Source organism: Musa acuminata, unplaced genomic scaffold, assembly GCF_036884655.1.
Source record: "Musa acuminata AAA Group cultivar baxijiao unplaced genomic scaffold, Cavendish_Baxijiao_AAA HiC_scaffold_1077, whole genome shotgun sequence".
Classification (NCBI taxonomy): domain Eukaryota; kingdom Viridiplantae; phylum Streptophyta; class Magnoliopsida; order Zingiberales; family Musaceae; genus Musa; species Musa acuminata.
In genome coordinates, this window is record NW_027021291.1 from 718,481 (window position 1) to 789,801 (window position 71,321).

The 71,321-nt window shown below is 48.1% G+C and overlaps 4 protein-coding genes across 5 annotated transcripts; all 4 read left to right on the plus strand.

Moving 5' to 3' along the window:
• Positions 1–9,049: 9,049 nt before the first annotated feature.
• Positions 9,050–9,517, plus strand: LOC135666196 (leucine-rich repeat protein FLOR 1-like). The gene has a single exon (XM_065177768.1). It carries the CDS (start codon positions 9,050–9,052, stop codon positions 9,515–9,517), a length of 468 nt encoding a protein of 155 aa, XP_065033840.1.
• Positions 9,518–24,337: 14,820 nt separating this feature from the next.
• Positions 24,338–26,221, plus strand: LOC135666197 (uncharacterized). Its single transcript, XM_065177769.1, has one exon. It carries the CDS (start codon positions 24,338–24,340, stop codon positions 26,219–26,221), a length of 1,884 nt encoding a protein of 627 aa, XP_065033841.1.
• A 39-nt stretch (positions 26,222–26,260) lies between these two features.
• LOC135666198 (uncharacterized) lies at positions 26,261–28,984 on the plus strand. The gene has a single exon (XM_065177770.1). The coding sequence runs from the start codon at positions 26,261–26,263 to the stop codon at positions 28,982–28,984; it is 2,724 nt and encodes a 907-aa protein (XP_065033842.1).
• Positions 28,985–38,390: 9,406 nt separating this feature from the next.
• On the plus strand, positions 38,391–46,866 carry LOC135666171 (uncharacterized). Of its 2 annotated transcripts, XM_065177743.1 has the most exons (6): positions 38,391–38,801; positions 39,106–39,237; positions 39,556–39,615; positions 45,722–45,798; positions 45,893–46,524; positions 46,626–46,866. In XM_065177743.1, the coding sequence occupies exons 1-5, from the start codon at positions 38,613–38,615 to the stop codon at positions 45,951–45,953; spliced, it is 519 nt and encodes a 172-aa protein (XP_065033815.1). In that variant the 5' UTR covers positions 38,391–38,612; the 3' UTR covers positions 45,954–46,524; positions 46,626–46,866. The 2 variants fall into 2 exon arrangements, 1 of the variants encoding a protein (XP_065033815.1); XR_010509721.1 differs by lacking the exons at positions 39,106–39,237; positions 39,556–39,615; positions 45,722–45,798; positions 45,893–46,524; positions 46,626–46,866 and adding an exon at positions 38,884–39,018.
• Positions 46,867–71,321: the final 24,455 nt, after the last annotated feature.

Consider the following 71,321-nt stretch of genomic DNA (forward strand, 5'->3'; position numbering starts at 1 on the left):
TGGGTCTTTCTTAGCAACCTTTGCTTTGCCTTGTTTGCCCTTGCCCTTTCCCTTCTTAAGGGACCTTTCTGCTTTCCTTTTCTTTCTGGTCTCACCAGTGTAGAGAACTGGCTTCTCTTTCTTAATAGTACTCTCTGCCTCCCTCAACATATTGAGGAGCTCTGGGAGAGTCACCTCAAGCTTGTTCATATTAAAATTCATTATGAACTGTGAAAAGGAATCTGGTAGGGACTGAAGCACAATGTCCACACACAAGTTATCCTCTAGGACCATTCCTAGACCTGTGAGTTTCTCTATCCACTCAATCATCTTTAGGACATGGTTCTGAACCGGTGTCCCCTCAGTCATCCTAGCGCGGAAAAGGCTCTTGGATATCTCATATCGTTGAGTCCTTCCCTGTTCCTCAAACAATTTACGGACATGTAGGAGAATGGATCTGGCATCCATCTTTTCATGTTGTCTCTGTAACTCTGGAGTCATAGAGCCCAACATATAGCACTGAGCAAGAGTGGAGTCATCAATGTACTTTACGTAGCGAGCGATCTTATCCTCGCTTGCCCCTTCTTCGGGCGTAGGCATCACTGTATCAAGGACGTACACGATTTTCTCCGCTGTGAGAACAATTCTCAAGTTACGGAGCCAATCCGTATAATTTGGACCAGTGAGGCGGTTGACATCAAGTATGCCACGTAAGGGATTTGAAAGCGACATTTTTTGAAAATAAAGATGTAGCAAAAATTGAATAACATGCAGATTTTGCAAGAAATAAACTATCAAGATATGGACTTCTATCTTAATATGCTCCCACTATTTTACTAACGAGTCACGCGACACCCTCAGCACGTGAAACGGAAGTCTCCGGCAGACTTCTAGTGGGGATCAGGATCCAATCAGCGTCTTAGTGTAACCTCGAGGGACTCGACCAATCACACTAAGCCTAAAAGGTAGACAACTCTTGCCGATCACAACTCCTTGTGATTCCCGTCCTGTTCGGCCTCCGAATCACCATGGCCTCGAGGGACTCGACCAACCATGATGCTCGGTTAAGTCAACACCTTCGTTACAAGATGAGTCTGATTTGATGATATACCCTCGAGGGACTCGACCAAGCATATCATGCCCTCAGGTCACCGGTGACATCTCTATGTCGTAAGCAAGATAGCGAATCGCGATATAGGTGAGTCTCGAGGGACTCGACCAACTCAACCTACACCGGGATTCGGTTCCTACTCATAACGATGGAAGGCCACGTGGGTCAATCTAATTGCCTCACGTTTACCGACTTAATATTATCGAGAGATGTTTCTATGATTTGGTCTCCTAATATGACATGTCACACATATGCATATTTAATATATATCTACATCGCATGCAAATATATATACATATCTAGTATGTGTATAAGCAATCACACCAGATGATCATGGACCACAACCTAATATGATTAGGCCCGAGCCAGTAGGCCTAATCACTCACATCAAGATCTATGTGTGCAACGGTGCATCTCCATGCCTTGTGATCGTCCATCTCGTCCTCGTCGGTTCCGTCGACATCTTGATGCATCTCCATGCATCACGATCGTCTGTCTCGTGGGTCCCGCTATGGCATCCACGCTCCCGCTGCGCCTCCTCATGTGATTACAACTTAATCATAGGCACGCAGGCCCGACAATAAACGAGAAATATAATGGAGGTTCGCAGACCTCAATAATAATAATCACAAGTACACACATCACACGGTCCATGATCATCCGTCCACACATCATACATCACATGTATAAATAATCATCATCATGTAGGACTACTAGATAATAATAAAAATAATAATCAACTAAACCTTTTAATTAATTAATATTTTCTGAAATCAGGGATATATAGGGAATTTCTCAATTCCTAAGGGTATTTTCGTAATTTGGACAAAAGACAGAAACTAGAATTTCTCAAATTCCGAGGGGCAAAACTGTCTTTTGCCCAGAAAACCCTAATACCCTTTGCCCTTTTTGCTGCTGCCGCCGCCGCCACCCTGCCGGCGGCGGCCTGTGCGGCGGGGCGAGGGCACTGCCCTCGCCTGCAGGCGGCACGCCCGCTAGCGGCGATGCCGCTGCGGGTGGGCGCCCCCTTCGGGCGCCGCTGCCTCCGCAGACGGTGCTGTACCGCCGGGCGGCCGCCCCTGTGGGGGGTTTCGCCCGCGGGAGCAGCGGCGGCAGGCGCCGCTTCCCTGCGGCACCTTTGCCCGTGGGTTGCCAGCCCCGCCAGCAGCAAGCCTGCTGCAAGCAGACCGCCGGCCGGCTGCTGCAGGCACAGCGCTTGCGCATGCGCCGGCGCTGTGCTGCCTGGCTGCGGCTGCAGCTGCGGCTGCCGCTGCAGGTGGCTGCAGGTATGCAGATCGAGGGCAGCAACTGTTGCTGCCCTTCCTCGCTTTTGCGTCAACGATTTTGACGTCAATATTCTTCCTAAACACAACACACGCAGTTCAAAACCAATCATTCGCACGAACAACCTGGCTCTGATACCACTGTTGGGCAATCAAAGGGGGGGCGACATCATATGCGCAGCGGAAGAACAAGAAAACAAAAATCCCCGATTCCCAAAAAGATGTTCATCGTCGTGCGAAGATTGGTGCGCAAAATCCGCAAAAACACAAAACTGCGTATAGAGATTGTGTTACCTAGGGAGATCGTATATCCCTGTTTCCTTGCAGATCCTTAGGAGAGGGTGAAGGAGGTCAAGCGTCCTCCTCTCTAGCGGTGATCCACACAGCAGGGTTGCGACGACGCTCCTCAAAACTCCAGGCCTATTCTGAGGTGGAGAGGGAGAGGAGAATAGGAAGGGCAAGCAAAGACTCTAGCCTATGAGGCTGTGAATCCCTCCTATTTATAGAGATCCCGTGTCAAACCCTAATAGGTCCTTCCCTAGTGGGTATTGGATCTGCATCCAATAAGACAAGGGCTCCGTCGGATATCTCATATCCGAACCTCTACTCATCGCAATGCCTACCATATGTGTGTGACCCTCTAGGCCCAATATCGAGCTGGCCGTGAGTCATACCTGTCAGAACTCCTTCTGACTGAGTGAATTATTATCTCTGTAATAATTCACTCGACTCATCGACTATGGAAGTACTAGGCCACTACGCCGTAGTCCCCAGACGATACAGGGGAATCCAATCCATTGGACCTGTCTGTCCTCAGTTACCATGTACCTATAGTCCCTCATCCATCTAATATCCCAGAGACCGTATATCGAGCATGGTGCTGTCAGACCCATACAGTTTCTACTCGAGTCTCGCTCTAATCGGATTCTCCCGGAGAACTCTTTCTCTCTCAACCCGAATGACCCTGGCCAGGGATTTGTCTGAGCAAGAACACATGGGATATTCCTCTCATTATGCCGAGAGTGGATGATCCTCTGTCGACACTCAATAGCCCTCGTAAGGTCGACTACCACTCCCAATGACCAGCTGTACTAGATCTGGGAACAGTCAAACCTATAAGTCTGGTATCAAAGAGTGGAGCACTCATACAGGACATCCTTGGTGTCTCAAGTCTAAGGACCAGATACACCACTAGGACTACGGAATCGCTGTCTGACAATAAGGCATCATCAACCATCCAGCATTCCGTAAGCGGATCAATCAGTGAACTCATTCTCCAATGAGCACCTGTACTGTATCCCTAGTGTCCCTACACGAGCAGCTATGAGACCAGCTGCATCCATCATATGGATGGGTATACAGCACACCAGTCTATCCGGTTATCACGATGTCCCTCTCGAGTAACCTATGACCGGGATTATTTAGGATATGTGTTTAAAGGTGAATCGATCTCATTATCGTGATCTCATCACGATCCGATTCCCATTGCACAAATCCAAGGACATCACAATATATATGCATTTATGCAATAGTTATAAAGTGATATACGCCAAAATATAATAAGCAAAAAGATTCTGTATCAAGTCACACGTGCCATCACTCACGTGATTGGCTTGCTGGGCACCTATGACTAGCATCGGCTTCATTGTTGGTGGCATGGAACCCGAAGCGGAGGGAACGCTCAAACGTCTGCCCATCGGGGGCCGACAGCACTAGTCCTGCGCCTGCGCCGGTTGAAGCGGACGAGCCATCCACCTGTAGGACCCATGTTCCTAGTTCACTAGGGGGCCGCCCTTTGGGATGGGCGAGCTCAGAGATGAAGTCGGCCAGTGCTTGTGCTTTGATGGCGGTCCTGGGCGTGTAGTGGATGTCGAACTCTCCGAGCTCGACCGACCACTTGAGGAGTCGCCCTGCGACATCGAATTTTGACAGTACTTGACTGAGAGGTTGGTCGGTGATTAACTTGATCGGATGAGCTTGGAAGTAGGGGCGTAACTTTTGGGCTGCCAGCACGAGCGCGAGGGCGAGCTTCTCGATTGGAGGATATCGCTCCTCGGGCCCGCTCAGGACATGACTGGTGTAGTAGACGGGGAGCTGTTGGCCGGCTTCCTTGACGAGGACCGAGCTGACTGCGTGTTGTGAGGCAGCCAGGTAAACGCAGAGCTCCTCTCCAGCAGTGACTGAAGCGAGGCGGGGAAGGTTGGCTAAATGCTGCTGGACCTGTCGGAAAGCTTCCTCACACTGGGGCGTCCATTGGAAATTCTTCGGGTCTCTTATTGCACGGAAGAAGGCGAGGCAGCGATCGCCCGACCGGGACAGGAATCGGGATAGGGCGGCCAGCCGTCCGTTCAGTTGCTGTAGGTCTTTGACCGGCCGAGGGGCCTGCATGTCGAGGATCGCCTGGACCTTTTCCGGGTTGACGTCGATCCCTCTTTCTTGTATAATGAATCCGAGGAACTTTCCTGTACTGACGCCGAAGGCACACTTTGCGGGGTTGAGCCGAAGGCCGCAGTTTCGGAGTGTGGCGAATGTTTCTGATAGGTCCGTTAGGTGATCTCCCGAGACCCGGCTTTTTACAATCATGTCGTCCACATAGACCTCTAGGTTTCGCCCTATCTGCTGGGCGAATATCTTGTTGATGGTCCTCTGATAAGTTGCGCCTGCGTTCTTTAGTCCGAACGGCATTACTTTGTAAATGTATGCCCCGAGGTTGGTGATGAAGGCTGTGTGTCTCTGATCCTCAGGCGCCATTCGGATCTGATTATATCCGGAGAAGGCGTCCATGAATGAGAGTCGGGCGTGCCCTGCGGTTGCATCCACGAGCTGATCAATTCTCGGAAGGGGGTAGCAGTCTTTTGGGCACGCCTGATTAAGACTGGTGTAGTCAACACACATTCGCCAGCTCCCATTATGCTTTTTTACCAGAACTACATTGGATAGCCACTGTGGGTACTTGACCTCTTCTATAAAGCCGGCCGCTAAGAGCCGTTCTACCTCTTGGCGGACAGCTTGTTGCCTGTCCGGGGCCTGGGGTCGCGGCTTTTGTTTCACCGGGCGGGCATCAGGCGATATGTTGAGGTGATGTTGGGCTGCCTTTGGGTCCACACCTGCTGCGTCAGATGGCGACCAAGCGAAGACGTCGGCGTTCTCTTGCAAGAGGCCGACGAGTTGTTCCCGCTCGTCCTGGGGTAGGTCAGTCCCGACCTTAATGGTTCGGTCCGGGCGTCCCTTTTTCAGTGACACGTCGTAGGTTGGGGCCGACGGCTCGGGATGTGGATTTGGCCATTTCATTTCTCTGGGATCGTCCAGGGGTGCTTCGGTTTTTGCCCTGTTGTGTAGGGAGACCGCCGTCAGGTAGCATCGCCTGGATTCCCGAGGGCTTCCCCAAACCTCTCCAGTTCCCGCGTGAGTCGGGAATTTCACTATCTGATGGTAAGTGGAAACCAGGGCCCTGCTTTTGTTGAGGGAAGGTCGGCCGAGGATGGCATTGTACGCTGTAGGAAGATCTACTATCAGAAAGGTCGACATCACCGTTTTAGTCTTGGGCGGTGTCCCCAGCGTCAGAGGTAGTGTGACAGATCCCAAAGGCGAAACCGAGTTGCCGGTGAACCCGGTGAGGTCCGAGCGGACGGGTTTCAGGGCTTGCTTCGTAAGTCCCAGCTTCTGGAAGGCGTCGTGGAATAGTATATCCACCGAGCTTCCTGTGTCAATCATAATCCTTCTTACCTGGGCATTGGCGATTCTGGCGGTTATTACCAGCGCGTCGTCGTGCTCCAGTCGTTCGGCGTCTTCGAGGGGAAATGCGACCTGGGGGTCAGGGGTTCCATGGGGACCCTCGTCCCTGGCCGAGCGGGCGTAGGCCTTCCTTCCAGACATGCTATCCCCTCCGGACGCTGGGCCGCCAGTGATGACGCTGATTAGGCGCTCGGCCGGACCGTCTGGGCAGGGCGGGGGGATGTTGCCTGTCTGAACGTGGGGGTCGAGGCGCCCCTCCCGGCGGAGTTCGTAGATTTGCCGCGAGAACTCGCGGCATTCCTCAGTGTCATGTCCGTTTTGGCGGTGGAAGCGGCAGTACTTGGACCGGTCGGCCAGCTCTCGCGGGTTGTTCATCGGGTAAGGGGTTTTGAGCAGTCCCCTTTCCCTGATCTGGAGAAAGATTTCTGTCCGGGATGTACCCGTTGGGAGCGGGAGGGGTCTTAGCAGGGGAGGATCGGGTTGGTGGAGCTTGCGTCTGGGAGGGAGCGGTCCCTGAGCCGGCTCTGGTCTTTCCCTCTTGTGTTCCTGCCGTTTCCCCCCCGTCCAGGCTTCGACTTCCACGAACTGGTTCGCGCGCTGGAACATCTCGGGGACCGAGGTAGGAGGTCGCTCCACGAGAGACCAGAAGAGTCGGGAGGGACGCAGGCCTGTTACGAACGCCTGCATTGACAGTGAAGGGTGAGCGTCCGGGAGTTCCCGGATCCTTGTAGCAAAGCGATTTACGTAAAGGGAGAGGGGCTCATCCTCCTTCTGGCTAAGCCCGAGGAGGAACGCCATGGAAGGCTTCGGGCGAGCGCAAGCTATGAAGTGGAGCTCGAAGTCCTTGGCGAGCTGGTCGAATGAGGCGATCGTCGCAGTCTTCAAGCCTCCGTACCACGCGAGGGCCGACCCTCTCAACGTGGTGGGGAATGCCCTGCTCATCAAGGCGTTAGAGGTCCCGTACAATGACATCTGTGCGCGGAAGGCCGCCGTGTGGTCGGCTGGGTCGGCAGAGCCATCATAAGTGTCCAGGGGGGGGAGTCGGAAGCCTGGGGGAATGGCGTGCTCCAGTATCTTCGGCACGAACGGCGACCCCTGATGCGGGCCTTCCGTGGGCTCTCCTGGTGGCCCGGCACGGATTTCCCTTTGCACATTGTCAAGCCGTTGGTTGACGAGACGCAACTGAGCGCGGAGGGAAACTGCAGAGTTCGAGGATAGTGCCTCTGGTTCCGAATGGCCTTCCGGGCAGATCGCCGCCTGCTCACGGGGTTGAGATAGCGGCACCCGAGGTGAAGTGGGGAGCTCTCGAGGCTGGGTGGGAGCTTGACTAGGGACCCCCTGTTGATACAACAGTTGGGGGCCCGGGGGCCGAGATGGACGGGAGACAAGGGGGACAATGGTTTGTACCATGTCGGTGAGTAGCTGGACCTGGTGAGTGAGGCCATGGAAGGCTTCGGCCGATACGGGCGGCGGATCGCCGGTGGTTCCGTCGGGGGGCGATAGGCCCGGATCATTGAAGATCCGCCAGTAGCGCTCCGAAGCCGTAGCGGGATGCTCTTCCCGAGGTCCTTGGAGAGGGGGGGGTTCCCCCGTAGCCTCGGTCGGGAATGGTCCCCCGATCACGAGTCTGGCACGATCGTCCTGATGATCGCTCGACATGCTGGGTCCTCCTTCTAGCGCCAAAATGTTACGGTAAGTAACTTTTTAAGCCGTGGCCTCGGGGCCGACGCGGCTCGGTTCTGGGGCTCGGAATGTCGGGGATCTCGGGCGCAGCTCCCTCGGGGTCTCCCGGTCGGGATCGGTCGTTCGGGGCGGTAGATCGGGTCGGCAGCTCCGCAGCAGCGCCAGGAAGAGGCCACCTCGTCTTCGTTCCTGCACACAGGTCGGGTCGGAAGCTCGGCCCGACCCCTCCGACGATCAAGTTAGAGGGAGATGTGGAGGGGGTTTTGGAGGACGAAATGCCTCCATACAAGTGTGGTGTGTGAGTGTGTCCTCCTCCGCTTGTCTGGAACTCCCTAGTATTTATAGATGGGCCTGGGTAAATACCTCACGTTGCGTCTGACATGCCCATTGGGGCTGTGTGGGAGGCCGGGCTGCTGCAGGGTATGGCGCGTCTCGGTTGGCGTGTTCCTTACCCTTGACCGAGCCCAGAAGGCACAGAGCCGGGCTCGTTGGCCGAGGGGTGGTGGCATTGTTGTGACGGACGGGGTCCAGTCCGGGCGTTAATGCGCCTGGGTCGGCGTCCCAGGGTTTCGTTAACCTGGGAGTGAGGCCTTGGTATAGGGTGGCTGGCATCATTCACATCATGTCGTCATTATTACCCTCATCACTTCCTAAATGCCTGTGTGCAACGATATCTAATCAGTATCAAAGCCTTGTAGAAACAGCCAGATGATACAATGAGTTGAGGTTCCCCCAACCTGCAGTTTGCTGTGGTGAGTAGTTGACAGCCTCGTGCGCCATCACAAGTACACACCCTGGAAAGGCAGGCGAAGGCAAGTGAAGCCCATCGACTCCGACAGCTCATTAGGTGAGAAGGAAGGACATATAAAATACTCCATTGGGACAGAGAGACGCCCCTATTCTTTCTTCTCTGGTCCCATTAAAGTCAGCAGCGTCACTTCCATCATGGGGCGTCTGAACCCAGGCAAGCTTCATGGGGCCTCACCCCAGTTTCCTTGGAGACCGTTCATGACTGCAGCAGCAGACTCCATTTCCACGCCTAATTTGCTGCTGCATCTCCACATTTCTGCCGACCTGAGAGCCCATTAAAGAAAGTAGAAACTGCGAGGAAATTGTCTCTTAAGAGACCCTCTGCTGCCACTTTCATGGCAGTAACGAATGCTTTTTTACTCCAGTTTGATTCACCGCCTTTTCATTGCACAAGTTCTTCGACTGGGGAGAACATCTGTCGACCCTCGTCGATTCTTTCACGTAAGAGATGGATAACATGCAGCCGCTGTGCCTCGTCTTCCTCTTCCTCTGCTCCACCCTGTTGCTGCAGTGGTCGCAGGGATCTCACCCCCACGACCGTTCGGCCCTTCTCGCCTTCAAGGCCGGCATCACCGCCGACCCCTCCGGCCTCCTCCGCTCCTGGGACTCGGCCACGGACTGTTGCTCCGCGTGGGACGGCGTGGCCTGCAACGCTGCCACTCGCCGCGTCGTCAACGTCTCCCGCCCTGGCCTCTCCTCGGGGCCCGACTTCATCTCCGACGCCTCCATTGCCGGGAGGCTCTCGCCTGCCCTCGGCGACCTCTTCTCCCTCCGGTTGCTCGATCTCAGCAACCTCAAGCAGCTTGCCGGCCCCATTCCACCCGCCCTCGGCCGCCTCTCGAACACCTCCTCCTCGACTCCAACCAACTCACCGGTTGCATCCCCTCCGCGTTCGCAAACCTCACCCGACTATTAATGCTTTATTTTACGTCTTATATAAAACATAGTTTAATCGGATTTCTTTGTGCGAAATGACTTTGACATTTTTTCTTGAAACCACACGCGAATAAGTGTTAAGGTTTCAAAAATCAATCTTTTAATGTACGATTTTGAACTTTTTTAAATTAAACCAAAAGAAATCGTTGTTGACATGTACATCCGTTTTACGGATGTCGTCAATGGTTTAAAAACAATTGGTAGAAGTTTTTCGGATTTTGAACTTGTAAACAAGATTTTACATTCTCTTTCTAAAAATTGGAATTCAAAAGTAACTGTGATAAAAGAAGCTAAAAATCTAAACAACTTACCATTTGAAGAACTAATTGATTCGTTAATGACATATGAAAATGGTGTACAATACACATGATGAACATGATGAACAAAACAACCTTTCAAAGAACATGAACGATTTGAGATATAGAACACAAGAAAACCACTTGAGCATAAGCTGAAGTGGTGATGAATTTGAACTTGTATAGAAATTTAAAAAGTTAATAAAACAAAAATTAAAGAATAAAAAAAACGGAATTCATCGGTTGGGTACCTGCAACGGAGGCATTAGACCTCCATGGCAACCACCTCACCGGCTCTATCCCCATGGAGATCGGATTGCTGCGAAGGCTCACTATTCTTGATCTTTCAGAGAACAAGATCTCCGGCGGCATCCCCAGGTCCATAGGCAAACTCGAAACCTTGATAGTTCTTGATAGGGGTAATAATGACGACATGACGCGTCACGACGTCGGCCTCACCTGGGTGCCACTCTGTCCGAGGAGGAGGGCAATAATGCTAACTCGACATGCGCTGACGTCATCCGCTCTCAGACAACGACTTCATCGTTGCTTGACCTCGTGCGCTTGACCGAGGTAGAGGAGGACGACAACCGACCCTCGCCCATACCCTTCGACATTTCGGTTCTCCACGCAACGTCAATAGCAATGTCAGACGCTACCAGCCTGCCCCTTACAAGCGGGCACATTAGGGAACAGTAAGCTTCCCTATAAATACCCTTACCTTCTGAATGGAAAAGGGGGACTGGAACTTCTACTTCTCCACCTAAAACCCTCTCCGCTTCCTCTAACTTGGTCGTCGGAGGGGTCGGGCCGAGCTTCCGACCCGACCTCCGTGCAGGTATGAAGACGCCCGACCTCCCGCTGGGCTCCCGGCGTGGAGCCGCCTCCATGAGGACCCGACGACACCAGCACGCGACCGCCCAGACGGTTCGTCGAAGCCCACCTCGGAGAGATCCCCTCGTCGACCGAGCCCGAACCAAGCCGCGTCGGCCCCCGAGGCCACGGCTTACAGTTGTTTACCACAACATTTTGGCGCTAGAAGGAGGGCTCGGAATGTCGGGTGATCACTCGAGCGGCTCAGACGAGCTTACGGCTGAGAGGTCGCGCCCGACCGAAGCCTCGCGGGAACGGCCCCCGCACGGAGACCATCGTGACGAACACCTCGCCATGACCTTAGGACGATATTGTCAAATAATCAACGACCCGGGCTTGTCGCCACACGGCGGCGCCCCAGCCGACTCGACGCCCGTGTCGCCCGAGGCCTTTCAAGCCCTCGTTCATCAAGTCCAAGCTCTAACGGACATGGTGCAATCCATCATCCCGTACATTGCTAAACCGCTGTGGCAAGAAGAGCCACCCGTTCAGGCTCACACGCCGCCCTTGGAGTCTCCCGGCTCGCCTCAGATCCCGTCATTACCACTCGAGGATCGAGTGATGGCAAACCCGAGCGATTGCCCGGAACCCGAGGCACTCTCTTCGGAATCTCTATGGGCCTAGTTGCGGCTCGTCAGCCAGCGACTCGACGAGCTGCAGAAAGAGGTCCATAGGTCCAGGGGAGAGGTAAGGGAGGACGTACACCAAGGGTCTCCATTCACGCCCGAGATACGGGATCTGACAGTCCCCTCGGACTTCCAGCTCCCCTCTCTAGACGCTTACGATGGCTCCGCCGACCCGGCGGACCATGTAGCTACTTTTCGCGCCCAGATGGCGCTATACGGGACATCTGATGCTCTGATGTGTAGAGTGTTTCCCACAACTCTGAGAGGGCCGGCCCACGCGTGGTACGACGGCTTGAAGACCGGAACGATCGCGTCTTTCGACCAGCTCGTCAATGACTTCGAGCTCCACTTCATGGCATATGCACGGCCGAAGCCTTCCGCGGCACTGCTCCTTGGACTCAGACAAAGGGAGGACAAGCCCCTCTTACATTTCGTGGATCGCTTTGTCACGCAAATCCGGGGTTTGTCGGACTCTCACCCCTCTCTGTTAGTGCAGGCGTACGTGATAGGCATGCGACCTTCCAGATTTCTCTGGTCCCTCGTAGAGCGACCTCCCACCACGGTGCTAGAAATGCTCCAGCGGGCTAACCGGTACATCGCAGCGGAGACCTGGGCGGCCGGGAGGAGAAGGGACGACTCCCGATCGCGGGCTCTACGAGAGAGGCCAAGCGCACACAGTGGCTACTCGATGTAGTCCTCGTGAAAGAAATCAAAGCCCTACCTCGGTCTTTTCCGAGCGAAGGTTCAGTATCTGCCTTACCTCCACTCGACTCGCTGTTAGCCCCGGCCTAAACTCCTCCGAGCCTACACGGCTCGGCCGGAGACAACCTCGGCCTTCGCTGCGTCCCTCGGCAGCAAACTGCCGAGTCCTATCTCAGCGCGGCCTTCCCGTCTGAGATGCATCCCTCGGCCCGGGTCATACCTTTGACCCGAGCCGTGTCCCTCGGACGTAGACTGCTGAGTTCCACCTGCGCAATTTGCCCGCCTGCGTCATGCTACTCGGTCGCTCGATGCCCGAGACCTCACCAGCGTGGCCTGTCCGCCTGCATGGTGCTACTCGGTCGCTCGATGCCCAAGGCCACACCTGCGCGCCCTGCCCGCTTGTGTCGTGCTACTCGGTCGCATGATGCCCGAGACCACACCTGCGCGGTTTGCCCGCCTACGTCGTGCTCCTCGGCCGCGTAATGCCCGAGACCACTAGCGCGGCCAGCCCGCCTGCGTCGTGCTCCTCGGCTTCCTGCTCCCGAGACACACCTGCGCGGCCAGCCCGCTTGCGTGGTGCTAGTCGGTCGCTCGATGCCCAAGGCCACACCTGCGCGGCCTGCTCGCCTGCGTCGTGCTACTCGATCGGACGATGCCCGAGACCACACCTGCGCGGTTTGCCCGCCTGCGCCATGCCCCTCGGCCGCGTAATGCCCGAGACCACCAGCGCGGCAAGCCAGCCCGCTTGCGTCGTGCTCCTCGGTCGCGTATTGCCCGAGACCACCAGCACGGCTAGCCAGCCCGCCTTTGTCGTGCTCCTCGGCTTCCTGCTCCCGAGACACGTGCGCGGCCAGCCCGACTGCGTCGTGCTCCTCGGCTTCCTGCTCCCAAGACACACGTGCGTGGCCAGCCCGCCTGCGTCGTGCTCCTCGACTTCCTGCTCCCGAGACATACCTGCGTGGTTTACCCGCCTGCGTCGTGCTCCTCGAGCCGTATCCTTCGGCTTGAGCCATATTCCTCGACCGCAGACCGCCGAGTCCTACCTCAGCGCGGCCTTCCCGCCTGAACTGGATCCCACAGCCTGAGCCACATCCTTCGGGTTGAGCCATATCCCTCGGCCGCAGACTGCTGAGTCCTATCTCAACGCGGCCTTCCCGCCTGAGATGCATCCCTCGGCTCGGGTAATAGCTTCGACCCGAGCCGTGTCCCTCGGACGTACACTGCCGAGTTCCACCTCAGCGCAGCCTGCCCGCCTTCACCATATCCCTTGGCCTTCACCGTGTTACTCGATCGCTCGATGCCCGAGACCTCACCAGCGTGGCCAGCCCGCCTGCGTCGTGCTCCTCGGCTTCCTGCTCCCAAGACACACGCATGCGGCCAGCCCGCCTGCGTCGTGCTCCTCGGCCTCCACTAGAAGGAGGGCCCGAATGTCGAGGGATCGGCAGATCGACTTGGACTAAGCCACAACTGAGGGGTCACACCCGATCGGGGCTCCGGGGGAGCGCGCCACGTAAGGAGAACCTCGAGATGAACACCCCGCCACGACCTCGGAACGCTTTTGGCGGTCATTTAACGACCCGAGTTTGTCGCCACCCGAGGGTCCCCCTACCGACCCATCATCGGTGTCGTCCGAGGCCTTACAGGACCTCTCCTATCAAGTCCGGGCTTTGACGGGCATGGTGCAAACCATCATCCCACTAGTCCCTCGTCCGGAGCACCCACCTGCGATCTAACCAGTGCGGCAACAAGCGCTGTCTGTCCAGGCCCACACGCTACCTCCGGAGGTCCCAACTTCGCCTCTGGACCGATCGGCCCTGCTCGGGGATCGAGCGACAACAAACCCGAGAGGTCGCCCGGAACCCGAGGCATTGTCTTCGGATTCAACGGACTCCCTGCGAGCCCAGTTACGTTTCGTTAGTCAGCGGCACGACAAAGTGCAGCAGGAGGTTCGCAGGTCAAGGGGGGAGCTCGGGGTGAACGCGCAACAGGGGTCTCCGTTCACACCCGAGATTCAAGGTCAGATAGTCCCCCCGAACTTCCAGCTCCCCTCTCTGGACGCATATGACGGCTCCACCTACCTAGCGGATCACGTGGCCACTTTCCGTGCCCAGACGGTGCTGTATAGGACCTATGATGCTTTGATGTGTAGAGCGTTCCCCACAACTCTAAGAGGATCAGCTCGCACATGGTACAACGGCCTGAAGACCTGGACGATCACCTCCTTTGATCAGCTCGTCAGTGACTTCGAGCTCAGCTTCCTGGCTTACGCCCACCCGAAGCCGTCCGTTGTGCTGCTCCTCGGACTCAACCAAAGGGAGGGCGAGCCCCTCTCCAATTTTGTGAATCGCTTTACCACATAAATCTGGGGGTTGCCGGAAGCTCATCCCTCCCTGTTAATACAGGCATTTATGATAGCCCTGCGACCTTCCAGGTTCTTCTGGTCCCTCCTGGAGCAACCCACCACCGCGGTACCGATGATGCTCCAACGGGCCAACCACTACATCGCGGCAGAAGCCTGGATGGTTGGGAGGCGGGAGAAGCACAAGAGGATCAGGCCAAGCGCCACCCCACCATAAATGAGGCCTCCTCCTTAGCCAAGCTCCTCGGCCACAGCCGGCCCGAGGTCACCTCTGCGCAGCCTACCCGCATGAGCTAAGCTCCTCTGCTGTAGCCGGTCCGAGGCATCCTCCCGAGTTAAGCTCCTCGACCGCAACCGGTTCGAGGCCGCCTCCCGAGTTAAGCTCCTCGACCGCATCAAGTCCGAGGCCACCTCTGCGCGGCCTGCCCGTCTGAGTCGCGCTCCTTGGCTGCATCTGCCCGAGACCACTACCTCAGCGTGGATCGCTTGAGTCATGCTCCTCGGTTGCTTGTTGCTCGAGACTGCGACTTTTGCGCGGCCTGCCCGCTTGAGTTGCGCTCCTCGGCTTCATCTGCCCGGGACCACTACCTCAGCGTGGATCGCCTGAGTCGTGCTCCTCGACTGCTTGCTACCCGAGACCGCGACCTCTGCGCGGCTTGCCCGCCTGAGTCGCGCCCCTCGGCTGCTTGTTGCCCGAGACCGCGACCTCTGCGCGACTTGCCCACCTGAGTCGCGCTCCTCGGCTTCATCTGCCCGAAACCACTACCTCAGCGTGGATCGCTTGAGTCGTGCTCCTCGGCTGCTTGTTGCCCGAGACCGCGACCTCTGCGCGGCCTGCCCACCTGAGTCGCGCTCCACGGCTTCATATGCCTGAGACCACTACCTCAGCGTGGATCGCTTGAGTCGTGCTCCTCGGCTGCTTGTTGCCCGAGACCGCGACCTCTGCGAGGCTTGCCCGCCTGAGTCGCGCTCCTCGACTTCATCTTCCCGAAACCACTACCTCAGCGTGGATTGCCTGAGTTGTGCTCCTCGGCTGCTTGTTGCCCGAGACCGCGACCTATGCGCGACCTGCCCGCCTGAGTCACGCTCCTCTGCTTCATCTGCCCGAGACCACTACCTTAGTGTGGATCGCCTGAGTCGTGCTCCTCGACTGCTTGTTGCCCGAGACCGCGACCTCTGCGCGGCCTGCCCGCCTGAGTCGCGCTCCTCGGCTTCATCTGCCCGAGACCACTACCTAAGCGTGGATCGCTTGAGTCGTGCTCCTCTGCTGCTTGCTGCTCGAGACCACGACCTCTACGTGGCTTGCCCGCCTGAGTCGCGCCCCTCGGCTGCTTGTTGCCCGAGACCGTGACCTCTACGCGGCTTGCCCGCCTGAGTCGTGCTCCTCGGCCTCATCTGCCCGAAACCACTACCTCAGCGTGGATTGCCTGAGTAATGCTCCTCGCCTGCTTGTTGCCCGAGACCGCGACCTCTGCGCGGCCTGCCCGCTTGAGTCGCGCTCCTCGGCTTTATCTGCCCGAGCTCACTACCTCAGCGTGGATCGCCTGAGTCGTGCTCCACGGCTGCTTATTGCTCGAGACCACAACCTCTGCGCGGCTTGCCCGCCTGAGTCGTGCTCCTCGGCTTCATCTGCCCGAAACCACTACCTCAGCGTGGATCGCCTGAGTCGTGCTCCTCGGCTGCTTGTTGCCCGAGACCTCGACCTCTGCGCGGCCTGCCCGCCTGAGTCGGGCTCCTCGGCTTCATTTGCCCGAGACCACTACCTAAGCGTGGATCGCCTAAGTCGTGCTCCTCGGCTCCATGCCGCCCGAGACCACACCTGCACGGCCAGCCCGCCTGCGTCGTGCTCCTCGACTCCATGCCGCCCGAGACCACACCTGCGCAACCAACTTGCCTGCGTCATGCTCCTCGGCTCCAAGCAGCCCGAGTCCCATCTCTGCGCAGCCTGCTTGCTCGAGCATGTACCTCAATTGCACGTCGCTCGAGACCACCGCGACACGCCTAGCCCGCCTTACTCTCTAAACTTGGGTCATACCCCAGGTAACGGATCGGCAACCGCACGATAAGAACGAATACAGAAAGCTGAAGCCATGCCTCAGACCCCCGTTATAACGACCGACGCATAGCTTCTTTCGGGGGGGGGGGGGGAATATGATGAGGGTAAAAATGGCGATCAGTCTCAGGACAACGTCAACTGCTCCAAATGACGTCACGCGCCTCGGAACTTATCAGAACATCGACCGAGGCACATTAACATCCTGCAAAAGCCAATTAGAAAAAAGTGAAGTTTAAGAGCGGCAGAAGTCGTGAGATTGTTAAGAAGTCCCGTTTAATTCAAAATCATATATCATGGTCTACATCGACTCAAAATATTTATCATGGTATTAAGTTTCAATTATATATTGATACGATATTTAAGCTTTTTTTCACTTAAGTTCAGTTTACGATCATTCAAACAAAAATCCTATTTATCATGTCATATCGTGACAAATCTGAATTTTAACGTCACTCTAGTGTTTAACTGGTTGACAGCGTTGCTTTTGCATTAGAGAAACCGTCGAAGAAAGGCTGCTGCTTTGAACGACATAGAAACAAGAATACCAATGCACAACTTTATGGCATCGTGTTTTGCTGCGTCTATTACCTTGCTTCCAAGGATTGAAAGTATTTCTGATGAGCCCGCTCATTTTCATCATCTATTACCTTGCTTCCAAGGATTGAAAGCATATAGTGCTATTGCCCTACTGCCCGACGTACTTCTTTGTGATACAACTGAACAGTGTGTCACGGACAAACTTCGAAACATGATGTTTGATTTAATGCTTACGTATGTCCGTGTCTTTCTATTTGTTTATGCTTTGCACAGCATATAGATGGACAACCAAAGGTTTAATAGTCTCATTTTAGTTGGGTTTGGTGGCCTCTTTAGGCTTGTAAATAAATGTTGTGTCATGTAGACACGTGTGAGAGATTATTCGATCTGTAATGGACCATTTTACCCCTTTGTTGTGCAACTGTTCTGAGCTTATATAGTCTATTTGTAATTTGCATTGTCTGTGAAGTGTTTTTCGGAAATGTTTGCTTGTGGATTCCGAGTGAGGCGTTTACTCTAAACCGTTTTCTCTTTTGTGGGTCCTAATGGATCATGGGAGGTTTCGGGGAGACTGACCTTTGCGGACGAACACGCAAGGGTGCCGCACGACTTAGGCAAAACTAGCTAAGTCTGTGACAGATGGTATCAGACCGGGACAAGCACCCATATAAACACCTGGCATACAAATCTGAGGGACCTAGTGGGGTTGCGTTGAGGGCAGTCAGCACACGCGCGACCGTTTGGGAGAAAACGGGCATGGAGATGTAGGAAAAAGGAGTCGCTCGGAGGAGCGAGCATCTGAGACTGGCATTCGGAGGAATGGCAAACCCTTCGCGCAAGAGGCACCACGAGGACAAGCAAGCTAGGAAGAATGTGAAGCGCACAAAGGTTCGGATGGCTGAGTTCGAGCTACGGCTCAATGTTGACAACAACACTTGATGGTGCTCAAGGCAAGTGAGGTGCTTGGTAAAGGATGAGACAATGCAAGGTGGAAAGAGTTGCTCAGCAATCGAAAGAGCTGTGCAAAGCTCACAGAGGTGAGAGGAATTGCTAACTCAAAGAATTCGGTGCTCATGTAAGGGCTTGCATGCGGATGATGGAATGTTCGTGGCCATCCCAAGGCGACTGAAACTCGGTGCCAAGGAGCATTGAAACTTTCTCTTCGGCATGTGAAGGATACGTCCGTGGAAGGCTAAAGTGTGCAGCAAGTTCAGCATGTTGCTAGGGCTTGAGTGATGCAGCGGGGGCTGTATTGACGTAGAGTCGCAATCTAGCAAGTGCGTTTGCAGGAGACGGAACAATGCACAGTTTATTCAGCAAATCGGAGTAGTCTAAGGGGATGGTGGTCTCCGAAACGAAGAGAGATGTTGCTACAATATGACAGTTATTTAGGAGGGATAGATCTCGGTTATCCAGAGGGAGAATCATGTGCAACAGATCGCAAATGTTGAGGAGGAGTACCTCAAAAACAACAACTCCATGAAGCTCAATGGACCGAGCGAGCGATGAGGAGTCGTTGAATGATCTCACTTAAGAGAATGCATTGGTGGATGCATTGCGAGATCAAGTGAGAGAGCGATCTAAAGCAACATAAATGAAAGCACACTTGGGAGTAGATATGATGATCAGACTCAAGGAAGGGCTGACCCGAGGAATGGTGGGCGTGAGGGCCACCATCAACTCAATGCAAAACGAGGAGCGGAGCAACTTGGGTGTAACTTGGCGAAGTACCCAAGCCGTATGAAGTGAGCCGGCATAAAAGATGGAACATGGAGCGGAGGCACAAAGCTTTCCTTGGACAGAGGTCAAGGATATGAACTCTTACAAAGGCAAGAGTAGGATCATGTTGTTCCATGGGTCATTCATTCTGACGGAGCGGACTCATCTTGTATGGTGCCAAAGACGAAAGAAGTTTATGGGCACATGCACCTTATCTCATAGAAGCATTTGATGGAGGAACTAACGCAACTCAACTTGCGGAGGCGAAGTTGGGTTCAGAATGCCTTGGCATGGGGCAAGAGGATGCAGAGGCAAGTATTCTTGAAGAATATGCCACAGTGATGCCATTCAAGTTACTTGAAGGAAGCGATGCGCAGCGGAGATTGTGCTTGTAGGGGCAGAGGCCCAGGATCCAGACAATGGTGCACTAATTATAGCGAAGTTGGTGGACTTCGGGAGCTACTAGGCGATGGATTGTCCTAGAGCGATGCTTCAACTAAGTGTGACCTAAGAGCGGGTGGATGAAGGTCGATTGTCAAAAGAGCGAACAAAACGAAAGTGGAGACCCTGCGATGTATTGGCAGAGGCTACACATAGAGGGTTCACAATTCAAGTTCATCCCACAATGATCAGAATGCATTGGAGATGTCACCAGGAGGCGACATGGTGCAGCGGATCGTGGTGGAAGCAGTTCGTGGCAATGCGATTCACACGACACAGTCCCGTGAGGGACTTTATCATACGGAGGTATGATCGGGAGCTACTGGGAGCTCCACTTCGGTGAACAACACGACGGTAAGAAGAGCGAGTTCCTACCTTATCGGTGCGCTACCTTAGTAGTTGTCGTTCTTGTTTCTTTAGTCCCTTCAGTAGTTCCTATACCTGTCATGTTTCTTGGATTATTTACAAGTGGTATTCAAGCTCTTATTTTTGCAACGTTAGCTGCGGCTTATATAGGTGAATCCATGGAGGGTCATCATTGACTAGCTTTCAAAATAGTCTTTTTATTATTACAAAATAGTCTTATTATTATTATTATTAAGTAAGTTTATCCCAATTCATGCGTGGTTCAAGATAATCCAATTGGTTGGGGAACATAATAACGTATTACTATATGACTTAGAGTTTTAGGAGAAAAGATGGACGGTATTACAAAATTGTAAAAAAAAAAAGAAGGGTTGGGGAGGTTATACTAGATGTATGTAATGTCTATAAGCTCAGACCCGTCTATGTTTCTAGGAATGATTCTAGAATCCGATTTAATCTAAAAAAAATACGGGTGATTTACGTTATGGAAGAAACAAATATATATGTCATATTAAAATGACATTAGATATTCATTAGTTATATAAGGCTATCCCTATCATCCTATATAACATCACTATATTACATAATTACATGCTATTACTTAATTACATACTATTACTATTTTTTATAATCATAACTTCTACTCTGTAATCATAATATAATCCTATACATAATATAAAATATAATCCTATACATAATATAATCCTATAATGATAATATAATATAATAATAATATTAATATAATAATAATATAATAAATAATAATAATATAATAATAATATAATAAATATAAGTAAATAAATATAAGTAATAAAATAAGTATTAGTTAACATTAATAATTAGTTTAATAGTTAATATTAATATAAGTATTAATATTCATATGTAAAATATCTAAGTATCAATTAAGTATTAGTTAATATAATCATTTATAATTATATTATCGATAATTATTAGTATTAATTATTACTATATATTGATATTGGTACTACTTCATACTTTTATATTACTACATATTGATATATTGATATTGATTTGTATTGGTATTAATTTGATTGATATGGATTGCAGCTCACACTGCATTTAGTCACACTCCATGAGCGGGGCCTTGCTGGAGGAACTCCGGGCACGCTATAGCATCTCGGAGGACCATATCCTCAGTGCTCCCGAACCGGGCCAACGGGCGTATGACCCAGTCCAGAAGGGCTTCGCCTTGACCCTCGACGCCCTGGAGGCGGGCTTGCGTTTTCCTCTTCACCCCCTCATAGCATCCTGCCTGTCTCTCTGGCGGATTTCGCCATCTCAGGTGGCGCCAAACTCTTGGTGTTACCTGGTGGTATTCCTGGGGGAATGCCATTATGCCAACATCACCCCCACTCTTAACCTCTTTCTTTCCTGCTACCGCCTCTGCAGGGGTTCGTGGGGCTATTTTTTGTCAGCCCGGACGGGTTTTCGAGTCGGTGGTGCCCCTTCCAGTAACAAGGGATGGAATGGGAGGTTTTTTTATGTCAGCCGTGCGCAGGACTGGGGTTTCGGGGTTCGGTGGTCCGCGAGGGCGATCGATAACACCACCCCATGTTTGGGCGAGGCAGAGCGCCAAGCTCTGGTGAGGCTCAAGGAGATTCTCCCTAGGTCGCAGGCCATCCGTACCATGACCGAGCAATGGCTGGTCGAGGCGGGCCTCAGCCCGACGCCTATGGGTATGTTTGGTTACGTTTTGTCCGGGCGTTTTGCGTGGTTGGCTCCGGGTACTAACTTCTTTTGTTTTTCGTAGATATGGTGAACCTGCGCTCGCTCCTGGGGGGTCAGGGTTTGGAGCCCCCCCTTCCAGCTTCGCCAACCGATCCGCAACCTCCTACTCCCGCTCCGTTGACCGACCCGCTACCCGGCTCGGTGGGTGCCCCGCTGGAGGTCGAGGCTGGGCGCCCTTCGAAGAAGGCGAAGACAACCCCGTCGAAGGGGCCCGAGGCGAGCTCTCATCGTGGAGGGGCAGTCCCCAGTCGTCGGACGGCCGGGAAGGGTCTTCGCCCTGTCTCCGTGTGCGACCTCTGCCGGCTTCCTGCCAGAGATGGGGAGCCGTACCTGACGCGGCTAGCGAGCGAGATCCTACCCGGTGAGCTCAGCGACCCTCTGGTTCCCCGCTGGGAGGGTTTGTCCCGGGGGTCTAAGGTGTGGGCCGGAGGGGATCTCTCCGCGACGTTCCTCCGAGGCGCGCTCCATCCCGATATGGCTCGGGACTTGTATGTCCTGCCCTCGGAGGCGTTGCTCAACAAGTCGGCCCAGTCACTGACCTGGGTAAGCGTGCTCCTGCTTTGCCGGTTCATTTGTCTGATGCCGGCCTCCTTGACCTGTTTCCTTCTATGCAGGGTCTCCACTACGCGGTGGCCCTGATGGACAGGGTGCGCGACGCCGGCCGGGTCATCGGGGGCCTGGCCAGCCGCAACGCTGAACTCGTCCTGCTAGGTTGAAGAGGTTCGAGCCGGAGCTGGTCCGGAGGCCGTGGCGGCTGCCGAGCAGCGTGCGTTGGACCTGGAGGCGGAGGCAGCGTGCCTCCGGTCGGGGCTCGAGGCCTCTAAGAAGGCGAATGAGGGACTCCAGAAGACAATAAGGGTGGAGCGGACTGAGCTCCGCCTGGTGAAGACGGAGGCGAGCGCCCTCAGCAAAAAGCTGGAGGAAGCGAAGGTTGAGGCGAAGACGGCCTCGGAGGCGCTGGCGGAGGAGGCCCGTCTCCGACCCGCGAGGGACAAGGAGCTCCTCGAGGCCTACAAGAGGTTGGAGGGGTTCGAGCTCGGGCTGACGCAGACGGGGCGGGTATCCTTTGAATATGGATACCGTATCGCTACGTCCCGTTTCTGTGCTCGTCACCCGGGTCTCGAGGTGGAGGAGGACCCTTTTACCCCTCACCCCGAGGACCCGGGGGTGGATATGCCCGAGGAAGTCCCCTTCGACGATCGCCTAGAGGTCCCCCAAAAATAAAGGGTTTTTGAATTTGTTTTTGTTGGTCGGGTTTTGTAAGTCGGGTCCTGTATTTTGGTTTGCTGTCTTCAATAAAAGGAAAGACTTTTCTCCATCCGCTTTATTGTTCCCTTCTTCTTTTCCTAGGCAAAAGCTTCTTCCTTCGGGAGAGAGTTCTTCTTCTTTAAACGGAAAAGGTTTCTTCGTTTCAGACGAAAAACTTCTTAAGGTTTCCGACGTTCCAGGTTCTCGGCAAAGGAGAACCGTCCATCGACGTGAGGTGGTAAGCACCCGGTCGGACTACCTTGATGACCCGATAAGGTCCCTCCCACTTGGGGGCCAGCTTTCCCCTTGCTCGGGTCGGGTCGCTAACCTCGACCCTTCGTAGGACTAGATCGCCTAACTTGATCGGTCGGGGTCGTACCTTTTTATTGTAGACCCTCGCAACGGCTCTCTGGTAAGAGAGGGCTTTCAGGTGCGCATCAGCGCGTCGCTCCTCGAGCACGTCGAGGCTGGCACGAAGTCCTTCGTTCGAGACTTCCTCGTCATATCTCTTTGTCCGAAGGGTGGCGACAGCCATCTCGGGTGGCACGACGGCTTCGGTCCCGAACGTCAAACTGTACGGGGATTCTCCGGTCGCGGCCTTAGGAGTGGTGCGTAGTGACCATAGTACGCTGGGGAGCTCGTCTATCCAGGCCGACCGGGCTGCGGACACTCTTCTTTTGAGTCCGTCCAAGATGGATCGGTTGGTTACCTCTGCCAGCCCATTCGTCTGGGGGTGAGCCACGGAGCTGAACCTTAGTTGAATGCCATGATTGGCGCAGAATTCCTGGAACCTTCTGCCGGCGAACTGAGGTCCGTTGTCCGTGATAATGGCCTTGGGCAACCCGAACCGAGTTACCAGGTTCTTCCACACGAACTTCTCCATTTGATGTTCCGTGATCGTCGCCAGCGGCTCGGCCTCGACCCACTTTGTGAAGTAGTCCACTCCTATAATTATGTACTTCCGCTGTCCAAAAGCCGGTGGGAAAGGTCCGAGGAGGTCCAAACCCCACTGCACAAATGGCCATGCGCAGTCGATGGGGCTGAGCGGGACCGCGAGTTGTCGGGGAGTGCGGGCGTGCTGTTGGCACGAGCTGCACCGCTGTACGTAAGCTTTCGCGTCCCGGCACATGGTCGGCTAGTAGTAGCCTTGGCGAAGTATTTTGTGCGCCAAGGTTCGCCCGCCGATGTGCTCGCCGCAAACCCCTTCGTGGGTTTCGGCTAGGACCGCCTGGGCTTCGTCAGGCTCCAAGCATCGCAGGAGGGGATAGGTGAAGGACCGTTTGTAAAGTCGGCCGCTCTCCTCGGTGTACCATACGTGTGTGCGACGCAGGCGCCGAGCCGCGGCTTCGTCGAGGGGAAGGGTTCCGTCCCGCTTGAAGCGTAGTAGCTCCTGCACCTACGTGATCGGGGCGTTGCCTGAGGCCGTAGTCGCCACTTCAATGGCGCGAGCAGGGAGCTCCTCAACCTCTGGCCGTGCCTTGGAGGTCGGTTTTGACGCCAGCTTAGCTAGGACGTCGGCTCGTTCGTTTTTCTTCCTCGGAACATTGGATAAGGTAAAGTAGCAAAACTTTGGGGGTCAGGTCCCTTACCCGTGCCAGGTATTTCGCCATGGTCGCGTCCCGAGCTTTGTATCCGCCATTGAGCTGCTCGGCCACAAGTTGTGAGTCGATGAGGACGCGTATCACGGCCACCTGCATTTCGAGGGCCTTCCGCCTCCCCCCCCTGGATATTGGAACACGCCATTCCCCCAGGCTTCCGACTCCCCCCCCTGGACACTTATGACGGCTCTGCCGACCCGGCCGACCATACGGTGGCCTTCCGCGCGCAGATGTCGTTGTACGGGACCTCAGATGCCTTGATGAGCAGGGCATTCCCCACCACATTGAGAGGGCCGGCCCTCGCGTGGTATGGAGGCTTGAAGACTACGACGATCGCCTCATTCGACCAGCTTGCCAAGGACTTCGAGCTCCACTTCATAGCTTGCGCACGCCCGAAGCCTTCCATGGCGTTCCTCCTCGGGCTTAGCCAGAAGGAGGATGAGCCCCTCTCCCTTTACGTAAATCGCTTTGCTACAAGGATCCGGGAACTCCTGGACACTCACCCTTCACTGTCAATGCAGGCATTCGTGACAGGCCTGCGTCCCTCCCGACTCTTCTGGTCTCTCGTGGAGCGACCTCCTACTTCGGTCCCCGAAATGCTCCAGCGCGCGAACCAGTTCGTGGAAGTCGAAGCCTGGACGGGGGGGAAACGGCAGGAACACAAGAGGGAAAGACCAGAACCGGCTCAGGGACAGCTCCCTCCCAGACGGAAGCTCCACCAACCCGATCCTCCCCTGCTAAGACCCCTCCCGCTCCCAACGGGTGCATCCCGGACAGAAATCTTTCTCCAGATCAGGGAAAGGGGACTGCTCAAAACACCTTACCCGATGAACAACCCGCGAGAGCTGGCCGACCGGTCCAAATACTGCCGCTTTCACCGCAAAAATGGACATGACACTAAGGAATGCCGCGAGCTCTCGCGCCAAATCTACGAACTCCGCCGGGAGGGACGCCTCGACCCGCACGTTCAGACAGGCAACCTCGCCCCGCCTTGCCCGGACGGCCCGTCCGAGCGTCTAATCAGCGTCATCACTGGCGGCCCAGCATCCGGGGGGGATAGCATGTCTGGAAGGAAGGCCTACGCCCGCTCGGCCAGAGACGAAGGCCCCCATGGAACCCCTGACCCGCTGGTCGCATTTCCCCCCGAAGACGCCGAACGACTGGAGCACGATGACGCGCTGGTAATAACTGCCAGAATCGCTAATGCCCAGGTAAGAAGGATTATGATTGACACAGGAAGCTCCGCAGATATACTATTCCACGATGCCTTCCAGAAGATGGGGCTTACGAAGCAAGCCTTGAAACCTGTCCGCTCCGACCTCACCGGGTTCACTAGCAACTCGGTTTCGCCATTGGGATCTGTCACACTACCTCTGACGTTGGGGACACCGCCCAAGACTAAAACAGTGATGTCGACTTTTCTGATAGTAGATCTGCCTACGGCGTACAATGCCATCCTAGGCCGACCCTCCCTCAACAAAAGCAGGGCCCTGGTTTCCACTTACCATCAGACAGTAAAATTCCCGACTCACGCGGGAACTGGGGAGGTTTGGGGAAGCCCTCGGGAATCCAGGCGATGTTACCTGACGGCGGTCTCCCTACACAAGAGGGCGAAAATCGAAGCACTCCCGGACGACCCCAGAGAAATGAAACGGCCAAATCCACATCCCGAGCCGTCGGCCCCAACCTACGACGTGTCGCTGAAAAAGGGACGCCCGGACCGAACCATTAAAGTCGGGTCTGACCTACCCCCGGACGAGCGGGAAAAACTTGTCGGCCTCTTGCAAGAGAACGCTGACGTCTTCGCTTGGTCGCCATCCGACGCAGCAGGCGTGGACCCGAAGGCAACCCAACATCACCTCAACATATCGCCTGATGCCCGGCCGGTAAAACAAAAGCCGCGACCCCAGGCCCCGGACAGGCAGGAAGCTGTCCGCGAAGAGATAGAACGGCTCTTAGCAGCCGGCTTTATAGAAGAGGTCAAGTACCCACAGTGGCTGTCCAATGTAGTTCTGGTAAAAAAGCATAATGGGAGCTGGCGAATGTGTGTTGACTACACCAGTCTTAATCGGGCGTGCCCCAAAGACTGCTACCCCCTTCCAAGGATTGATTAGCTCGTGGATGCAACCGCAGGGCACGCCCGACTCTCATTCATGGACGCCTTCTCCGGATATAATCAGATCCGAATGGCACCTGAAGATCAGAGACACACAGCCTTCATCACCAGCCTTGGGGCATACTGTTACAAAGTAATGCCGTTCGGGCTGAAGAACGCTGGCGCAACCTATCAGAGGACCATCAACAAGATATTCGCCCAACAGATAGGGCGAAACCTAGAGGTCTATGTGGACGACATGATCGTAAAAAGCCGGGTATCGGGAGATCACCTGACGGACCTATCAGAAACATTCGCCACACTCCGAAACTGCGGCCTTCGGCTCAACCCCGCAAAGTGCGCCTTCAGCGTCAGTTCAGGAAAGTTCCTCGGATTCATCATACACGAAAGAGGGATCGACGTCAACCCGGAAAAGGTCCGGGCGATCCTCGACATGCAGGCCCCTCGGACGGTCAAAGACCTACAGCGACTGAATGGACGTCTGGCCGCCCTATCCCGATTCCTGCCCCGGTCGGGCGATCGCTGCCTCGCCTTCTTCCGTGCAATAAGAGACCCGAAGAATTTCCAATGGACGCCCCAGTGTGAGGAAGCTTTCCGACAGGTCCAGCAACATTTGGCCAACCTTCCCCGCCTCGCTTCAGTCACTGCTGGAGAGGAGCTCGGCGTTTACCTGGCTGCCTCACAGCACGCAGTCAGCTCGGTCCTCATCAAGGAAGCCGGCGAACAGCTCCCCATATACTACACCAGTCATGTCCTGAGCGGGCCCGAGGAGCGATATCCCCCAATAGAGAAGCTCGCCCTCGCGCTCATGCTGGCAGCCCGAAAGTTACGCCCCTACTTTCAAGCTCATCCGATCAAGGTAATCACCGACCAACCTCTTAGTCAAGTACTATCAAAATTCGATGTCGCAGGTCGACTCCTCAAGAGGTCGATCGAGCTCGGAGAGTTCGACATCCGCTACACACCCAGGACCGCCATCAAAGCACAAGCCCTGGCCGACTTCATCTCTGAGCTCGCCCATGCCGAAGGGCGGCCCCCCAGTGAACTAGGCGGAACGTGGGTCCTACAGGTGGACGGCTCGTCCGCTTCAACGGGGGCCGGCGCAGGACTGGTGCTGTCGGCCCCCGATGGGCAGACGTTCGAACGTTCCCTCCGCTTCGGGTTCCATGCCACGAACAATGAAGCTGAGTACGAGGCGCTCCTAGCGGGGCTCAGACTATCCCGCGAGATGCAGGTCGACGCCATCAAAGTCCTCACCGATTCGCAGTTGGTGACCGAGCAACTTAACGGCGGATACGTGGCCAGAGAACCCACTATGGCAAAATACGTAACGGAGGTAAAAAACTTAGCCTCCTGTTTCGCACACTTCACGATATCCAGGGTGCCAAGACATCAGAACGACCGAGCCGATGAGCTGGCCAAGCTAGCCTCGAAGCGACCCCCGGGCACCACCCACGGGATCGAGGAGCTCTCCTCCCCCTCTATCCCGGTCGCGTATGTGTCGGCGGCCGACACCCGAGCCACCTGGGTAGGGGATATGCTGCGCTACAAACGCGACGGGACCCTCCCCACCGACGAAGCCGCAGCTCGGCGTATTCGCCGAAAACAGGCATGGTACACCGAAGCGAACGGGCGGCTGTACAAACGGTCTTTCTCCCATCCTCTGCTGCGGTGCCTCGAGCCAGAGGAGGCGGCGATAGTCTTGGCCGAGGTCCACGAGGGGATTTGCGGAGAGCACATCGCCGGCCGAACCCTGGCCTGCAAAATTCTCCGCCAAGGCTATTACTGGCCCACCATGGTTCAGGACGCGAAGGCCTACGTACGGAAGTGCGGCCCGTGCCAAAGGCACGCCCGGACCCCCCAACTGCCGGCGGTGCCGCTCTCCCCCATCACTTGCGCGTGGCCGTTCGCGCAATGGGGGCTGGATCTCCTCGGCCCCTTCCCCCCAGCCTCAGGGCAGAGAAGATACATTGTGGTCGCAATAGACTACTTCACCCGATGGCCGGAAGCTGAACCGCTGGCGGCGATCACCGAGCAGCAGATCAAGAAGTTCATATGGAAAAACATCGTGACCCGGTTCGGCCTCCCCAGAACCATCGTCACGGACAACGGGACCCAATTCGCCGGCAAAAGGATTCAAGAATTCTGCGCTAACTATGGAATCCGGTTAAAACACAGCTCGGTTGCCTACCCCCAGACGAATGGACTAGCCGAGGTAACAAACCGATCTATCCTGGACGGGCTCAAAAGAAGGGTATCGGCTTCCCGAACGGCCTGGGTCGAGGAGTTACCCAGCATCTTGTGGTCCTTACGGACTACCCCCAAAATAGCCACCGGGGAATCACCCTACAGCCTCTCGTATGGAACCGAGGCCGTACTACCCCCAGAGGTCGTATTTCCTACCCCTCGAGTAGAAGAGTACCACGAGACCACATCGGACCAGGGGCTGCGTGCCGGCTTGGACCTGATCGAAGAGCGGCGCGCCGGCGCACACCTGAGGGATCTTTCTTACAAGAGAGCCGTTGCCCGGGTGTACAACCGCAGGGTGCGACCTCGGCCTATTAAAATGAACGACTTAGTTCTACGAAGGGCCGAAGTCAGCAACCCGACCAGGGCCGGGGGGAAGCTGGCCCCCAACTGGGAAGGACCCTATCGGGTCATCGAGGTAGTCCGACCAGGCACATACAGGCTTGCGACAATGGACGGGTCCCGCTTGCCAAGAACATGGAACGTCCGGAACCTTAAGAAATTTTTTGTTTAGAGCAAGGGAAGATCACGCCGCCAAACAAAAGGCCTCTTTGGCCGAACAACACACGAATGGTAGAAAGCGTCCTTTATTTCATAAATGGAGAGATACAAGACTCGGCACCCAGAGGAGACACAAAAGCTCGGTGCACATAAATCCGCAGGGCTGAAACCCGTCCTCACTGCCGGGGGACCTCCAAGCGGTCGTCGAAGGGAACCTCCTCGGGCATGTCCACAACTCGGTCTTCGGGGTGGGAGTTAAAAGGGTCCTCGTCCACGTCAAGACCAGGATGGCGAGCACGGAAGCGCGACGTAGCAATCCGATACCCATACTCGAAAGATACCCGCCCCGTCCGCGTCAGCCCGAGTTCAAACCCTTCCGACTTCTTGTACGCCTTGATGAGCGTCGTGTCCTTCAGGGGTCGAAGCAGGGTCTCCTCCGCCAACGCCTCCGATGCCTTTTTCACCTCGGCATTTGTGCTCTCCAGCTTCTTGCTAAGGGCACTCGCCTCGGCCTTCACCAGACGGAGCTCGGTCCGTTCTATCCGCATCAGTTTTTGGAGCTCCCCGTTGGCCACCTTCATGGCGTCGTTGGCCTCTTTGGAGGCCTCCAGCTCCGACTGAAGACGGACCACTTCCGCCTCAAAGCCCGAGGCACGCTCCTCGGCAGCCGCCACGACCTCCGGCCCGTTTTTGGCCTGAATCTCCGCCATCTGCTGGCTGAGCTCAGCGTTACGACTAACGAGGCCCCCGACGGTTCGGCCGGCATCCCGCACCCTGTCCATCAGGGCCATCGCATAATGAAGACCCTGCAGAAAGAGAAGTGTCAAGGAAGTCGGTACCAAGCAGCCAAACCCCAAGAGAAAGATATACTTACCCAGACCAGTGACTGAGCAGACTTGCTGAGAAGCGTTTTCGAGGGTAGGGTGTACAAATCCCGAGCCAGGTCAGGATGGAGCGCCCCTTGGAGGAAGGCCGCAGAGGGATCCCCTCCGGCCCACACCCTATCCCCCCGGAAAAGACCCTCCCAGCGGGCAACCAGGGGCTCGCGGGGCTCGCCACGCGGGATCTCGCCGACCAGCCGCGCCTGGAACGGCTCCCCATCCCCAGCCGGGAGCCGGCACAAGCCATGCACGGAGACGGGGTGGGGCCCCTTCCCCGCCACACGCCGATCAGGCCCGACCCCACCCGGACGAGAGCTCGCTCCCGGCCCCTTAGACGTGCATACCTTCGCCTTCTTTGAAGGCCGCCCGTCCCCAACCTCCAAGGGGGCACCCTCCGTACCAGGTTGAGGTTCGGTCACCAGCGCCGTGGGAGGGGGCGACGACTCGGCTGCCAAAGCCGGCTGTGGAGGTTGTGATTCGGTTGCCGAAGCGAGGGGAGGAGGCCGCAAGGCGGTCTCTGGAGTCGGGGAAGGAGGCTGCGACGCCGGATTCTCCAGGAGCGACCAAAGGTTCACCATCTCTACAGGAAATGGAAAGCATTAGTGTCCGAAACCAGCCACACAAAGACCCGACACAACTGTCACTCACATACCCTGAGGCACCGGGCTAAGGCCCGCCGCGACCAACCACTGCTCGGTCATGGTCCGGATGGCCTGCGACTTAGGGAGAATCCCTCTGAGCCTCTCCCGAGCTTGGTGATCCACTTCGCCCAAACAAGGAGGGGGGTTGCTAATCACCCTCGCAGACCACCGAACCCCGAAGCCCCAGTCCTGTGTACGGCTGACGTAAAAGAACCTCCCCTTCCATCCCTTGTTATTGGAAGGGGCACCCCCAACGCGAAACCCAGTCCGAGCCGTTAAGAAGTAACCCCCCGAGCCTTTGCAAAAGCGGTAACAGGAAAGAAAGAGGCTGAGGGTGGGGGTGATATGGGCATAATGGCACTCCCCCAGGAATACCACTAGGTAACGCCAGGAGTTCGGCGTTACCTGAGATGGAGAAACCCGCCAGAAGGACAAACAAGATACAATGAAGGGATGAAGGGGGAAACGCAAGCCCGCCTCCAAAGCATCAAGGGACAAAGCGAATCCCTTTGGGATCGGGTCATACGCCCGCTGCCCTGGCTCAGGCACACCGAGGACATGATCTCCCGGGATGCAATAACGTTCGCGGAGTCCTTCCAGCGAAGGTTCACTCACAATTGAGTCAATATCGTGCGGCCACATCAAAGCCTCGAGCGACCGCGCCGCCTCCTCGTCGGGGGACTCGTCGAGGGTCGAAGGAGGACCGCCCCCTCCAGCCCCAAGCACGGGAGAAGAAGTGGGAGAGGAAGACGGGGAGGAAAGTGAAGAAGGAAAGGATGACATCTCGACTGACCTCGAGAAGAAGATAGAAACCGCGCGAAGAGCCGGGAAGAAGCTTGGGGACACAATGGCGGGGCTCGAAGGAGGAAGCGCAGCAGCAAGGGGTTGGAGGAAGGAACAGGCGCCCAAACAATTAAAAAGACACCCCGCCAGAGTCAATGCCTCATCGCTTCCCGAGAATGGGCGGCAGCGCACTCGCGCAAGGGCGCGGCCGTTACGTCACATCGAAGAGCGCCCAAAGGCGCCCCCGAATTAAATGAACGGCCTGACGTGGCGAACCCGGAGACGAGGTGCCGCCCAGGGACCGCCTCGACCTCAACGCCCGGAAACGTGCAGTGAAAGTAACCCCCGTCCACGAGGCAACAATTAAACACGACAGCTTTTAAGAGCCCCCACGGCCGCTCCTCGGCCCTTCGGCTTTACGCCACCCAAGACATGCTCGGCCGCCCCTCGGCCTTTCGGCTTTACGCCACCCAAGACATGCTCGGCCGCCCCTCGGCCTTTCGGCTTTACGCCACCCAAGACATGCACGGCCGCCCCTCGGCCTTTCGGCTTTATGCCACCCAAGACATGCTCGGCCGCCCCTCGGCCTTTCGGCTTTACGCCACCCAAGACATGCTCGGCCGCCCCTCGGCCTTTCGGCTTTACGCCACCCAAGACATGCACGGTCGCCCCTCGGCCTTTCGGCTTTACGCCACCCAAGAAATGCTCGGCCGCCCCTCGGCCTTTCGGCTTTACGCCACCCAAGACATGCTCGGCCGCCCCTCGGCCTTTCGGCTTTACGCCACCCAAGACATGCTCGGCCGCCCCTCGGCCTTTCGGCTTTACGCCACCCAAGACATGCACGGCCGCCCCTCGGCCTTTCGGCTTTACGCCACCCAAGACATGCTCGGCCGCCCCTCGGCCTTTCGGCTTTACGCCACCCAAGACATGCTTCGGCCGCTCCTCGGCCTTTCGGCTTTACGCCACCCAAGACATGCTCGGCCGCTCCTCGGCCGATGCGCCCCTCGGTCGCTCCTCGGCCGAAGCGCTCCTCGGCCCTACCGCTTTACGCCACCCACGACCCGCTCGGCCGCTCCTCGGCCCTACCGCTTTACGCCACCCACGACCCACTCGGCCGCTCCTCGGCCCTACCGCTTTACGCCACCCACTACCCGCTCGGCCGCTCCTCGGCCCTTTGGCTTTCCACCTCCCGAGACACACTCGGCCCCTTCCCGGTTCCTCGGCCTTCCACCGCTCGGGAGGCCAGCCCCCTTCCGCACCCTCAGGGTCTGTGACTCCGCAGCCGACCAACTCTAAAACAAAAGCCATGCCTCGGACTCTCGCTACGACTACCGACGCATAGCTTCTTTCCGGGGGGGAATATGATGAGGGCAATAATGGCGACAGGATGTGAATGACGCCAGCCCCCCTGAATCAACGCTTCACGCCCCGGTCAACGAAACCCCGGAACGCCGACCCAGGCGCATTTACGCATGGACTGGACCCCGTCCGTCACAATAACGCCACCTACCCTCGCCCAGCGAGCCCGGCTCTGCGCCTTCTGGGCTCGGCCAAGGGTAAGAAGCACGCCAACCGAGATGCGCCATACCCTGCAGCAGCTCGGCCTCCCACGCAGCCCCAATGGGCGTGTCAGACGCAACGTGAGGTATTCACCTACCACTACAAACGGGCAGGTCAGGTAACACCCAGGCCCACCTATAAATACCCCCCAGTTCCAAACAAGGAAGGGGGAGGGAAAACAAACCCAACACACCAGATAACACTCCTACCTTCTCTTCCTCCAAAATCCTCTCCACATCATTGCTAACTCGATCGTCGGAGAGGTCGGGTCGAGTCTCCGACCCGACCTTCGTGCAGGTACCAAGACGACGGCCCCACCGAGCTCCGGAGCAACCCAACGGCGTCTCCCCCGAGGGTTCCCGATCCCCGCAGGCCACATCATCGAGAGATCCCCCGACAGCCTGATTTGGACCAAGCCGTGTCGGCCCCGAGGCCACGGCTAAAAAAGTTACTCACCATAACAGGAACCTTGAGGAGGAGGTGTATATGATGCAACCTGAGGGATTCGTGTCCAAGAACTGCCCAGATAAGGTGTGTAGGTTGCTTAGATCCATTTATGGACTAAAGCAAGCTTCCCGAAGTTGGAACATAAGATTTGATGAGGCAATCAGATCTTATGACTTCGTTAAGAACGAAGATGAGCCTTGTGTATACAGAAAGGTAAGTGGGAGCGCTATTACCTTTTTGGTGTTATATGTGGATGACATCCTCATCATTGGGAATGACATAGGAATGCTATCCTCAGTAAAGGCTTGGTTATCTAGACACTTCTCCATGAAGGACTTAGGAGAAGCATCTTATATCTTGGGGATTAGAATCTATAGAGATAGATCCAAGAGGATGCTTGGCTTGTCCCAGTCCAGGTACATAGAAACTATTGTCAAAAGGTTTGGCATGAAAAATTCCAAGAGAGGTCTCATACCGATGAGACATGGGATATCGCTTTCTACGAGTATGTCCCCAAAGACTCCAGAAGAAAGGGCGAACATGGATATGATACCTTATGCCTCAGCAATAGGGTCTATCATGTATGCCATGCTATGTACTAGGCCTGATATAGCGCATGCTCTGAGTGTCACGAGCAGGTATCAGGCGGATCCAGGCTTGGAGCACTGGAAAGCAGTAAAGTGTATCCTTAAGTACTTGAGAAGGACTAAGGATCTTTTACTAGTATATGGAGGTAATAGCCTTAAGGTTGAAGGCTACACTGACTCAAGTTTTCAGTCTGATGTCGATGATAGCAAGTCGAATTCAGGGTATGTGTACACCTTGAATGGAGGAGCAGTGTGCTGGAAGAGTTCCAAACAAGATACCACTGCTGACTCGACCACAAAGGCGGAGTACATTGCTGCATCAGATGCAGCAAAGGAGGGAGTCTGGTTGAATAAGTTCATCACAGATTTGGGAGTCGTGCCGGGTAGCGAGGAGCCGATCTCCTTATATTGCGACAACTATGGGGTGATTACTCAAATAAGGGAACCCGGGTCTCATCAGAAGTGTTCTGAGGAGGTTCCAGCTTATAAGAGAGATCGTAACCCGAGGAGATGTAGCAGTGGAAAAAGTTCCATCCGAAGATAACATTGCAGATCCACTGACAAAGCCGTTGTCTCAGATTGTCTTTGAGCGTCACAGGGGTCTGATGGGGATCAGACACATAGGTGATTGGCTTTAGGTCAAGTGGGAGATTGCTAGTCATAGGTGCCCAGCAAGCCAATCACGTGAGTGATGGCACGTGTGACTTGATACATAATCTTTTTGCTTATTATATTTTGGCGTATATCACTTTATAACTATTGCATAAATGCATATATATTGTGATGTCCTTGGATTTGTGCAATGGGAATCGGATCGTGATGAGATCACGATAATGAGATCGATTCACCTTTAAACACATATCCTAAATAATCCCGGTCATAGGTTACTCGAGAGGGACATCGTGATAACCGGATAGACTGGTGTGCTGTATACCCATCCATATGATGGATGCAGCTGGTCTCATAGCTGCTCGTGTAGGGACACTAGGGATACAGTACAGGTGCTCATTGGAGAATGAGTTCACTGATTGATCCGCTTACGGAATGCTGGATGGTTGATGATTCCTTATTGTCAGACAATGATTCCGTAGTCCTAGTGGTGTATCTGGTCCTTAGACTTGAGACACCAAGGATGTCCTGTATGAGTGCTCCACTCTTTGATACCAGACTTATAGGTTTGGCTGTTCCCAGATCTAGTATAGCTGGTCATTGGGAGTGGTAGTCGACCTTACGAGGGCTATTGAGTGTCGACAGAGGATCATCCACTCTCGGCATCATGAGAGGAATATCCCATGTGTTCATGCTCAGACAAATCCCTGGCCAGGGTCATTCGGGTTGAGAGAGAAAGAGTTCTCCGGGAGAATCCGATTAGAGCGAGACTCGAGTAAAAACCGTATGGGTTGACAGCACCATGCTCAATATACGGTCTCTGGGATATTAGATGGATGAGGGACTATAGGTACATGGTAACTGAGGACAGACAGGTCTAATGGATTGGATTCCCCTGTATCGTCTGGGGACTACGGCGTAGTGGCCTAGTACGTCCGTAGTCGATGAGTCAAGTGAATTATTATAGAGATAATAATTCACTCAGTCAGAAGGAGTTCTGACAGGTATGACTCACGGCCAGCTCGATATTGGGCCTAGAGGGTCACACACATATGGTAGGCATTGCGATGAGTAGAGGTTCGGATATGAGATATCCGACGGAGCCCTTGTCTTATTGGATGCAAATCCAATACCCACTAGGGAAGGACCCATTAGGGTTTGACACGGGATCTCTATAAATAGGAGGGATTCACAGCCTCATAGGCTAGAGTCTTTGCTTGCCCTTCCTATTCTCCTCTCCCTCTCCACCTCAGAGCAGGCCTGGAGTTTTTGAGGAGCGTCGTCGCAACCTTGCTGTGTGTATCACCGCTAGAGAGGAGGACGCTTGACCTCCTTCACCCTCTCCTAAGGATCTGTAAGGAAACAGGGATATACGATCTCCCTAGGTAACACAATCTCTATACGCAGTTTTGTGTTTTGCGGATTTTTGCGCACCAATCTTCGCACGATGACGAACATCTTTTTGGGAATCGGGGATTTTTGTTTTCTTGTTCTTCCGCTGCGCATATGATGTCGCCCCCCATGATTTCCCAACAGTAATGCCATGGACGGTTTAGGTCGGGCGTACGCCAGGAAGTTAAGCTCGAAATCCTTGGCGAGCTGGTCGAAGGAGGCGATGGTCCCAGGCGTCAGGCCGCCGTACCACGTGCGGGCCGGCCCGCGCAGAGTCGTTGGGAATGCCCTGCACATCAGGGCGTCGGAAGTGCCGAATAGCGCCATCTGGGCGCGGAAAGCGGCCACGTGGTCTGCCGGGTCGGTGGCGCCGTCATACGCATCCAGAGAGGGGAGGCGGAAGTGCGGCGGGATCACCTGGTTTTGTATCTCGGGGGTGAACGGAGATCCTTGGCGTCCGTCTGCCCCGAGCTCTCCCTTTGACTTGCGGACTTCCTGTTGTACCTCGTTAAGCCTTTGACTGACAAGGCGTAGCTGAGCCCGTAGGGCATTAGTCGAGTCGGCGGTCGGAACCTCGGGCTCGGGTCGGCTTGCCGCGTCTTCTGCTTCTCGGCTCCCGGGCCGAGCTGCGGGGTTTTGAGGTGAGATGGGGAGCTCAGGAAGTGGTACGTGAGTCTGGATAGGGGTCTCCCGTTGTGGCGAGGGCCGGGTCGCGTGCGGAGGGGTCCGTTGGGAGACGATCGGGATGATGGTCTGGACCATGCTTGTCAGGGTTCGGACTTGGTGGGCGAGGTCGTGAAAAGCCTCGGGTGATACCGACGACGGGCCGGCAGGCGCGCCGTCGGGGGGTGATAAGCTTGGGTCATTGAACAGTCGCCAGTAGCGCTCCGATACCGCCGCGGGGCGGTCGTCGTGGGTTTCATTATGCGGGGGATGCTCCCCCAAGGCGGGGAGCTCGGTAGTTGAGGATCCGCCGAGGCGGATTCGCTGATCGCCTGACATTTGGACGGCCCCTCCTTCTAGCGCCAATCTGTTACGGTAAGTAACCTTTTTTAGCCGTGACCTCTGTGTCGACGCGGCTGGTTCAGGGCTCCAAATGGCTGGGATCAGATGCGGCTTCCCCGGGGGTGCTGTGGTGACTGATGTAGGGGATCTGACTGGAAAGTTCCACGGCGTCAAGTGGGTTCGGCAGCGGTCGAGTACCTGCACACAGGTCGGGTTGGTGGTTCGGCCCGACCCCTCCGACGATCAAGTCAGTGATGGTGGAGAGGAGTTTTTTGGATGAGATCGTCCCTCTTACCTGCTAGGAGCCAGAGGGTATTTATAAGTGGGTTTGATGTTACCTGATGTGCCATCCTGTCGGGGCAGGGTCGTACCCCTGATGGCGTCTGTCGTCGTGGTCGTTGCGTGGAAGGCCGAGCTGCCGCAGGGTATGGGGGGTGTCAGTCAGCGCCTTCCCCTGCCTCGGCCGGCCATGAGGGGTCAGCCGAGGAGGTTGTTTGGGTATGGCGAGTGTGGGTGCGCGTCGTGTCGTTGTTAATGCACGTTCTGGGGCAGTGTGCCGCACAGGGTGTCCGACGTGGGGGTACATTACGTCAAATCCGGGGTGTTATGTCAAATCAATTTTTTACCCCTATCAATAAATATTTTGAGTCGATGTAGACCATGATATATGATTTTGACTATTAAACGGTTCTTCTTAACAATCTCATGACTTCTGCCACTCTTAAATATCGGTTGGAGATCGGAGATTAGTGCAAAACCTAATCAAATTTACTTGTGATGAAAATAAAAACATAAAGAATATTCATTTTATCGAGGTCCTCTTATATAATCATAGATTTAGATTTGGTACACATATTTGTAAATATATTATTAGAAAAATATTGTGCAAGCCATAAATGGTAGAGGTTGTTCAAATTGAACCTAACCAAGATTTCAGTTCGGATCAAATGAATTGAACTAATTTATTATATATATATATATAATTATTTTAATTATAAACTGATTAATTGAATCGAATTAATCGAATCGATTAAATAAATTTGAATCGATTACGATTCAAACTATCTTATTTTAATCAAATCTAACTGAAAACGGTTTGAACCAGATTTTATTACGTCGACTGACACAACACATGGATATTGTTCACAATCATGACCGTCCACATAGACTTTATTACGTCTAATAATATTATTATTGGATATTAAAATCTGCTAAGATCCATATGTAGATAATTATTGTTTATATTTATAAGAGATGAGGGTAATATTTTTTACAATCCAATAAAATAAAATTTTATTAGATATGACCGCATTTTTTACAATTCATGTTGATAATTATTGTATTATGTTTATTAGATATGATCATAATATTTTATACAATCAATTAATTATAATAGAGAAATATGTTTTATTTTAATTAGTTTCTTTGTTCAACTGTGACAGCATTATTTTTTTTTATTATAAGCTAAAAAAGGATGACAATAATATTATTAGACGTGTGATGCTATGAACATGAACTTATGATGCTTGCCTTGCCAACTCTCTGCTCCGCGGTCTTCGTCATCATAGCAACCGCGCCAAGGGGGCCTCGAAGCCAAATCAAACCCTTCTCTTCGCGGCCTAAGCAACAGGAAGAAGAAAGGCTGTCGATAGCGGGCGCGACAATATAATTCCTTTTTTCGTTTTCATCCCCCTCGATCTCGAATCGGACGGACGAGTTCTCACTTCGCGATCCAGATGTCTGCGGCGGCTATCACCTGCAGTAGAGGCGCCGCCGCGTTAGGGTTTCGTTGCTGGTCGCTGATGCGGCTGCCGGCGGCGCAAGTCGGGTGCCCTCGGTCCAATTTGTCGCTGCTGCAGCGCTTCTCTTCGCAACTCGTCAAGAGCAACGGGAGTAGGGCTTGCCTTATCGACACGCTCGCTCTGGTACTGCGCTACCTTGTCGGTGTTTGATTGATGGGAGGGGGTCTTGGTTGCGCTACAGGTGTTTGTGTTTTTGCTTGTGTAGGTCAGGAGGTTGGAGAAGGAAGGGGCCCCGTCGAAGCAAGCGGAGGCCATCGCATCGACCATCACGGAGGTTTTGAATGAGAGCTTGGAGAGTGTCGCCCAGTCCTTTGTGTCCAAGCCCGAGATGCAGAGGGTCTGACCTCTTTTTATGTTTCTTGAGTATTATTAGGTTTTGTTGCTTTGTAGTTCACATTTGCTGACATTTGTGTTTTTGCTTGTGTAGGTCAGGAGGTTGGAGAAGGAAGGGGTCCCGTCGAAGCAAGCGGAGGCCATCACATCGACCATCACGGAGGTTTTGAATGAGAGCTTGGAGAGCGTCGCCCAGTCCTTTGTGTTCAAGCCCGAGATGCAGAGGGTTTGACCTCTTTTTATGTTTCTTGAGTATTATTAGGTTTTGTTGCTTTGTAGTTCACATTTGCTGACATTTGTGTTTTTGCTTGTGTAGGTCTGGAGGTTGGAGAAGGAAGGGGTCCCGTCGAAGCAAGCAGAGGCCATCACATCGACCATCACGGAGGTTTTGAATGAGAGCTTGGAGAGTGTCGCCCAGTCCTTTGTGTCCAAGCCCGAGATGCAGAGGGTTTGACCTCTTTTTATGTTTCTTGAGTATTATTAGGTTTTGTTGCTTTGTAGTTCACATTTGCTGACATTTTGTTGTGTGTGATGTTTAACATAGAGTGAGATGATTCAAGATTCTAATATCTGGAAATTCAAGTTGGAAATGAAGGGCTCGCAGGTTTGCTCCACTTGATTGCATCTCACCCACTATTCAGTTGTATCACAAAGAAGTACGTCGGGCAGTAGGGCAATAGCACTATATGCTTTCAATCCTTGGTCGTGCGGCACCCTTGCGTGTCCGTCCGCAAAAGTCAGCCTCCCCGAAGCCTCCCATAATCCGTTAGGACCCACAAAAGAGAAAACGGGTTAGAGTAAACGCCTCACTCGGGATCCACAAGTAAACATTTCCGAAAAACACTTCATAGACAATTCAAATTACAAATAGACTTTACAAGCTTAGAACAGTTGCACAACAAAGGGATAAAATGGTACATTACAGACCGAATAATCTCTCACACGTGTCCACATGACACAACCTTTATTTACAAGCCTAAAGAGGCCACCAAACCCAACTAAAATGGGACTATTAGGCCTTTGGTTGTCTCTCTATATGCTGTGCAAAGCATAAACAAATAAAAAGACACGGACATACATAAGCATTATATCAAACATCCTGTTTCGAAGTTTGTCCGTGACAATCTCCCCCACTCATCCCTTCGACGTCCTCGTCGAAGCCTTTGTGGACACTACAACTCCTCGCCTATGTTGAGGTTTCAATCTTCCGCTCTAGCTGCAATGCGCCTCTTGGCTCCCAGTTGCTCTCCGTTGTTGTTGTTGAGTAGTCGAACTTTTGATCTGATATGCTGTTTCAACTTGCCAATGACTTTGACTCTGGTGTGGGGTTGGCTGAGTTGTGTTGATCCTTGTTGATTCCTACGGATCCTTCAGATGAAGGAAAAGACCATCCTTACTATGCGCTAGTCTCTCAAATGCCTCATGCTGCTTGAACTGGGTGGATGCTTATTGGAGCTTTAACGAGCATCGCCTCCAAACTTTCTGAAGTTTTGGGTCCCTTCCTCCATAAAATTTGTCCATTGACTCTTCATTAACTTAGTTGTCACTTCCAAGTATATTCGCATTACTTTTGCTTTCGATGACATTTTGTTGGGAAATGAAGCGGATAATCTGTTCTTAGTAGTACCGATCACCGTTGGTGAGGATTTGACAACTATTGTCTTCCGTTATCTTCGAAGGGTCTTTGAACCTGTACAGAGCTCCTCTGCTGGATAGATAAGAGAATTGGAGTACTCGGTTTCGCCCATTCTCTTAAGAGTTGAGAAGGCAAAGGTTACTTGACTTCGCCCACCTCCTCAACTGTTGTACTTCATGCATCGAGCTGGTTACTAGCCTTCGCATGTTCTTTGCTCACACGTCTGAAGCACTCGAAGTGTTTGCACTCCTTGCATTGAGTTAACTACTGTGATTCACCTTCTCAATACCATCGAACTTCTAGAATGTAGGAAGTTTTCACCCCCAACATGGAGTAAGTCTCTAATAGTTTTGGTCGCCTCTGGGATTGTATCATCTTCTCCATCAACCCTGCCGCCTACTCCACTGAGTAGCAAAGGTACAGTACCGCGTATTGCCTGCTTCGTTCCTTAGTCTTGCACTCTTATATGACCCGAAGTCCTTTACTTTCGGCTATCTCGATGAGAAGCTCATTGACACCGGTCTTACGAAGTTCCTTGGCCTCTGCCCTTCAGCCTTATCTCGGTACTTGGAGTTTGCCTCTGCATGCTCTACCTCCTCGGCCCCTTTCACGGCCAAGCGCTCTCCCTCCATGAGAGCAAGGGATCAATGACTTTCACGGAAGTCCCGCCTCTGCGATACCATGGCGCTACCATGCCCATGGCCCTACTATCCGTCGCCTCGCATCTGCATCCATTTTCTTCACGATCAGTAGATATGTTTATGTGGTTTTTCACCGAGTCCACCTCCATTCTAACTGATACTTGATTTTTGGTAGCTAAGTCCCTCTGGACTCATCGTCGCTTCCTCGCCCCTTTCGACTCCCTGCTTCAACACTTCTGTGTTCTCCAAGCAGATCCCTTTTGGTTGATGGAAAGACAGACTGCAACTCTCATGCATGGCTTCTGCCATTACGTTGTAGGATTTGCACCGATTATGTTCTCCTTAGCTTCCTTGGTAGCAACGTTCGCTTACTCGACCTTGTCCTTTGGCTTGTCGGGCTCCCTTAAGCGAATATGACTCTGGAGCAGTCCAACTCTCCAGTTGTTTCGATCATACCTCTGCATGATCAAGTCCCCCCAATGGGACTCACTGGTACTTGCATTCGAACTTTTCCCTCGGTGGTACACAGCCTCCATATGCTGATGACCAAGGCTTTCATCCGATTCAAAATTCGATGCACGCACGGAAGACCTGCCTCTACGGTACCATGGCCTTCACTCCTTGTATCCATAGCTCTTCTTACCGTCGTGTTGTTCACCGAAGTGGAGCTCCCAGTAGCTCCCGATCATACCTCCGTATGATAAAGTCCCTCACGGGACTGTGTCGTGTGAATCGCATTGCCACGAACTGCTTCCACCACGATCCGCTGCACCATGTCGCCTCCTGGTGACATCTCCATTGCATTCTGATCATTGTGGGATGAACTTGAATTGTAAACCCTCTATGTGTAGCCTCTGCCAATACATCGCAGGGTCTCCACTTTCGTTTTTGTTCGCTCCTTTGACAATCGACCTTCATCCACCCGCTCTTGGGTCACACTTAGTTGAAGCATCGCTCTAGGACAATCCATCGCCTAGTAGCTCCCGAAGTCCACCAACTTCGCTATAATTAGTGCACCATTGTTTGGATTCTGGGCCTCTGCCCCTACAAGCACAATCTCCGCTGCACATCGCTTCCTTCAAGTAACTTGAATGGCATCACTGTGGCATATTCTTCAAGACTACCTGCCTCCGCATCCTCTTGCCCCGTGCCAAGGCATTCTGAACCCAACTTCGCCTCCGCAAGTTGAGTTGCCTTAGTTCCTCCATCAAATGCTTCTCTGAGATAAGGTGCATGTGCCCATAAACTTTTTTCATCTTTGGCACCATACAAGATGAGTCCGCTCCGTCAGAATGAATGACCTATGGAACAACATAATCCTACTCTTGCCTTTGCAAGAGTTCATGTCCTTGACCTCTGTCCAAGGAAAGCTTTGTGCCTCCGCTCCATGTTCCATCTTTTATGCCGGCTCACTTCATACGGCTTGGGTACTTCGCCAAGTTACACCCAAGTTGCTCCGCTCCTCGTTTTGCATTGAGTTGATGGTGGCCCTCACGCCCACCATTCCTCGGGTCAGCCCTTCCTTGAGTCTGATCATCATATCTACTCCCAAGTGTGCTTTCATTTATGTTGCTTTAGATCGCTCTCTCACTTGATCTCGCAATGCATCCACCAATGCATTCTCTTAAGTGAGATCATTCAACGACTCCTCATCGCTCGCTCGATCCATTGAGCTTCGTGGAGTTGTTGTTTTTGAGGTACTCCTCCTCAACATGTGCGATCTGTTGCACATGATTCTCCCTCCGGATAACCGAGATCTATCCCTCCTAAATAACTGTCATATTGTAGCAACATCTCTCTTCGTTTCGGAGACCACCATCCCCTTAGACTACTCCGATTTGCTGAACAAACTGTGCATTGTTCCGCCTCCTGCAAACGCACTTGCTAGATTGCGACTCTACGTCAATACAGCCCCCGCTGCATCACTCAAGCCCTAGCAACATGCTGAACTTGCTGCACACTTTAGCCTTCCACGGACGTATCCTTCACATGCCGAAGAGAAAGTTTCAATGCTCCTTGGCACCGAGTTTCGGTCGCCTTGGGATGGCCACGAACATTCCATCATCCGCATGCAAGCCCTTACATGAGCACCGAATTCTTTGAGTTAGCAATTCCTCTCACCTCTGTGAGCTTTGCACAGCTCTTTCGATCGCTGAGCAACTCTTTCCACCTTGCATTGTCTCATCCTTTACCAAGCGCCTCACTTGCCTTGAGCACCATCAAGTGTTGTTGTCAACGTTGAGCCGTAGCTCGAACTCAGCCATTCGAACCTTTGTGCGCTTCACATTCTTCCCAGCTTGCTTGTCCTCGTGGTGCCTCTTGCGCGAAGGGTTTGTCATTCCTCCGAATGCCAGTCTCAGATGCTCGCTCCTCCGAGCGACTCCTTTTTCCTACATCTCCATGCCCGTTTTCTCCCAAACGGTCGCGCGTGTGCTGACTGCCCTCAACGCAACCTCACTTGGTCCCCCAGATTTGTATGTCAGGTGTTTATATGGGTGCTTGTCCCGGTCTGATACCATCTGTCACAGACTTAGCTAGTTTTGCCTAAGTCGTGAGGCACCCTTGCATGTCCGTCCGCAAAGGTCAGTCTCCCCGAAACCTCCCATGATCCATTAGGACCCACAAAAGAGAAAACGGGTTAGAGTAAACGCCTCACTCGGAATCCACAAGCAAACATTTCCGAAAAACACTTCATATACAATGCAAATTACAAATAGACTTTATAAGCTCAGAACAGTTGCACAACAAAAGGGTAAAATGGTTCATTACAGATCGAATAATCTCTCACACGTGTCTACATGACACAACCTTTATTTACAAGCCTAAAGAGGCCACCAAACCCAACTAAAATGAGACTATTAAACCTTTGGTTGTCCATCTATATGCTGTGCAAAGCATAAACAAATAGAAAGACACGGACATACGTAAGCATTACATCAAACATCCTGTTTCGAAGTTTGTCCGTGACACACCGTTCAATTGTATCACAAAGAAGTACGTCGGGCTGTAGGGCAATAGCACTATATGCTTTCAATCCTTGGAAGCAAGGTAATAGATGATGAAAATGAGCGGGCTCATCAGAAATACTTTTTTTATTTTTATTTTCCGTAGTGTGTCATTGTTAAAATGCTTTTCCGTCAGTGTCAGAGATTATGTGCATACTTGTAGTTGTAGAGAGCTTTTAATTAGCTAAAAATTATACAGGGATAAAGGAATCTAAGGTTAGCACTAGAATTATCATTAGGCATTTTCAAAAGATGGCAATTTTAACTACTTTTTAAATATCTGAATCTGGTTAATTCTTCAAAAAAATTCAACATGAGCGGAGAATAGAAGTTGATATTCCTAATCGGTTGGCAAGTTTCCATGGCCTATCCGGAAACATGAGCGGAGAAAAGAAAAGACAATGAGTCTGTAATGGGGAAGCCCATGTCAGTTTTCTATTTCCCCTTTATTTGATTCCTATAACTTCACTTTTTCTTGTTTTGCTACATTTCAATTCTCATATATCCGGAAATATCACAGGAGACCTTTTTCATATCAGTTTAAGTAATTGAATGCTCACTATATATTAGTTATTTGTATTGTGAATTGACAAACTGGGCATGAGTTTTCGGTACATCCACTGTGAGAATAGTTTAAAATGAGTCTAGAAACTTCAATCTATGTTTAAGTTATTGATTTAGTTTGGATAGATTTGATCACAAGTCTGTGTGGTAGCATCAACAAGCATCTTTTTTGTTAGTATAGCAAATATTGCACCCACAAGTGTTTCTAGCTATGTTTATGGCAGACTTCCAGAACTGCTAATATTGCAAATGACGCATGAAAAATTTATGAAAAATGATCACAATTCCAAAAATAATGCATGAAAAATTTATGGCAGACTTCCAGAACTGATACTTTTCTAGCTTGAAAAAATTGAACAATTAGTGTGTATTTTTTCCACTGCCATTTCCACCAATGTCAGTAGCTTTGCTGCTACCGATATTTGTTAAGAAGTTGTTTTACTAAACACTTATTTGATCAGATAATCACTTTGAAGTTAACAGACCTTTTATGATTAGACATATCGCATGCATTTGCAATCATTTCCATGAATATTCTTCCCAAAGGAACTTTTCAGAAATTTTTGATGAAGACACCCTAAAGTACTTGTGAACATGTTGAACTTTATCATGCCATATTTGAAATTAGCAGTTTCAACAAGCTTGGTCATCAAAGCATGGAATTAATATCATTCAGTAAAGGTACATCTCAGTTGGATTGTGAACATGTTAGTCAGTCTTGTGATGTATCAACTGATAGCTGATTTATCTATTATAATACTACAAGAGGGTAACAAGATTGTCAATTTACAGTTCATTAGGCACTCTGTTCAGATTCTACTCTATATACTCTTTTTTTTTTAAACTTATGTCATATGATTGCAGGATCATCACTATGCATTGCTGCAACGAGAGACTGAAAAACTTCGAGTTGATATCGAGAAAATGCGTAGTGAACTTAGGTCTGGTTTGCATTGAAGTATATAACAGATTAGTGAGCCAATTATATCCAGATTAATACTTCTTTCTTTAATTTAAACTCACTGTCTTAAACAGATATGAAATCGACAAGGTAACTGTTGGGCAGCGCTTGGATCTAAACCTCGAGAGAGAGTAAGGGATGTTAATGTCTTTTTGATAATGGAATATGTGGTGATATCTCAGGCTGAATTATTGTCCATATTTGTTACAGAAAATACACCTTTTTAATTTAACAACTAGGTTAACCATGCTAGTTCAGATGAAGAGATCTCGATTGCATAAGAAAATAGTTAAACTTGGTGCTAAATCTGACTTTTACTGACAATCCACTAGATTGTTGTAGGTAACAAAAAACCAGAGTTCATGTTGATTTGAATTCTGATTTATCATCATGACGTTCTGGTCTGAGTGTTGCTAGATCACTGTGCTAATGTTGATCCAATGTTTCATTTGAGTTTGTTCATTTTTTATCACCTTTGTTATGCCTGGAACAAACAAATAGGACTACCATCAGTAGCATCGATCAATGATTATGTATGTGCTTATTGCAAGTAGCTTTCATTTTTAATGTACTGTACCGGATGAATGTAGTAGCTTTACTTTTAACTTCTTTTTTCTAATTGTTTAGGTGCATATGTGACGAGTTACGTGACGAGTTAGCGAAACAAAGTGCAGAAACCACGGAACTTATTACCAAACTCGACAGGGTAAGTTTCCTAGATCAAGGAGAAAAAAAATTACTCATAATTCTGTCCGTAGTTTTTGGTTTAGTATGTCTAAATTTGGTGTATCTTTGTAAATTTTCCAGGAAATCCTTGCATTAAGGGCACAGTTAGACGCAGCAAAACACGATGCCATAAAGTTGTGCATTGGTATTCTTGTTTCTATGTCGTTCAAAGCAGCAGCCTTTCTTCGACGGTTTCTCTAATGCAAAAGCAACGCTGTCAACCAGTTAAACACTAGAGTGACATTAAAATTCAGATTTGTCACGATATGACATGATAAATAGGATTTTTGTTTGAATGATCGTAAACTGAACTTAAGTGAAAAAAAAGCTTAAATATCGTATCAATATATAATTGAAACTTAATACCATGATAAATAGTTTGAGTCGATGTAGACCATGATATATGATTTTGAATTAAACGGTTCTTCTTAACAATCTCACGACTTCTGTCGCTCTTAAACATCGGATGGAGATTGGAGATTAGTGCAAAACCTAATCAAATTTACTTGTGATGAAAATAAAAACATAAAGAATATTCATTTTATCGAGGTCCTCTTATATAAACATAGATTTAGATTTGGTACACATATTTGTAAATATTGTTAGGATCGAGAGCACTAAGAGGGGGGGGGTGAATTAGTGCAGCGGAAATCTTACAGCGATTAAAAATCAAAAGCTGCGTTCGTTCAATGAAAACTATTATGATGCAAAAGCTAATTCTCAGTTTGTATCTAAGTGCAGTTTGCGTCTAAGCGCAGATTGCGTCTGAGCGCAGTTTGCGTCTAAACACAGTTTGCGTCTAAGCGCAGTTTGCGTCTAAGCGCAGTTTGCGTCTAAACACAGTTTGCGTCTAAGCGCAGTTTTGCGTCTAAGCGCAGTTTACGTCTAAACTCAGATTTACGTCTAAACGCAGTTTTACGTCTAAACGTAGATTTACGTCTAAACGTAGTTTTACGTCTAAACGCAGATTTACGTCTAAACGCAGTTTTACGTTTAAATGCAGATTTACGTCTAAACTCAGATTTACGTCTAAACTTTGAAACTCGTTTGTATACTCGCAGAAGACAGTATGCAGTTGAAATCAAGACGTAAACGTGAACTGAGAACTGATGATTGTGAGAGGAAAGCCGATTTACGTCTAAATGCAGTTTTACGTCTAAATGTTGAAACTCGTTTGTAAAATTGTAGAGGACAGTTTGCAGTTATCAATAGGGTCAAAATGTAAGTGTAAACTGCAAAGAAGCTCTTTCGTAAAAGCTCGGAAAACAGTTCTGCAGAATCAAACGTAAACGTAAACTGTAATGTACGAAAATACGAGTTTACGTCTGAATGCAGATTCGGAAAAACAGCACGTAGAACTTGTTCGTGAAAGCGCAGAGAGCAGTAGTATTGAGGGAGGTTTGCAGTAATGATAAAGTGCTCAAAGATAAACGCAAACCAGAGATTTAGAGTGGTTCGGTCAGCCTTGACCTACTCCACTTTTGGCTTCCTCCACCGACGAGGTTGCCGACGTCAACTAGCTGCCTTCCTTCAATGGGCGAAGGCCAAACTACCCTTTTACAGTTTCTCTCCTTTTGACAGGCTCAGGAGACAACCTTTACAGACCTTTCTCTCCTCACTTTACAGCTGAAAACTTGAAGAACAGAAGGAGGAGACTTAAAGGCTTTACAACACTTTTGAGCTCTTAGAATCACAGAAAAGATCAAGATTTCGGTGTAGGTCTGTATCTTTTCAGTGCTGAATGGGTGGGGTATTTATAGGCCCCAACCCAATTCAAATTTCGAGCTCAAAACGATCAAATCCCGGAATTCCGGGATCAGGCGGTTGCACCTCTTGACTGGAGAGGTGGCACCGCCTGGCAGAGCTCGAAGTCTGAGCTCAGGCGGTTGCACCTCTCGACTGGAGAGGTGGCACCGCCTGGCAGAGCTCGAAGACTGAGCTCGGACGGTTCCACCTTCTCTGTCAGGGGTGGTTGCACCTTCCTGCCAGAGCTCGAAGACCGAGCTCAGGCGGTGCTTCTCCTGACCAGAGAAGTTTCTCTTCTCTGCCAGAGGTGATCGCCCCTTTCTGCCAGAGGTGGTTGCACCTCTCTGCCAGAGGTGGTTGCACCACTCTGCCAGAGCTCGAAGACCGAGCTTAGGCTGTGCATCTCCTGGCCAGAGAGGTTGCAGCTCTCTGCTAGAGCTCGAAGACCGAGCTCGGTGGTTGCATCGCCTGCCAGAGCTCGGAACTTGAGCTCAGGCGGTGCTACCTCTCGACAGAGGAGGTTGCACCGCCCAGTCTCGCTGGGAGACTTACCCCTGGGCGGTTGCACCTCTTGGCTGGAGCGGTTGCACCGCCCAGTCTCGCTGGGAGACTCAGCCTGGGCGGTGGCACCTCCCTGCCTGGGCGGTTGCACCTCCGACAGCCACTTGGGTTCGAATGGGTTGAACCATTCGACCCAACTTGAGTTCTTCAGGGGCCCAATTGCCCCAGGATTAAGCTAATGGGATCACCTCCCATTTCTAACTTAATCACCGTGCTAACTACGATTAAATCTAAGACAATTTCTGCAGCTTTGCTTCGGTACGTCAATCGCTTCTTCCGGCGAGTTTCCGGCGAACTTCCGTCGATCATCCGATGAACCCTCGGTGATGCTTCTGCGGACTTCCGGCAAACTCCTGGACTTTGCGACGATCCACTTGGCGAGTTCCGACGAGCTTCGCTTGGCAAGCTTCTGGACTTCTCGGATCTGTTCTCGCAGAACCTCCGACGACCGTCCGTACTTCCGTCGAACTCTCGAACTCCCAACGTGATCATGAACTTGACTCCGGCGCAACTCCTGCTGCTTGTCTATCTTTCATCGTAGTTAATCCTGCACACTTATCTCAACACATAGATTAGACAACAAATGACAATTGATTCCATCATCAAAATCCGAGATTTAACAATCTCCCCCTTTTTGATGATGACAATCAATTGATAATGGAGTTATCCTTAACTCCCCCTGTCTATATGCCATAGTTGAGATAAGTCAACCTTGAATTCAAGACCTTAGAATTCAAGTGACGTATTGATAAGTTAGATCAGTTAAACTTATCAATACTCCCATCATGATACCTATCATGATGTATCTCTTCAAGGATGATGTCACAACTTGACATTCATCGTCAAGTCTTTATATTTGTGACTATTCATCATGTAATTGAACATTATCATTTAAGGCTCGAAGGACTATTACATGATGCACACATATTATCATTCTAGTAAGTTTGCATTCACTTTACAAGATAGGATATCAACTCAAGACATAATGCAAACTATAACACATGTTTATCTATCTCTTGGTGATGCAAGGATGGCATTGTGCAAACATTATTTATAGCATCACTCAAGTATCTGCAACATAGACATGATCATGATAATGGTAGTGTTTATCAATTCATCTATTTCTCCCCCTTTGTCATCAACAAAAAGCATTGTGATACAAGGAAAACCAATTTAGACGAAAGCTTATAGAGGGATTTTACATAGATTGCTTTGAAAACTTCTTCCCCTTTGTGTTATAATCCATTGTAAAGATTTTACAGGATGTAATACATACACATGAATCACTTCATCAAATCTATTTCAGAAGCTCAATTTTCATGAAGGTGTACAAGAAAATCTGTTTCATAAATAAGATGCATTCGGACAAGATTTTGTTGCAGATTTTCACATATAGTCATGGAAATCAAGTGATTTGATCATACAATATAGTCCGAGAGAATTTTTTAACAAGTTTATCTGTTCGGACACATGAGCATTCCTAATTCTCTTCTAATGAAATCAAATTGTTCTTCACTTAGAGGTTTTGTAAAAATGTCAGCTAGTTGATGTTTAGTATCAATGAATTCTATGGTTACGTCATGATTGGTGACATGATCTCGTATAAAGTGATGTCTAATATCAATATGTTTTGTTCTTGAGTGTTGTATAGGATTTTTGGTTAAGCATATTGCACTTGTGTTATCACATTTAATTGGAATATTTTTGAGATGAACTTTATAATCTTCTAAGGTATTTTTCATCCATACAACTTGTGCACAGCATGCACTAGCTGCAATATATTCAGCTTCGGTTGTTGATAGTGCAACTGAGTTTTGTTTCTTTGATGACCAGGAAACAAGGGCATGTCCTAAAAATTGACATGATCCTGATGTGCTTTTTCTATTTAATTTACACCCAGCAAAGTCAGCATCAGCATAAGCAATTAACTCAAAATTTTCTGATTTTGGGTACCATAATCCTAGATTTGTGGTACCATTAAGATATCTAAATATTCTTTTAACTGCTTTGAGATGAGACATCTTAGGGTTTGATTGAAATCTAGCACAAAGTCCTACACTGAACATTATGTCTGGTCTGGTTGCAATGAGGTAAAGTAAACTTCCTATCATACCCCTATAAGTTTTTTGATCAAAGCTTTCTCCACTTTCATCAATTTCTAATTTAGTGGAGGTGCTCATAGGAGTGTTACTGGCCTTTGAGTTGTTCATGTTAAACCTTTTTAATAAATTCATGGCATATTTAGTTTGACTAATAAAGATGCCATTGCTTAGTTGTTTGATTTGTAAACCTAAGAAGAATGTTAATTCTCCCATTAAGCTCATTTCGAATTCAAGACTCATAGTTTTACCAAACGATTCACAAAGAGATTCATTTGTAGAGCCAAAGATGATATCATCAACATAAATCTGAACAATAAGAAAATTATTTTCAAAATTCTTGATAAACAATGTAGTATCAACCTTGCCTTTTATGAAATTATTTTCAATGAGAAAAGAACTAAGTCTCTCATACCAAGCCCTTGGGGCTTGTTTTAAACCATAGAGAGCTTTAGTTAATCTAAACACATGATTAGGGTAGCCATTATTTTCAAATCCAGGAGGTTGTTCAACATAAACTTCTTCGGAAATGAAACCATTTAGAAAAGCGCTTTTAACATCCATTTGAAATAACTTAAAATTATTGCAACTAGCATAGGCAAGGAGCATCCTTATGGCTTCCAATCGAGCCACAGGTGCGAAGGTTTCTTCGTAATCGATACCTTCTTCTTGGTTGAAACCTTTGGCCACTAATCTAGCCTTGTTTCTAACCACGATACCATTTTCATCTTGCTTGTTTCTAAAGACCCATTTAGTACCAATAACTAAATGGTCATTTGGCCTAGGAACAAGCGTCCACACCTCATTTCTCTCAAATTGATTTAATTCATCTTGCATTGCGATAATCCATGAATCATCTTTCATGGCTTCATCAACACATTTGGGTTCAATTTGGGAGAGAAAGGCGGCGTTGGCACAAAAGTTTTTAAGAGAAGATCGTGTTTGAACCCCCTTTGATGTGTCTCCTAGGATTAGCTCCTTAGGATGAGCATCTATATACTTCCAATCCTTGGGTAAGGATGTTTCGGAAGTGGATGCATTCAAGTTGCTAGTTGGAGACGGGGTTTCGTTTAAATTCAAGGAATCAAAATCATCATCAAGATCATTTTTCTTAATTTTTGAAATCTCATTGAAAACAACATGGATGGATTCTTCAATAATTAAGGTTCTTTTATTGAAGATGCGAAAAGCTTTAGAAACCGAAGAATAACCAAGAAAGATTCCTTCATCAGATTTAGCATCGAATTTTCCTAAGTTATCCTTTTCATTCAAGATAAAACACTTACACCCAAAGACTTTAAAATATGAGACATTGGGTTTTTTGTTATTCCATAACTCATAAGGAGTTTTGGTGAGTAAGGGTCTTACTAGGACTCTATTCAAAATATAGCATGCAGTGTTTACAGCTTCGGCCCAAAAATATTTGGGTAGGCTATGTTCATTCAACATGGTTCTTGCCATTTCTTGTAAATTTCGATTTTTTCTTTCTACTACCCCATTTTGTTGAGGATTTCTTGGAGTAGAGAAATTATGGTTGTATCCGTTGAGTTCACAGAATTCTTGGAAGTCATGGTTTTGAAATTCTCCACCATGATCACTTCTAATTGACGAAATCATAGATCCCTTTTCATTTTGAACAAGTTTACAAAACTTGGTAAAATATCTAAAGCACTCATTTTTCTGTTTTAAGAAGTAGGTCCATGTATATCTGCTATAGTCATCAATAATGACAAAGGCGTATTTGCTACCTCCTAGACTTGATGTAGAGATTGGTCCGAACAAGTCCATATGGATCAATTGTAAGGGCCTAGAGGTGCTTATTTGATTCTTAGCTTTGAAGCTACCCTTAATTTGCTTACCTAATTGGCAAGCATCACATACATTATCTTTGATGAACTTGATATGAGGAATTCCTCTTACAAGTTCTCTAGATGATACTTGAGTGATTAGTTTCATGCTAGCATGACCTAATCTTCTATGCCATAGCCAAGCATCCTCATTCATAACGGCAAGGCACATTTCATCACATAAGTCATTGATGTCAATAGTGTATACGTTGTTTTGTTTTAATGCAATCATAGATATATTTTTGTGTGGTTTTTCAATGATGCAAGCATTAGATTCAAATCTTATAATATATCCTTTATCACATAATTGACTAATGCTCAAGAGGTTATGTTTTAAACCATCAACTAGTAAAACATCTTCAATAGAGAGGTTGGATTTGTTACCTATTGTTCCTTTGCCAATGATTTTACCCTTGTTGTTGTCTCCGAAGGTGACATATCCTTCGTCTATGCTAGTGAGCTTAGAGAATTGAGATGGATCTCCGGTCATATGCCTTGAGCATCCACTATCAAGGTACCATTTCTTGCTCCTAGCTTGCGATTGTTTAGTTTTCTACAAGAAAGGATGATGTTTAGGTACCCATTTGCTTTTGGGTGCCTCATAAATAGATCTATATTTTATATCATGTTGCATAGAGTTTATCAAGGTTCCTTTAGGAACCCAGATTAATTTGTTTGGACTTATTTTCTTGAATGGACAACAATGTGTCTTGTGTCCAGATTTGCAACAAAAGTTGCACTTAGTTTGGTGTTGAACATGTAAGATGGAGCCTTTTATGAAGGTGGTTGGATTTTGGTGAGGATTTCTCACAAATCCAATCCCGCTCCTTTTTGGAATGTGACCCTTGTTTGCAAGGATCATGTTTAATGACTTGCTACCAACCTCGAATTTCTTCAAGGTGTCCTTGAGTAGCAGGTTTTCATTTTGCATGGTTTCTAAGTCATGACATTTGATACATGAATTTAAACTATCATGATGTTCGACTTTTAACTTATCAAACTCACAAGTAAGACTATCATGCATCTTTTTCAGCAATTTATATTTTCTACTTATACTCTTGCATTCGTCAAATAAGTCATTGAAGGCATTTAATAATTCATCGAAAGATAAATCAGCATCTATTGAATTTGTTACCTCGTCTTCGATGGCCATTAAGGCGTAATGAGCAACTTGCTCGGTGTTGGACTCCTCTTCCTCAGATGCGCTCGAATCATCCCATGTTGCTTGGAGCGCTTTCTTCTTTGTTGTTCTTTTCTTGACTTGGGGACAATCATTCTTGTAGTGTCCCGGCTTTTTGCATTCATAGCAGATTACTTGGTCCTTTTTGGGTTCATGTTTATTTTTTGCATCATTCTTAAACTTGTTTCTTTTAAAGAACTTTTTAAACTTTCTTGTTAGAAGTGCCAAGTCATCATCACAGTCCTCATCACTTGAGTTTTCTCTCAAGTGGCATTCTGAAGTTTTGAGTGCCATATCCTTCCTGTTCTTTGGAAGGATGTCTTCTTGCTCTTCATGAGCTTTACAAGTCATTTCGTAGGTCATTAATGACCCGATTAGTTCTTCAAGAGGGAAATTTTGCAGATCTTTTGCCTCTTGAATAGCGGTGACTTTAGGATCCCAACTTTTTGGAAGGGATCTTAGTATCTTATTAACAAGCTCAAAATCCGAAAAGCTCTTTCCGAGTCCTTTTAGACCGTTGACGACATCCGTGAAACGGGTGAACATATCGCCAATGGTTTCACTCGGTTTCATCCGAAAGAGTTCGAAAGAGTGTAACAGCAAATTGATTTTTGACTCTTTTACTCTACTTGTGCCTTCATGGGTCACTTCGAGTGTGTGCCAAATATCAAATGCAGTTTCACAAGTTGAAACACGATTAAACTCGTTTTTATCGAGTGCACAAAATAAGGCATTCATAGCCTTTGCATTTAGAGCGAAAGCCTTCTTCTCCAAATCATTCCAATCGATCATTGGAAGAGAAGACTTTGAAAATCCATTCTCGACAAGATTCCATAATTCAAAATCCATAGAAATAAGAAAGATCCTCATTCGGGTCTTCCAGTAGGTGTAGTCCGTCCCATTAAACATGGGTGGACGTGTAATAGAATGGCCCTCTTGGTTTCCGGCGTAAGCCATCTCTCTTGGGTTTTAATCCTTTTGAGAGTTAACCGGGCTCTGATACCAATTGTTAGGATCGAGAGCACTAAGAGGGGGGGGGGTGAATTAGTGCAGCGGAAATCTTACAGCGATTAAAAATCAAAAGCTGCGTTCGTTCAATGAAAACTATTATGATGCAAAAGCTAATTCTCAGTTTGTATCTAAGTGCAGTTTGCGTCTAAGCGCAGATTGCGTCTAAGCGCAGTTTGCGTCTAAACACAGTTTGCGTCTAAGCGCAGTTTGCGTCTAAGCGCAGTTTGCGTCTAAACACAGTTTGCGTCTAAACACAGTTTGCGTCTAAGCGTAGTTTTGCGTCTAAGCGCAGTTTACGTCTAAACTCAGATTTACGTCTAAACGCAGTTTTACGTCTAAACGCAGATTTACGTCTAAACGTAGTTTTATGTCTAAACGCAGTTTTACGTCTAAACGCAGATTTACGTCTAAACGCAGTTTTACGTTTAAATGCAGATTTACGTCTAAACTCAGATTTACGTCTAAACTTTGAAACTCGTTTGTATACTCGCAGAAGACAGTATGCAGTTGAAATCAAGACGTAAACGTGAACTGAGAACTGATGATTGTGAGAGGAAAGCCGATTTACGTCTAAATGCAGTTTTACATCTAAATGTTGAAACTCGTTTGTAAAATTGTAGAGGACAGTTTGCAGTTATCAATAGGGTCAAAATGTAAGTGTAAACTGCAAAGAAGCTCTTTCGTAAAAGCTCGGAAAACAGTTCTGCAGAATCAAACGTAAACGTAAACTGTAATGTACGAAAATACGAGTTTACGTCTGAATGCAGATTCGGAAAAACAGCACGTAGAACTTGTTCGTGAAAGCGCAGAGAGCAGTAGTATTGAGGGAGGTTTGCAGTAATGATAAAGTGCTCAAAGATAAACGCAAACCAGAGATTTAGAGTGGTTCGGTCAGCCTTGACCTACTCCACTTTTGGCTTCCTCCACCGACGAGGTTGCCGACGTCAACTAGCTGCCTTCCTTCAATGGGCGAAGGCCAAACTACCCTTTTACAGTTTCTCTCCTTTTGACAGGCTCAGGAGACAACCTTTACAGACCTTTCTCTCCTCACTTTACAGCTGAAAACTTGAAGAACAGAAGGAGGAGACTTAAAGGCTTTACAACACTTTTGAGCTCTTAGAATCACAGAAAAGATCAAGATTTCGGTGTAGGTCTGTATCTTTTCAGTGCTGAATGGGTGGGGTATTTATAGGCCCCAACCCAATTCAAATTTCGAGCTCAAAACGATCAAATCCCGGAATTCCGGGATCAGGCGGTTGCACCTCTTGACTGGAGAGGTGGCACCGCCTGGCAGAGCTCGAAGTCTGAGCTCAGGCGGTTGCACCTCTCGACTGGAGAGGTGGCACCGCCTGGCAGAGCTCGAAGACTGAGCTCGGACGGTTCCACCTTCTCTGTCAGGGGTGGTTGCACCTTCCTGCCAGAGCTCGAAGACCGAGCTCAGGCGGTGCTTCTCCTGACCAGAGAAGTTTCTCTTCTCTGCCAGAGGTGATCGCCCCTTTCTGCCAGAGGTGGTTGCACCTCTCTGCCAGAGGTGGTTGCACCACTCTGCCAGAGCTCGAAGACCGAGCTTAGGCTGTGCATCTCCTGGCCAGAGAGGTTGCAGCTCTCTGCTAGAGCTCGAAGACCGAGCTCGGTGGTTGCATCGCCTGCCAGAGCTCGGAACTTGAGCTCAGGCGGTGCTACCTCTCGACAGAGGAGGTTGCACCGCCCAGTCTCGCTGGGAGACTTACCCCTGGGCGGTTGCACCTCTTGGCTGGAGCGGTTGCACCGCCCAGTCTCGCTGGGAGACTCAGCCTGGGCGGTGGCACCTCCCTGCCTGGGCGGTTGCACCTCCGACAGCCACTTGGGTTCGAATGGGTTGAACCATTCGACCCAACTTGAGTTCTTCAGGGGCCCAATTGCCCCAGGATTAAGCTAATGGGATCACCTCCCATTTCTAACTTAATCACCGTGCTAACTACGATTAAATCTAAGACAATTTCTGCAGCTTTGCTTCGGTACGTCAATCGCTTCTTCCGGCGAGTTTCCGGCGAACTTCCGTCGATCATCCGATGAACCCTCGGTGATGCTTCTGCGGACTTCCGGCAAACTCCTGGACTTTGCGACGATCCACTTGGCGAGTTCCGACGAGCTTCGCTTGGCAAGCTTCTGGACTTCTCGGATCTGTTCTCGCAGAACCTCCGACGACCGTCCGTACTTCCGTCGAACTCTCGAACTCCCAACGTGATCATGAACTTGACTCCGGCGCAACTCCTGCTGCTTGTCTATCTTTCATCGTAGTTAATCCTGCACACTTATCTCAACACATAGATTAGACAACAAATGACAATTGATTCCATCATCAAAATCCGAGATTTAACAATCTCCCCCTTTTTGATGATGACAATCAATTGATAATGGAGTTATCCTTAACTCCCCCTGTCTATATGCCATAGTTGAGATAAGTCAACCTTGAATTCAAGACCTTAGAATTCAAGTGACGTATTGATAAGTTAGATCAGTTAAACTTATCAATACTCCCATCATGATACCTATCATGATGTATCTCTTCAAGGATGATGTCACAACTTGACATTCATCGTCAAGTCTTTATATTTGTGACTATTCATCATGTAATTGAACATTATCATTTAAGGCTCGAAGGACTATTACATGATGCACACATATTATCATTCTAGTAAGTTTGCATTCACTTTACAAGATAGGATATCAACTCAAGACATAATGCAAACTATAACACATGTTTATCTATCTCTTGGTGATGCAAGGATGGCATTGTGCAAACATTATTTATAGCATCACTCAAGTATCTGCAACATAGACATGATCATGATAATGGCAGTGTTTATCAATTCATCTATTTCTCCCCCTTTGTCATCAACAAAAAGCATTGTGATACAAGGAAAACCAATTTAGACGAAAGCTTATAGAGGGATTTTACATAGATTGCTTTGAAAACTTCTTCCCCTTTGTGTTATAATCCATTGTAAAGATTTTACAGGATGTAATACATACACATGAATCACTTCATCAAATCTATTTCAGAAGCTCAATTTTCATGAAGGTGTACAAGAAAATCTGTTTCATAAATAAGATGCATTCGGACAAGATTTTGTTGCAGATTTTCACATATAGTCATGGAAATCAAGTGATTTGATCATACAATATAGTCCGAGAGAATTTTTTAACAAGTTTATCTGTTCGGACACATGAGCATTCCTAATTCTCTTCTAATGAAATCAAATTGTTCTTCACTTAGAGGTTTTGTAAAAATGTCAGCTAGTTGATGTTTAGTATCAATGAATTCTATGGTTACGTCATGATTGGTGACATGATCTCGTATAAAGTGATGTCTAATATCAATATGTTTTGTTCTTGAGTGTTGTATAGGATTTTTGGTTAAGCATATTGCACTTGTGTTATCACATTTAATTGGAATATTTTTGAGATGAACTTTATAATCTTCTAAGGTATTTTTCATCCATACAACTTGTGCACAGCATGCACTAGCTGCAATATATTCAGCTTCGGTTGTTGATAGTGCAACTGAGTTTTGTTTCTTTGATGACCAGGAAACAAGGGCATGTCCTAAAAATTGACATGATCCTGATGTGCTTTTTCTATCTAATTTACACCCAGCAAAGTCAGCATCAGCATAAGCAATTAACTCAAAATTTTCTGATTTTGGGTACCATAATCCTAGATTTGTGGTACCATTAAGATATCTAAATATTCTTTTAACTGCTTTGAGATGAGACATCTTAGGGTTTGATTGAAATCTAGCACAAAGTCCTACACTGAACATTATGTCTGGTCTGGTTGCAATGAGGTAAAGTAAACTTCCTATCATACCCCTATAAGTTTTTTGATCAAAGCTTTCTCCACTTTCATCAATTTCTAATTTAGTGGAGGTGCTCATAGGAGTGTTACTGGCCTTTGAGTTGTTCATGTTAAACCTTTTTAATAAATTCATGGCATATTTAGTTTGACTAATAAAGATGCCATTGCTTAGTTGTTTGATTTGTAAACCTAAGAAGAATGTTAATTCTCCCATTAAGCTCATTTCGAATTCAAGACTCATAGTTTTACCAAACGATTCACAAAGAGATTCATTTGTAGAGCCAAAGATGATATCATCAACATAAATCTGAACAATAAGAAAATTATTTTCAAAATTCTTGATAAACAATGTAGTATCAACCTTGCCTTTTATGAAATTATTTTCAATGAGAAAAGAACTAAGTCTCTCATACCAAGCCCTTGGGGCTTGTTTTAAACCATAGAGAGCTTTAGTTAATCTAAACACATGATTAGGGTAGCCATTATTTTCAAATCCAGGAGGTTGTTCAACATAAACTTCTTCGGAAATGAAACCATTTAGAAAAGCGCTTTTAACATCCATTTGAAATAACTTAAAATTATTGCAACTAGCATAGGCAAGGAGCATCCTTATGGCTTCCAATCGAGCCACAGGTGCGAAGGTTTCTTCGTAATCGATACCTTCTTCTTGGTTGAAACCTTTGGCCACTAATCTAGCCTTGTTTCTAACCACGATACCATTTTCATCTTGCTTGTTTCTAAAGACCCATTTAGTACCAATAACTAAATGGTCATTTGGCCTAGGAACAAGCGTCCACACCTCATTTCTCTCAAATTGATTTAATTCATCTTGCATTGCGATAATCCATGAATCATCTTTCATGGCTTCATCAACACATTTGGGTTCAATTTGGGAGAGAAAGGCGGCGTTGGCACAAAAGTTTTTAAGAGAAGATCGTGTTTGAACCCCCTTTGATGTGTCTCCTAGGATTAGCTCCTTAGGATGAGCATCTATATACTTCCAATCCTTGGGTAAGGATGTTTCGGAAGTGGATGCATTCAAGTTGCTAGTTGGAGACGGGGTTTCGTTTAAATTCAAGGAATCAAAATCATCATCAAGATCATTTTTCTTAATTTTTGAAATCTCATTGAAAACAACATGGATGGATTCTTCAATAATTAAGGTTCTTTTATTGAAGATGCGAAAAGCTTTAGAAACCGAAGAATAACCAAGAAAGATTCCTTCATCAGATTTAGCATCGAATTTTCCTAAGTTATCCTTTTCATTCAAGATAAAACACTTACACCCAAAGACTTTAAAATATGAGACATTGGGTTTTTTGTTATTCCATAACTCATAAGGAGTTTTGGTGAGTAAGGGTCTTACTAGGACTCTATTCAAAATATAGCATGCAGTGTTTACAGCTTCGGCCCAAAAATATTTGGGTAGGCTATGTTCATTCAACATGGTTCTTGCCATTTCTTGTAAATTTCGATTTTTTCTTTCTACTACCCCATTTTGTTGAGGATTTCTTGGAGTAGAGAAATTATGGTTGTATCCGTTGAGTTCACAGAATTCTTGGAAGTCATGGTTTTGAAATTCTCCACCATGATCACTTCTAATTGACGAAATCATAGATCCCTTTTCATTTTGAACAAGTTTACAAAACTTGGTAAAATATCTAAAGCACTCATTTTTCTGTTTTAAGAAGTAGGTCCATGTATATCTGCTATAGTCATCAATAATGACAAAGGCGTATTTGCTACCTCCTAGACTTGATGTAGAGATTGGTCCGAACAAGTCCATATGGATCAATTGTAAGGGCCTAGAGGTGCTTATTTGATTCTTAGCTTTGAAGCTACCCTTAATTTGCTTACCTAATTGGCAAGCATCACATACATTATCTTTGATGAACTTGATATGAGGAATTCCTCTTACAAGTTCTCTAGATGATACTTGAGTGATTAGTTTCATGCTAGCATGACCTAATCTTCTATGCCATAGCCAAGCATCCTCATTCATAACGGCAAGGCACATTTCATCACATAAGTCATTGATGTCAATAGTGTATACGTTGTTTTGTTTTAATGCAATCATAGATATATTTTTGTGTGGTTTTTCAATGATGCAAGCATTAGATTCAAATCTTATAATATATCCTTTATCACATAATTGACTAATGCTCAAGAGGTTATGTTTTAAACCATCAACTAGTAAAACATCTTCAATAGAGAGGTTGGATTTGTTACCTATTGTTCCTTTGCCAATGATTTTACCCTTGTTGTTGTCTCCGAAGGTGACATATCCTTCGTCTATGCTAGTGAGCTTAGAGAATTGAGATGGATCTCCGGTCATATGCCTTGAGCATCCACTATCAAGGTACCATTTCTTGCTCCTAGCTTGCGATTGTTTAGTTTTCTACAAGAAAGGATGATGTTTAGGTACCCATTTGCTTTTGGGTGCCTCATAAATAGATCTATATTTTATATCATGTTGCATAGAGTTTATCAAGGTTCCTTTAGGAACCCAGATTAATTTGTTTGGACTTATTTTCTTGAATGGACAACAATGTGTCTTGTGTCCAGATTTGCAACAAAAGTTGCACTTAGTTTGGTGTTGAACATGTAAGATGGAGCCTTTTATGAAGGTGGTTGGATTTTGGTGAGGATTTCTCACAAATCCAATCCCGCTCCTTTTTGGAATGTGACCCTTGTTTGCAAGGATCATGTTTAATGACTTGCTACCAACCTCGAATTTCTTCAAGGTGTCCTTGAGTAGCAGGTTTTCTTTTTGCATGGTTTCTAAGTCATGACATTTGATACATGAATTTAAACTATCATGATGTTCGACTTTTAACTTATCAAACTCACAAGTAAGACTATCATGCATCTTTTTCAGCAATTTATATTTTCTACTTATACTCTTGCATTCGTCAAATAAGTCATTGAAGGCATTTAATAATTCATCGAAAGATAAATCAGCATCTATTGAATTTGTTACCTCGTCTTCGATGGCCATTAAGGCGTAATGAGCAACTTGCTCGGTGTTGGACTCCTCTTCCTCAGATGCGCTCGAATCATCCCATGTTGCTTGGAGCGCTTTCTTCTTTGTTGTTCTTTTCTTGACTTGGGGACAATCATTCTTGTAGTGTCCCGGCTTTTTGCATTCATAGCAGATTACTTGGTCCTTTTTGGGTTCATGTTTATTTTTTGCATCATTCTTAAACTTGTTTCTTTTAAAGAACTTTTTAAACTTTCTTGTTAGAAGTGCCAAGTCATCATCACAGTCCTCATCACTTGAGTTTTCTCTCAAGTGGCATTCTGAAGTTTTGAGTGCCATATCCTTCCTGTTCTTTGGAAGGATGTCTTCTTGCTCTTCATGAGCTTTACAAGTCATTTCGTAGGTCATTAATGACCCGATTAGTTCTTCAAGAGGGAAATTTTGCAGATCTTTTGCCTCTTGAATAGCGGTGACTTTAGGATCCCAACTTTTTGGAAGGGATCTTAGTATCTTATTAACAAGCTCAAAATCCGAAAAGCTCTTTCCGAGTCCTTTTAGACCGTTGACGACATCCGTGAAACGGGTGAACATATCGCCAATGGTTTCACTCGGTTTCATCCGAAAGAGTTCGAAAGAGTGTAACAGCAAATTGATTTTTGACTCTTTTACTCTACTTGTGCCTTCATGGGTCACTTCGAGTGTGTGCCAAATATCAAATGCAGTTTCACAAGTTGAAACACGATTAAACTCGTTTTTATCGAGTGCACAAAATAAGGCATTCATAGCCTTTGCATTTAGAGCGAAAGCCTTCTTCTCCAAATCATTCCAATCGATCATTGGAAGAGAAGACTTTGAAAATCCATTCTCGACAAGATTCCATAATTCAAAATCCATAGAAATAAGAAAGATCCTCATTCGGGTCTTCCAGTAGGTGTAGTCCGTCCCATTAAACATGGGTGGACGTGTAATAGAATGGCCCTCTTGGTTTCCGGCGTAAGCCATCTCTCTTGGGTTTTAATCCTTTTGAGAGTTAACCGGGCTCTGATACCAATTGTTAGGATCGAGAGCACTAAGAGGGGGGGGGGGTGAATTAGTGCAGCGGAAATCTTACAGCGATTAAAAATCAAAAGCTGCGTTCGTTCAATGAAAACTATTATGATGCAAAAGCTAATTCTCAGTTTGTATCTAAGTGCAGTTTGCGTCTAAGCGCAGATTGCGTCTAAGCGCAGTTTGCGTCTAAACACAGTTTGCGTCTAAGCGCAGTTTGCGTCTAAGCGCAGTTTGCGTCTAAACACAGTTTGCGTCTAAACACAGTTTGCGTCTAAGCGCAGTTTTGCGTCTAAGCGCAGTTTACGTCTAAACTCAGATTTACGTCTAAACGCAGTTTTACGTCTAAACGCAGATTTACGTCTAAACGTAGTTTTATGTCTAAACGCAGTTTTACGTCTAAACGCAGATTTACGTCTAAACGCAGTTTTACGTTTAAATGCAGATTTACGTCTAAACTCAGATTTACGTCTAAACTTTGAAACTCGTTTGTATACTCGCAGAAGACAGTATGCAGTTGAAATCAAGACGTAAACGTGAACTGAGAACTGATGATTGTGAGAGGAAAGCCGATTTACGTCTAAATGCAGTTTTACGTCTAAATGTTGAAACTCGTTTGTAAAATTGTAGAGGACAGTTTGCAGTTATCAATAGGGTCAAAATGTAAGTGTAAACTGCAAAGAAGCTCTTTCGTAAAAGCTCGGAAAACAGTTCTGCAGAATCAAACGTAAACGTAAACTGTAATGTACGAAAATACGAGTTTACGTCTGAATGCAGATTCGGAAAAACAGCACGTAGAACTTGTTCGTGAAAGCGCAGAGAGCAGTAGTATTGAGGGAGGTTTGCAGTAATGATAAAGTGCTCAAAGATAAACGCAAACCAGAGATTTAGAGTGGTTCGGTCAGCCTTGACCTACTCCACTTTTGGCTTCCTCCACCGACGAGGTTGCCGACGTCAACTAGCTGCCTTCCTTCAATGGGCGAAGGCCAAACTACCCTTTTACAGTTTCTCTCCTTTTGACAGGCTCAGGAGACAACCTTTACAGACCTTTCTCTCCTCACTTTACAGCTGAAAACTTGAAGAACAGAAGGAGGAGACTTAAAGGCTTTACAACACTTTTGAGCTCTTAGAATCACAGAAAAGATCAAGATTTCGGTGTAGGTCTGTATCTTTTCAGTGCTGAATGGGTGGGGTATTTATAGGCCCCAACCCAATTCAAATTTCGAGCTCAAAACGATCAAATCCCGGAATTCCGGGATCAGGCGGTTGCACCTCTTGACTGGAGAGGTGGCACCGCCTGGCAGAGCTCGAAGTCTGAGCTCAGGCGGTTGCACCTCTCGACTGGAGAGGTGGCACCGCCTGGCAGAGCTCGAAGACTGAGCTCGGACGGTTCCACCTTCTCTGTCAGGGGTGGTTGCACCTTCCTGCCAGAGCTCGAAGACCGAGCTCAGGCGGTGCTTCTCCTGACCAGAGAAGTTTCTCTTCTCTGCCAGAGGTGATCGCCCCTTTCTGCCAGAGGTGGTTGCACCTCTCTGCCAGAGGTGGTTGCACCACTCTGCCAGAGCTCGAAGACCGAGCTTAGGCTGTGCATCTCCTGGCCAGAGAGGTTGCAGCTCTCTGCTAGAGCTCGAAGACCGAGCTCGGTGGTTGCATCGCCTGCCAGAGCTCGGAACTTGAGCTCAGGCGGTGCTACCTCTCGACAGAGGAGGTTGCACCGCCCAGTCTCGCTGGGAGACTTACCCCTGGGCGGTTGCACCTCTTGGCTGGAGCGGTTGCACCGCCCAGTCTCGCTGGGAGACTCAGCCTGGGCGGTGGCACCTCCCTGCCTGGGCGGTTGCACCTCCGACAGCCACTTGGGTTCGAATGGGTTGAACCATTCGACCCAACTTGAGTTCTTCAGGGGCCCAATTGCCCCAGGATTAAGCTAATGGGATCACCTCCCATTTCTAACTTAATCACCGTGCTAACTACGATTAAATCTAAGACAATTTCTGCAGCTTTGCTTCGGTACGTCAATCGCTTCTTCCGGCGAGTTTCCGGCGAACTTCCGTCGATCATCCGATGAACCCTCGGTGATGCTTCTGCGGACTTCCGGCAAACTCCTGGACTTTGCGACGATCCACTTGGCGAGTTCCGACGAGCTTCGCTTGGCAAGCTTCTGGACTTCTCGGATCTGTTCTCGCAGAACCTCCGACGACCGTCCGTACTTCCGTCGAACTCTCGAACTCCCAACGTGATCATGAACTTGACTCCGGCGCAACTCCTGCTGCTTGTCTATCTTTCATCGTAGTTAATCCTGCACACTTATCTCAACACATAGATTAGACAACAAATGACAATTGATTCCATCATCAAAATCCGAGATTTAACAATCTCCCCCTTTTTGATGATGACAATCAATTGATAATGGAGTTATCCTTAACTCCCCCTGTCTATATGCCATAGTTGAGATAAGTCAACCTTGAATTCAAGACCTTAGAATTCAAGTGACGTATTGATAAGTTAGATCAGTTAAACTTATCAATACTCCCATCATGATACCTATCATGATGTATCTCTTCAAGGATGATGTCACAACTTGACATTCATCGTCAAGTCTTTATATTTGTGACTATTCATCATGTAATTGAACATTATCATTTAAGGCTCGAAGGACTATTACATGATGCACACATATTATCATTCTAGTAAGTTTGCATTCACTTTACAAGATAGGATATCAACTCAAGACATAATGCAAACTATAACACATGTTTATCTATCTCTTGGTGATGCAAGGATGGCATTGTGCAAACATTATTTATAGCATCACTCAAGTATCTGCAACATAGACATGATCATGATAATGGCAGTGTTTATCAATTCATCTATTTCTCCCCCTTTGTCATCAACAAAAAGCATTGTGATACAAGGAAAACCAATTTAGACGAAAGCTTATAGAGGGATTTTACATAGATTGCTTTGAAAACTTCTTCCCCTTTGTGTTATAATCCATTGTAAAGATTTTACAGGATGTAATACATACACATGAATCACTTCATCAAATCTATTTCAGAAGCTCAATTTTCATGAAGGTGTACAAGAAAATCTGTTTCATAAATAAGATGCATTCGGACAAGATTTTGTTGCAGATTTTCACATATAGTCATGGAAATCAAGTGATTTGATCATACAATATAGTCCGAGAGAATTTTTTAACAAGTTTATCTGTTCGGACACATGAGCATTCCTAATTCTCTTCTAATGAAATCAAATTGTTCTTCACTTAGAGGTTTTGTAAAAATGTCAGCTAGTTGATGTTTAGTATCAATGAATTCTATGGTTACGTCATGATTGGTGACATGATCTCGTATAAAGTGATGTCTAATATCAATATGTTTTGTTCTTGAGTGTTGTATAGGATTTTTGGTTAAGCATATTGCACTTGTGTTATCACATTTAATTGGAATATTTTTGAGATGAACTTTATAATCTTCTAAGGTATTTTTCATCCATACAACTTGTGCACAGCATGCACTAGCTGCAATATATTCAGCTTCGGTTGTTGATAGTGCAACTGAGTTTTGTTTCTTTGATGACCAGGAAACAAGGGCATGTCCTAAAAATTGACATGATCCTGATGTGCTTTTTCTATCTAATTTACACCCAGCAAAGTCAGCATCAGCATAAGCAATTAACTCAAAATTTTCTGATTTTGGGTACCATAATCCTAGATTTGTGGTACCATTAAGATATCTAAATATTCTTTTAACTGCTTTGAGATGAGACATCTTAGGGTTTGATTGAAATCTAGCACAAAGTCCTACACTGAACATTATGTCTGGTCTGGTTGCAATGAGGTAAAGTAAACTTCCTATCATACCCCTATAAGTTTTTTGATCAAAGCTTTCTCCACTTTCATCAATTTCTAATTTAGTGGAGGTGCTCATAGGAGTGTTACTGGCCTTTGAGTTGTTCATGTTAAACCTTTTTAATAAATTCATGGCATATTTAGTTTGACTAATAAAGATGCCATTGCTTAGTTGTTTGATTTGTAAACCTAAGAAGAATGTTAATTCTCCCATTAAGCTCATTTCGAATTCAAGACTCATAGTTTTACCAAACGATTCACAAAGAGATTCATTTGTAGAGCCAAAGATGATATCATCAACATAAATCTGAACAATAAGAAAATTATTTTCAAAATTCTTGATAAACAATGTAGTATCAACCTTGCCTTTTATGAAATTATTTTCAATGAGAAAAGAACTAAGTCTCTCATACCAAGCCCTTGGGGCTTGTTTTAAACCATAGAGAGCTTTAGTTAATCTAAACACATGATTAGGGTAGCCATTATTTTCAAATCCAGGAGGTTGTTCAACATAAACTTCTTCGGAAATGAAACCATTTAGAAAAGCGCTTTTAACATCCATTTGAAATAACTTAAAATTATTGCAACTAGCATAGGCAAGGAGCATCCTTATGGCTTCCAATCGAGCCATAGGTGCGAAGGTTTCTTCGTAATCGATACCTTCTTCTTGGTTGAAACCTTTGGCCACTAATCTAGCCTTGTTTCTAACCACGATACCATTTTCATCTTGCTTGTTTCTAAAGACCCATTTAGTACCAATAACTAAATGGTCATTTGGCCTAGGAACAAGCGTCCACACCTCATTTCTCTCAAATTGATTTAATTCATCTTGCATTGCGATAATCCATGAATCATCTTTCATGGCTTCATCAACACATTTGGGTTCAATTTGGGAGAGAAAGGCGGCGTTGGCACAAAAGTTTTTAAGAGAAGATCGTGTTTGAACCCCCTTTGATGTGTCTCCTAGGATTAGCTCCTTAGGATGAGCATCTATATACTTCCAATCCTTGGGTAAGGATGTTTCGGAAGTGGATGCATTCAAGTTGCTAGTTGGAGACGGGGTTTCGTTTAAATTCAAGGAATCAAAATCATCATCAAGATCATTTTTCTTAATTTTTGAAATCTCATTGAAAACAACATGGATGGATTCTTCAATAATTAAGGTTCTTTTATTGAAGATGCGAAAAGCTTTAGAAACCGAAGAATAACCAAGAAAGATTCCTTCATCAGATTTAGCATCGAATTTTCCTAAGTTATCCTTTTCATTCAAGATAAAACACTTACACCCAAAGACTTTAAAATATGAGACATTGGGTTTTTTGTTATTCCATAACTCATAAGGAGTTTTGGTGAGTAAGGGTCTTACTAGGACTCTATTCAAAATATAGCATGCAGTGTTTACAGCTTCGGCCCAAAAATATTTGGGTAGGCTATGTTCATTCAACATGGTTCTTGCCATTTCTTGTAAATTTCGATTTTTTCTTTCTACTACCCCATTTTGTTGAGGATTTCTTGGAGTAGAGAAATTATGGTTGTATCCGTTGAGTTCACAGAATTCTTGGAAGTCATGGTTTTGAAATTCTCCACCATGATCACTTCTAATTGACGAAATCATAGATCCCTTTTCATTTTGAACAAGTTTACAAAACTTGGTAAAATATCTAAAGCACTCATTTTTCTGTTTTAAGAAGTAGGTCCATGTATATCTGCTATAGTCATCAATAATGACAAAGGCGTATTTGCTACCTCCTAGACTTGATGTAGAGATTGGTCCGAACAAGTCCATATGGATCAATTGTAAGGGCCTAGAGGTGCTTATTTGATTCTTAGCTTTGAAGCTACCCTTAATTTGCTTACCTAATTGGCAAGCATCACATACATTATCTTTGATGAACTTGATATGAGGAATTCCTCTTACAAGTTCTCTAGATGATACTTGAGTGATTAGTTTCATGCTAGCATGACCTAATCTTCTATGCCATAGCCAAGCATCCTCATTCATAACGGCAAGGCACATTTCATCACATAAGTCATTGATGTCAATAGTGTATACGTTGTTTTGTTTTAATGCAATCATAGATATATTTTTGTGTGGTTTTTCAATGATGCAAGCATTAGATTCAAATCTTATAATATATCCTTTATCACATAATTGACTAATGCTCAAGAGGTTATGTTTTAAACCATCAACTAGTAAAACATCTTCAATAGAGAGGTTGGATTTGTTACCTATTGTTCCTTTGCCAATGATTTTACCCTTGTTGTTGTCTCCGAAGGTGACATATCCTTCGTCTATGCTAGTGAGCTTAGAGAATTGAGATGGATCTCCGGTCATATGCCTTGAGCATCCACTATCAAGGTACCATTTCTTGCTCCTAGCTTGCGATTGTTTAGTTTTCTACAAGAAAGGATGATGTTTAGGTACCCATTTGCTTTTGGGTGCCTCATAAATAGATCTATATTTTATATCATGTTGCATAGAGTTTATCAAGGTTCCTTTAGGAACCCAGATTAATTTGTTTGGACTTATTTTCTTGAATGGACAACAATGTGTCTTGTGTCCAGATTTGCAACAAAAGTTGCACTTAGTTTGGTGTTGAACATGTAAGATGGAGCCTTTTATGAAGGTGGTTGGATTTTGGTGAGGATTTCTCACAAATCCAATCCCGCTCCTTTTTGGAATGTGACCCTTGTTTGCAAGGATCATGTTTAATGACTTGCTACCAACCTCGAATTTCTTCAAGGTGTCCTTGAGTAGCAGGTTTTCTTTTTGCATGGTTTCTAAGTCATGACATTTGATACATGAATTTAAACTATCATGATGTTCGACTTTTAACTTATCAAACTCACAAGTAAGACTATCATGCATCTTTTTCAGCAATTTATATTTTCTACTTATACTCTTGCATTCGTCAAATAAGTCATTGAAGGCATTTAATAATTCATCGAAAGATAAATCAGCATCTATTGAATTTGTTACCTCGTCTTCGATGGCCATTAAGGCGTAATGAGCAACTTGCTCGGTGTTGGACTCCTCTTCCTCAGATGCGCTCGAATCATCCCATGTTGCTTGGAGCGCTTTCTTCTTTGTTGTTCTTTTCTTGACTTGGGGACAATCATTCTTGTAGTGTCCCGGCTTTTTGCATTCATAGCAGATTACTTGGTCCTTTTTGGGTTCATGTTTATTTTTTGCATCATTCTTAAACTTGTTTCTTTTAAAGAACTTTTTAAACTTTCTTGTTAGAAGTGCCAAGTCATCATCACAGTCCTCATCACTTGAGTTTTCTCTCAAGTGGCATTCTGAAGTTTTGAGTGCCATATCCTTCCTGTTCTTTGGAAGGATGTCTTCTTGCTCTTCATGAGCTTTACAAGTCATTTCGTAGGTCATTAATGACCCGATTAGTTCTTCAAGAGGGAAATTTTGCAGATCTTTTGCCTCTTGAATAGCGGTGACTTTAGGATCCCAACTTTTTGGAAGGGATCTTAGTATCTTATTAACAAGCTCAAAATCCGAAAAGCTCTTTCCGAGTCCTTTTAGACCGTTGACGACATCCGTGAAACGGGTGAACATATCGCCAATGGTTTCACTCGGTTTCATCCGAAAGAGTTCGAAAGAGTGTAACAGCAAATTGATTTTTGACTCTTTTACTCTACTTGTGCCTTCATGGGTCACTTCGAGTGTGTGCCAAATATCAAATGCAGTTTCACAAGTTGAAACACGATTAAACTCGTTTTTATCGAGTGCACAAAATAAGGCATTCATAGCCTTTGCATTTAGAGCGAAAGCCTTCTTCTCCAAATCATTCCAATCGATCATTGGAAGAGAAGACTTTGAAAATCCATTCTCGACAAGATTCCATAATTCAAAATCCATAGAAATAAGAAAGATCCTCATTCGGGTCTTCCAGTAGGTGTAGTCCGTCCCATTAAACATGGGTGGACGTGTAATAGAATGGCCCTCTTGGTTTCCGGCGTAAGCCATCTCTCTTGGGTTTTAATCCTTTTGAGAGTTAACCGGGCTCTGATACCAATTGTTAGGATCGAGAGCACTAAGAGGGGGGGGGGTGAATTAGTGCAGCGGAAATCTTACAGCGATTAAAAATCAAAAGCTGCGTTCGTTCAATGAAAACTATTATGATGCAAAAGCTAATTCTCAGTTTGTATCTAAGTGCAGTTTGCGTCTAAGCGCAGATTGCGTCTAAGCGCAGTTTGCGTCTAAACACAGTTTGCGTCTAAGCGCAGTTTGCGTCTAAGCGCAGTTTGCGTCTAAACACAGTTTGCGTCTAAACACAGTTTGCGTCTAAGCGCAGTTTTGCGTCTAAGCGCAGTTTACGTCTAAACTCATATTTACGTCTAAACGCAGTTTTACGTCTAAACGCAGATTTACGTCTAAACGTAGTTTTATGTCTAAACGCAGTTTTACGTCTAAACGCAGATTTACGTCTAAACGCAGTTTTACGTTTAAATGCAGATTTACGTCTAAACTCAGATTTACGTCTAAACTTTGAAACTCGTTTGTATACTCGCAGAAGACAATATGCAGTTGAAATCAAGACGTAAACGTGAACTGAGAACTGATGATTGTGAGAGGAAAGCCGATTTACGTCTAAATGCAG

What these genes read in the sequence shown, in the direction of transcription:
- LOC135666196 (XM_065177768.1), top strand. Translation starts at nt 9,050, where the DNA reads ATGGATAACATGCAGCCGCTGTGCCTCGTCTTCCTCTTCCTCTGCTCC.
- LOC135666171 (XM_065177743.1), top strand. Translation starts at nt 38,613, where the DNA reads ATGTCTGCGGCGGCTATCACCTGCAGTAGAGGCGCCGCCGCGTTAGGG. An exon ending in TCAAGCCCGAGATGCAGAGG is followed by an intron (nt 39,238 to 39,555) that starts GTTTGACCTCTT and finishes TGTTTAACATAG; the next exon opens with AGTGAGATGATTCAAGATTC. An exon ending in AAAATGCGTAGTGAACTTAG is followed by an intron (nt 45,799 to 45,892) that starts GTCTGGTTTGCA and finishes TGTCTTAAACAG; the next exon opens with ATATGAAATCGACAAGGTAA.
- LOC135666198 (XM_065177770.1), top strand. Translation starts at nt 26,261, where the DNA reads ATGGACGCCTTCTCCGGATATAATCAGATCCGAATGGCACCTGAAGAT.
- LOC135666197 (XM_065177769.1), top strand. Translation starts at nt 24,338, where the DNA reads ATGTCGTTGTACGGGACCTCAGATGCCTTGATGAGCAGGGCATTCCCC.